Source organism: Camellia sinensis, chromosome 2, assembly GCF_055761805.1.
Source record: "Camellia sinensis isolate YWXY chromosome 2, ASM5576180v1, whole genome shotgun sequence".
Classification (NCBI taxonomy): domain Eukaryota; kingdom Viridiplantae; phylum Streptophyta; class Magnoliopsida; order Ericales; family Theaceae; genus Camellia; species Camellia sinensis.
This window is the reverse complement of record NC_138962.1, coordinates 84,895,695-84,967,783: the sequence shown is the minus strand read 5'-3', so window position 1 is coordinate 84,967,783 and position 72,089 is coordinate 84,895,695. Positions and strand designations below refer to the sequence as shown.

Genomic DNA, 72,089 nt, shown 5'->3' with positions numbered 1-72,089 from the left:
AGCACCACACCACCACTCCATTCCAGCAGCTTGGAGGGTCTTCTCAGAGCTTAGGAGGCATCTTTTCTCAAGCCAAGAAGTGTTGAAGTTTGGTCTACAAGGGTGAGCAACATTTCCCCTCTTTTTAAGCTTGTTTTTGCATCCTATCTAAGCCATTCTTGCTTGCATATTTGGGCTCCGACCCTAACTGAAAGTAGCATTATTTTGAGCTCTTCTTCATGTTTGTTTAAGGGTATTTACCTGTTTGAGGCCTCCTTGTTTCACTTGCTTCATTACCTCTCTTGTATGCTATTCTCTTGCACATTATTTTTGGCCTATGTGTAAACTGTTTTGAGCTCTTTCATGAACTGAAAAGTAGCTTATTTTGATCCATTCTTCAACATTTTTGAAGGTCTCATCACTTTTTGAGGCTTCCATGTGCCACTTGCCTTTATATCTCTCTTTTGGCCATATTTTTGCATGATTAGTTAGCCCCTTGTGCTTATATTTTTGGGCTTTGCTCAGAACTGTAAATAGCCTTATTTTGACCTCTTCTTCATGTTTGATCAAGGGTCTTTTTCTGTTTTAGGTTTACTTTTTACACTTTGTGTTTAAATCTCTTTTTTAGGCCTTATTTTGCATAGTATTTTAGGCTTGCATGTACACTGTTTTGGGTCTGGCCACCAATTGAAAAATATCATGTTTTGGGCCCCTCTTAAACTTTGTTGAAGGGCCCTCCTGTGTTTGAGGCCAGAAACCGTCACTTTCTTCTTTATCCCCTTTTTGGCCCATTTCTTGTACAATAGTTTATCCATACTTTTGTTTGTTTTTGTGGCCTGTTATAAACTGTAAAGTAGCTTATTTTGAGCCTTTCTTTAACATTGTTGAAGGGATCATCACTGTTTGAGACTTCCATTTTCCACTTGCCTTTGTATCTCTCTTTTGGCTCCATTTTTGCATGATTTGTTGCTTCTGTTTTTGGGCTCTGGTCTGAACTATAAATGACCTTATTTTGACCCCATATTCATGTTTCATTAAGGGTCTTTTACTGTTTGAGGCATCATTTTTGTACTTTGTGTTATAGCTCTCTTTTTGGCCTTGTTTTGCATAGTGTTTTGAGCATGCTTATGCACTGTTTTGGGTTTGATCTTAAACTGTAAAAGGTCATATTTTGGGCCCCTCTTCAACATTTTTGAAGGGCCCTCTCTTGTTTGGGGTCAGCAGCTGTGACTTGCTTCTTTATCTCACATTTAGGGCAATTTTCGCATGCTAGCTTAGCCCCATTTGTGTTCATTGTTTGGCCTTGATTAAAACTGTAAATATGCTTTTTTTGGGACTGCCTTGAATCTTTCTTCACACTTCATGTTCAAATAATGCATGTTTTGTATAGCTATAGGCCAATGCATATGCCTAGTTTCGTGTTTCGGGTTCATTCCGTGCATCGGGTACCATATTGCTATGTTTCGGGGCTGTTTTGCGTCGTATTTCGGTTCTAAAATTTGCATGCTTGTATGCCATATTCCATGCCTTGCCATGTCTTGTTAGAGTGGCATTTTGTGCCTTAGGGTCGATCCTCGGTTTGCGTGCATGCGTGCGCGCATCTCGAGTTGTATCATTTTCATCGTATGGCCTCTTATGTGAGTGTGGCTGAGGTCCACTCATGTTGGTGTAAGTCCATTGCGCATTGTGTATGCCATTTCATTTCATAGCATTGCGTATGCTAGGTTGTATGTTAGCGCATTGTGTATGCCATGTTATCTCGTGCATTGTGTATGCCATTTCATAGCATTGTGTATGCTAGGTTGCATGTTAGAATTGCATTCATGCATGTCATGCATATCGCATTGTGTTTGGGATAGGAGTTAGCCCGAGCACGGGAAACGAGGTACATTTCGCACTCCGAGTGACGGAACGTGTCTCAATTCCCCAGTCACCGACACCCCGGATTATCCATGATGGAGTTAGGTTTTAGTTGAGTTTTCATGTGCATTCATTCTATATTGAGTAATGCAAATCGACTCCTCGGCCATCATGCATCGATATGCGTGATTGGTGGCACGAGGATTGAGGCATGCATACATCTTTGAAAATACATTGCTATGCCCCTCTCCTGCTCTCTGTTGCAGCAAATCAAGAATCAGCAGTCTTTCGGAGCTTGGCGCGCTTTCCAAGAACCATTGCAAAACAGAGGCTAATTGGGACATCACAGTGGATTTTCGCGCAAAGGCGACCCGGACATGCATCATTCATCATCTGGAGAAGAGTCAAGACAGTCCCTGGCTTGCATGCCAGTCTATTATTTTTCTTAGTTAATTTGTAAATTAATTAGGATCTTTGTACATATTCGGACTGTATTATTTATTTGGACTGTAATTATTCGGGACTGTATATTATTTATTCGGACCCTCTGCGCGAGGGCACAACTGTAATAAGTGTGCGTGTGTGTGATGTATGTCTTCCAACCCCACGTCTTTCTCCCTTTTATTTACCAGCTTATAATGGTTAGATTAGGGCATGTTTCAATTAGCATACAGTATGACAGCATGTTTGCATCATTCATCTGTTTTGCATGCACCGGCTCGGCACATCATACTAACTGCATTTGTATTTCAATTTCAAAGTTGAATACTTGTTAGCTATTGCATCTCATATGCCATGTTTAGAATAGCCGAGCCTGCTATAGTCGCATTTTGCATGTGTTGCATTAGGCATTTCTGTATAATTAGGACCATGCATGGATTTCTAATTAGTTTCTGTTTTGGCTTGGAGTACTCGGTGAGTTTTATGCTTTAGCATCCTTGCATGCGTGTGAGTGCTACGATGATAGCATGCTTACCATGAGGCTATGTGCTTATCTGATATAAACTGCTTGAATGCCTGTGGGTGAAGGTTGGGTTATTTGGATTGGAACAATTCATTCACTGTGTGTTTTAAGCCCACTAGATAGTGGCAAAATCATGTTTTCTAAGCCCACCTGATGGTGGCAAATCCACGTTTTAGCCTACTTGCGGGTAGCACCATCAAACCATTTTCAAAATAAACAAATATGAAATGTTTTGTTCCAATTCAGACAATCCAGTCTATACTTGTATGCTGTGCGCATCACATAGTACATCTAGGCTAATAACCGGAATAAGAACGCATAAAGTTTTCAAAACTAGATATCATGGTTAGTAGAGGCCGATCTTTGATCGAGCGAGCGGGGGTGCTCACGAAGTGACCTTCCCCAATCGTACCCAAGTTCCTGAGCCGAGGCAACTTTGGTGATGACGGACACGTGACCTTAGGCAAACGAGTCAGGGTTTCCTAAATTTCCCCAAAATAAAAACATTTAGGTGGCGACTCTGTATCTGGCAAAGCAGTCCATGTTTGGCAGTTCTTTCAAAAAAATCTGTTTTCTCAAAACGATTTGCCGGATTTGGACTCTTTGGTTCAGACTTAGAACCATGACAAATTTTAGAGTCCTGAGCTGTAGTGAGCCCAATATCGAACGGAACGGGGGGGACTCGTTCCTCCCGGGGCGTTCGGGGGACGTCTACACATACACACACACATATTTGGGTTTATTCTGCTTTTCAGTCTTCTGTTTTTGTGATTTTTTTCCCACACTTTATTACACTCTATAATACATTTTTTTTTTTTTTTTAAAAGATAGCCATTGTTGTGCGGACTTTGGAGCCAATTTAGAGTCTATTTCGATGATCTAAATTATTCATTTTTTAGATATTGTAGACTATATCGAGTAAAACATATATGTAAAAAATTAAGTTGATCAAATATCGATAGTTTTTCATCAAATTATATTTGTATTTAAAAAAATGTCTTATAAATGTGATTTAACATACAAAATTGAATATAAATACAATGCAATAAAACGTCTATCAATTTGATTTTTTTATAAGTATGATTTATTGGACATACTCTAAAAATATAAATAATTTAAATCATAAAAATGGCTTTGACTCCAAAACTGCACAACAGTGGCTCCACACAGAAGCCACTCTAATTCTTTTAAAAATTGTATCATATGCTCTAATTAAGAATTTTTTTTAATAATATTTAATTATAATTCATTAAGATATTGGTTACAACTCAATTATAACTCGATATTGATTTGATTCTACAACCAAATATTGAATTGATTCTTGTGGTCGTAGTGGTTATTTTAGTGATTGACTTGATAGGTTTTGTTATACAGTACACCCATGATGGCAAAATTACCAAATCAGTTGTATTTGTCCCGTAACGATTGTAATAGAAAAGCTTTGGAAGAGCATTTATATGATAAGTAGGTCAAAAACTGTTAGATTTTTTCAGTGGGTCACTCATCTTAGAATTATTTCAGCCTAAGCAAGTTTAATTAGGAAGTTCTATTAAGAATTTCACCACCTAGTTAAAGGCCTTGATGCTATATAAAGGTCCAGATTTTATTTTTATAGCCCAAGAACTCTCCTTCCATTCCCGATGTGAGACACCGAGACCTTATAATCCATCATTATTAGAGCTACATGTCCCTGTGCAGTAGTCTGTCAGTTCGCAAGCTCGCCCACATGCATCAAGAGACGTCAGGGATCCACACTCGGTACTCTAGAAAGTCGGCTCTGATACTGTAATAAAAATATATGTCATGAGTTTTGCAACACAGTACAAAAATATAACCAACATGCCCTTCTTTTTTTAAAAACAATAATCAGATTAATAATCATGACAATTAAGATAATAATAAAATTAATAGCATGATAATATAATAACCATTATAATAATTTCAACAACTTTAATAGTTTAGGTGACAATCAAAATCTCCCCAATGAGATTTTCTTACCAACCACTAAGCTATGGTCACGGTAATTTGAAACCCCCTGGTCAAATATTCAAAAACTACCAAAGATGCCCACACCCAGAGTTATATACCCAAGTCGTGGCATTCGTGGTCTGCCCCAAGAGAACGATTTGCTAGGGGTATGTAATCTCCCTGAGTGCCACCCGCACATCAACCCTTATCTTAAAACCAAATACCAATAAGATATCAAATAAGTCACGTGCCATCTTAGGGTTTTGCGACACAATTATATAAAAATTATTAGAAACCAAGGCTCACCCTAAACTACTGGTATTAACCCTCAATCGTTAACTTTGTATATGCCGTTAATCATTTCAATTAGTTTTTATATTAATCACATATAATTCAAATTTTAATCACCAATAATGTTATGCCATTTCATTAAAATTCTCAACAGAAAATATTACATATATATTATACAATAATCAATCAATGTATAAAATTATAGTAAACAATTAAATTAAACCATGGCATGAAATGATAATTTAGATACTTAAAAATAAACCACAATCACACACATGCATTGATTTTTAATTTACAAGATTTAATTAATTAGAATAGGACAATATTAAATTTTAGTCCAAATAAATAATTGAGGTAATAATTTTGGTTCCTTCTCAATCTGTTCAGAAATTTTCAGAATATATGTTTCGTAATTAAAATTATAAAAAAATTACTTATACAATTCTAAAATTCGTAAAATTTATAAAATATTCAATAAACATGTTATAATCATTTTTCAGAAAGCATTTTTCAAAAATAATTTATAAATAATTCTGAAAAATTCCAAGAAAGTTATGACACAAATTTATCACATTTTATTAAATTAATTCCATACTTAAATTTATAAATCAATTCCATAATCTAAACATTTATTATGAAACTAGACTTCTCAAATTTCATTTTGTATTTATAAATTTCCAAATTTTCTTTAATATAGGATTTTTAATGATTTTTCAAACATATAGTAAAATCTGTCTATAGCTCCAGAATTAATTAAAATTTTGTATAAATTCGTACAGAATTATAAAAATTGTTACAAAAATTCCTAAATAAACTAGACATTATTCTTAACTACTTTGTAGAAGAAATCATCTCAAAATTTTGAGAATAAAATTTTTTAAAAATTCGTACAACTTTCTGGCAGATTTAAGAGCAAACTACACATGCAAGTCTAATTCCACTATAATAACATGATTTTAAGGCTACCAATATCTTCAAATATTTGATATACAAATCACAAAATTTTATATAACTATATATAAAATTCTATCGATAATACACAATTTGAAATTTTAACAATTAAAAAGAATGAGTGTGTTGATAGGATTTTCTTACTTAGTAAGGTTGAAATGGAGTGATGAAATGATAGGAAAATATATAATTTTCTTGATCCTCTACTCTTTTTCTTTTCCCTACTTATCTTTCCCCCAGAACTTTTATTTTCTTTTCTCTTCACTGATCCGGAGAATGCAAGCATATACACTTATATATATATATATATGTGTGTGTGTGTGAATTCACCTGAGACTCTCTCTCTCTCTCTCGTCATTCACCCATGTCTCATCAAAATCTTTTAATTTCAAGTGATATAATTGAGTCTACTATATGTTTGAAAAATCTGTCTATAATATCGTGCATGCAATCCAAGTGCTGGGTGATTGCTCATCCACACTGCCACCGAGTTTATTTTATTTTATTTTATTTTTTTGTGTATATGTGTGGATTTCTTAGAATTAATTAACTAAGGTTTTTAACTAAAATATTTAGCAAGGATAATTATTATTTTGAATCCTAGTTAAAATAAATTATAAATAATAAATATTGAATACCCATAAAATTATTATTCTTAATAATGCCTTCATTAGTAATTGATTTAGATTAATTAAAACTAACTTATACACTAATAAATATTTCAGATAGACTCTGAATAAAATTAATTAATTAATTTATTTTTTAGAATAATTAATTGCGGGTTCTCACATCCTGTCCCCCTAAAAAAAAAAAATTGTTCCTGAAATTAATTCACACCTTTAGATTTGAAAAGTTGCAGATAATTAGCATGTATCATATCTTCTCGTTCCCACATTGACTCCTCCATCCCACGATGTCTTCAGAGAACTCGAACTAATGGCATGGTTTTACTTCGTAGATTATTCTCGCGACGATCTAAAATTTTGATAGGCTTTTTCTCAAATCTCACATCTTCATTAAGATTAATTTCCTCCTAGTTGATGATGTGGGAAGGGTGAGGCTCGTATTTCCGTAGCACAGGGATGTGAAAAACATTGTGTACTCCAGCTAGTTGCGGTGATAGAGCCAAATGGTATGCCACCTCTCCTACTTTACCTAAAATTTCGAAAGGCTCAATGATGCGGGGTGATAGCTTTTCCTTCTTTCTAAAATGAACAACTTTTCGACGAGGTTTTATTTTTAGAAACACATGATCTCCAACTTGAAATACTAAAGGTCTTGTCCTTTGATCTACATAACTTTTTTACCTACTCTGAGTGGTCTTGAGTCTTTGTCTAATTAATTTCACCTTCTCGGTAGTTTCTTAAACTAAACTCTGGCCCTAAAAAGGGTGCTTCTCTAACTTCTGTCCAACATATTGGTGATCGACAAGACCGTTCGTATAGAGCCTCATACGGTTCCATACCAATACTTGCTTGAAAACTGTTATTGTAAGAAAATTCGACTAGTGGTAAGTGTCTTTCCTAACTACCTTTGAAGTCCATCACACAAGCTCGAACCATATCTTCTAAAGTCTGAACTGTTCTTTTTGATTGACCGTTCGTTTGAGGGTGAAAAGCTGTACTAAAACATAACTCTATACCCATAGCTTTTTGCAGACTTTGCCAAAATTGTGACATAAAATGAGGATCGCGATTTGACACTATTGAGACTAGTACTCCGTGCATCCTAATGATTCCTTGAATAAGTAATCGACTTAATGATTCGAGTGTGTCTGCTGGTCTAATTGGTAGGAAATGTGCTGTCTTAGTTAACCAATCCACCATAACCCAAATGGCATCATGGCCTTGCGGCAACCGTGGTAATCCTGTTACAAAATTTATTGTTATGTGTTCCCATTTCCATTCAGGTATTGGTAAAGGTTAGAGTTTCCTCGCCAACTTCTGATGTTCTGCCTTACTTGCTGACACGCTAAGCACTCCACCAATACTGTCGGTTGAGATCCTGGTACATCTTGTTTCCTCCTAGATGAACCACACAAACTGAATGGTGAAATTCTTTAAGTACTTCTTCCCTCAACCGTTCGATATTTGGCTCAAAAACTCTACTTAAATACCTTAAACTACCATCTTGATAAAGCGTCCAATCAGGTGAAGATTCTCCTAACATTAATCGGGCCTTAATGAAGTCGGTATCTTGATCAAATCTTTGTACTGCCAGCACTTTAGTAAGGAGTTGTGGTGTTATAACTATTGTAAACAACCTAACCTTTCCATTTTGATTCTCTGGTTGTAATCTAAACACATTCACAGTACTCCTCACTCCTCATTCTTTAATTGATATGTTGGCTACGATCTCTCTTGTTTTTCGACTTAGTGTGTCTGCTACAACATTAGCCTTCTAAGAATGATAAGCAAAGTGAATTGGTAATCTTCAAGGTATTGCATCTAGCGTATCTGCCTCATGTTCAAATCTCTTTGTGTGAACAAGTATTTCAAGCTTTTGTGGTCAGTAAATATCTCAAACTTTTTTTCATAAATGTAATGTCGCCAAGTCTTAAGTGCATAGACCATAGCCGCCAATTCCAAATCGTGAGTAGGGTAATTTTTCTCATGATTCTTCAATTGTTTTGATCCATAAGCTATTACCTTCCCGTTTTGCATTAACATGCCACTTAACCCTTCCTTAGAGGCATCCCAATAAACTGTGTATCCAATGTCACGTTCGGGTATGATTAGTATAGGAGCGCTTGTTAGTCTCTTCTTGAGTTCTTGAAACGATTGCTCATTAGTTTCGTTCGATTCAAACTTTACTCTTTTTTGTGTTAAGCGTGTCATCGGCTTGACTAATTTGGAGAAATCTTGAATGAATCTCCTATAATAACCTGTTAATCCCAAGAAACTACGAGTCTCAATGTGTTTTTAGGTTGTTTTCATTCCATTATTGCTTCTAGTTTAACAAATCTATTCAATTTGTTATTTGTTTTTTGGTAGTTAACGAAAACGTGTATTTAATAATTCTAAATATTTTTGTTAACTTAGTCATTATATGGTTTAAAACAAGCGTCAAAGCAATGGCATGAGAAATTTGACAAGGCAATGATGTCAAATGGATTCAAAATTAATAAATGTGACAAATGTGTTTATATTAAAAACACAAACAAATGTTATATTATAGTATGTCTTTATGTAGATGATATGCTCATTTTATAAATGTCACAACTTCATGGGGTCAGACATTTGTCTACAAATTAAAAACAAATATTTTCAAGATTTAAAACACTTATTTCTTCACAAATATTGATTTTTGTACATATCTATTTGTTGCGTTTAAATTCATTGGACACAAGTTTAAGACATTCAAAACACATATTCCTAATTTTTTTTGTTTGTAAATATCCATTTGTTATAGAAGACTAAAAACCTAACTGATAATTTTACGATAATGATTACAAGGACTCGTAATTAATACTATAAAAATTAATATCATAAAAATTTGTAACTTCCTTATAGTAGAAAAGTATGTACCATAGTCTTTTTCAAAACAATTAATGGTAGAGAGGTGTGTACCATAGTCTTTTTCCAAACAGTTATTGGTAAATGGTAAGACAAGTACCAAATAAACTAAAATATAATTATAAGTTTTATTCGAACCAAGAGAAGAGATAACTACAATAGTTTGTAACTGTTAGGTTTTTGTTATTGACAATTCCGTTTGACAAAACTCATTTCAGTTGTAATTTTATTCGATCTTTTATTTCAGGGAGGCTTTGAGTTTTAGATGCGAATCCAACCCGAATTGTGTCTATGTAGAGGAGTTTGTGATCTTAATCCTATCATGTTTGCCACTTCGCTGGCTATGTCGGGGATTGAGCTGCTTGACCGCTCGAGCGGCCATTTGTGCGCTCGAGCAAAGAATCTTTGGTTCCAAAAGTTTGAACTGTCTGCAAAAGTACTGAAAGTTGTGTTTTTGCGCTCGAGCAGTACTTCCTGCACTTGAGCGTAGATCTATGTTCTAAAACATGCATTTTAGTCAGACCGCTCGAGCAGAGATCGTGATTCTGTTTTCTATAAATCTGAGATTAATTTAGTTTCTAGTGTACGGCTTCCAGATCTTCTTTGAGGGTATTAGGGTTTTCATCTAAAGCTTTTTTGCTAGTTTCTTTGATGTTTGTTTGAGTTTACTTCATGGTTTGAGAAATATATATCAAAGGATTGTTTGTTTCATTCAATACAAAAGAGAGAGTATTTTTTGGTGAGTTCCGTGGAATTAGAGGTTGAAGCTTTGGTTGGGTTCTGGAGTGGCTCATCATCGTGGATTCGATATCATCGTTGTGGATTCAATGTTGAGCAAGACAATTCCGAGGTGAAGACGGTGGTAGAAGAGGCACATAGGGGTTGGTTCGATTGGGGTGTGAATTCGCTAGATAATTGATAATACACTTGTGTAATTCCTTTATATCTTCTTAATAGATTGTTTTGTGGCTTTTGCCCGCGATTTTTTTTATCACAATTGAAGGCGCTCCAATTGTGATTTTTTCATGTTAAATCGTTGTATGGATTTGTTTTTTATTGTTTGATTGAGATTGCTATTTACTGGTTAAAATTGATACATAATCACAAATCAATATCTTGGGATTTTTAGATTTTTCAGTAACCAAGACTTTTCTTATGATGGACATCGTCGTAACATAATCACAATGATTCGTAATTAACACCATTAACATGTATTTTTTTATGATAAGGAGGTGTGTACAATAACTTTCCCTAAAACAAATATGAAAAATGATAAGATAAGAAATCAAACTAAAATATATTAAAAAGTAATTATTACAAAGATAAATTAAAAATAAGTTTAAAAAAATGAGTCAATTTCATAATTTCGACAAAGTCGAAAGTTTCGTCAGAGGCCTCACCTCTTTATATATAGAATCTAATTTTATTCATACACTTTTTGATTAGTATGAAATAGTGAAATTTATAATTTTATGTGGGGTCAATATATTTTTTGAGTATAAAGTTCACATTTTCGAACCAATCATATGTTATGTTTTGTTCACACATTTAAAAATATATGTGAACAAATTTATTTTCTTATATATAGGGATAGATAGATATAGATAGAGATATAATAGAGTAATAGATAATTGTTGTACAACCGACACTTTTTTTTTAGTAAAAATGGTGTTAGAAGTTTAAAAATCTCAAACAAAATTTATAATTTTCTATATTTTTAAAATATCAAGCATACAAAAACATACAAGTGGAACAATTCTATTGGGTCAGACATTTACCCATATAGTTAAAAATACCTATCTTATAAGTAGGGGTGAGAATTTTCGACACAACACCATAACACAACACGAATCATATATGAAGTTAACAAGTTAGGGTTGACCATTTTCGATATAAAAACGTATATGACACGACCCGATAATATAAATATTAAATATGTCAGGTTAGTGTTACACGAATAACTTGTTTAATAAAAAATTAGTTACACATGTTAATGTTATTTTTACTTAGGGTGGGTGCCATAAAAGTTTTGAATCCCTTATGTAACTCCATCTAACTAATTAAAAAGGTATGTAAAATTAAATTTTAAGGCTAATATAGTCTTGTTTTATTTTTAATTAAACATAATATATTTTTCGTCCACTATTTTAGAATCAATCTAGTAATAAATATAATAATATGATACAATTTTTGTAAATTAGGGAAATGAAATTAATTTGAAATCAAATATTTTTATAAATAATTTTATCTAGTAGAGATTAGTTTCATTAGAATTTATTTTGTAAAAAAAAAATAATTTTTCTATATGTTTGGTATTTTTATAACCAATGGTGAATTTTTTTGATATAACACGTTATCACGATGCGAACTAAACACGGACTGGAATGACATGATACAATAACATAAGATAATAAATGAGTTGTTTAATATTTAGATAATTTTGACACGAACTCAAAATAACACGACACGAATATGACCCAATACGACATGACGCCAACCCCTACTTTCAAGTGTCACAAGTCTCTTTGGGTTAAACATTTGACTACAAACTAAAAAAAATATTTTAAAATTTTAGAGCACCTATTTCTTTGTAAATATTGTTCGTTGTGCATATCAATTTGTTGCGTCAAAACTCATTAGCTACAAATTTAAAACATTTAAAACATCTATTCTAATATTTTTCTTTTTAAATATCTATTTGTTATAGAAGACAAAAAACCAAATTGACTAATTTTACCACAATGATTAATAATAAAACCACAACGATTCATAATTTTTTTTAATCACAACGGTTCATAAATTTTAAATGTTTATACTATAGTCACAATGGTTCCTAACATAACTACAATTACTACAATGATTTGTAACCAAGATGATATCACATTGTGTAAGTGCACATATGTGTAAACCTATACATACAACAGGTATGTAAATATCTAGAAGAAATGAATGAGAATACATGAATCTTCACAAAATTCTTACTCATGTCTTCTTCTCAAAAGGAACAACGGTACACAAAGGAATAAGCAAATTGCACTACAAGAAAAAGCATTTTTGCCGACCACTTTTAGCTACCAAAACTAATTTAGTCGCCAAAAGTCACGGAATTGGCTACAAAAAATAATATTAGTCGGCAAAAGTCAACTTTTTAGCTACTAATTTTTTTTAGTAGGGGAATGTTGATTATTGGCTACTAAAAAAAATTTAGTAGCTAAAGATATTACAATTGGCGACTAAAACAATTTTTAGTAGCTAAACATATGACAATTGGCGACTAAATAAAAATTTAGTAGCCGTAGAGGTACCTTTAGCTACTAAATTGTTTGGTAGCCAAATGAAAATAAAAAAATTAATTTTTAATCTTTCCCGACCAAACTTTTGGTCGCCAAATGTCAAGTTTCGGCGACAAAATTTCTTTTAGTCGCCAAAGACCTACCTTTAGCTACTAAATTATTTGGTAGCCGAATGAAAATAAAAAAATTAATTTTTAATCTTTGCCGACCAAATTTTTGGTCGGCAAATGTTAACTTTCGGCGACAAAATTCCTTTTAGTCGCCAAAGACCTACCTTTAGCTACTAAATTATTTGGTAGCCGAATGAAAATAAAAAAATTAATTTTTAATCTTTGCCGACCAAATTTTTGGTCGGCAAATGTTAACTTTCGGCGACAAAATTCCTTTTAGTCGCCAAAGACCTACCTTTAGCTACTAAATTATTTGGTAGCCGAATGAAAATAAAAAAATTAACAAAATAGTTATTTTATTTTATTAATAACAATACCATTAGTCTCCACTTGAAAATTTGACTAAACAAAATAGTTATTTTTATTTTTATTTTTAGGTTGTACACCCACCATCCAAAATTATTAATATCTTATTTTATTTTTTATTATCTCAAAATATTAATTTTAAAAAAAAATTAATTATTAAAATAATATGAATTTCTTATTTTGTCCTTTTTTTAAATCCATTAATAATACAAAAAGTACAATTATGACAATTGATATTTCTACAAAAATATACTATCAAAAGGTAATTTTGAAAAATTAATATTTTGAAAATGTAATAATTGTATTATAAAAAGAAATTAAATTCTGAAAATAGACTATTATTTTTAGATGGAAGAAGTTGTCGGCTTTCATTTGATGGGTTGAACACATCTTTTAATAATTGGGCCCTCACGCGAAAGGTATGCTAAAATGGGCAACTTGTTATTGGCTGTTTGTCGATAGTTTTACATTGCAAAAATTTAAAGGCATAGTTACAGGTCAGTCTGATAAATTTAATTTTTAATAATAAATTTATTATATTTAAAAAGTACAATTAAACTATTTATACTTTTTACATCATCATATTTCAATAACACTAATAAATTAAGAATAAATCAAAATTCACAAATAAAAGACAAAATATCCCAATTATTTATCATTTTAATAAATTTTTCAATATTATTACCAGTACTAATGAAATAATCATTTTACAGACACAAAACATATATTTAAAAAGTTTTAAAAAAATTTCATTATCAAAACGAGGGCTAAGTGTGTAAAAAAAATTCACTCATGACTTATGAATAAATAAATCTGATTTGTAAGACTTATTTTTAAATTTATACTTTCTAAATATTTCCAGATTTTGTAATTTTTTTTTTCACAAACTGAGTCATAAAACTCTAATAAATTAAAAAGTATAAACAATAAATAAAATTAAAAAATATTAATTTAACAAGCCTGATCTATTTTTCATTGACTCGAAAAAATTAGCAGCAAATATTCGCTCTATGTCTCTCTCTTTTTGTCTATCTCTCGCTCATCTTTTGTTTCTCTCTCTTTTTCTATCTCTTCATCTCTCTCTCTCTCTTTCTCTCTCTATCTCTTTTTCTGTCTATCTCTCTCTCCCTGTCTCTCTCTCACTCATCACTCTTCTCTATCTCTCTCTGTATACTTGTCTATTTGTCTATTTCTCTCTTACTATGTTCGTCTTGCTCACTCTCTTACTCCCATTTTCTCTATTTATCGAGCTCCTTCTTGATTTATCGATCCACTATAAGAAAATACACTTTTAGCAACCACTTTGTCTATCTCTCTCTCTCGCTCATCACTCTATCTCTGTCTCTGTCTCTCTCTCTCTCTCTATCTCTCTTCTTTATCTGTCTCTCACAAAATTAAAATATTTTTAAAATATTTAAATATTTAAAATATTTAAAAAATTGATTTGAATTAAGTTTTGAAAAGAGTTTTGAATTATCTGTCTTCTTTATTTATTGAGCTCCCTTTCGATTTATCGATCCACTACAAAAAATGCACTTTTAGCGACCACTTTGTCTCTTTCTCGCTCATCACTCTGTCTCTTTCTCTCTATCTATTTTCTCTATTCGTCTCTCACTCATCTCTCTCTCTCACCACCCATCTTCTCTACCATATTTACCACTACTGCAAATGCCATTCAACTACCACCACTCATATTTTTCTCTCTTTCACTCATCACTCTTCTTTCTCTGTCTGTTTGTCTATCTGTCTGTGTGTCTTTCGTTCATCTGTCTTCTCTTTATCTCTCTCATTTGTCTTCTCTCTATGTCTTTATTTTTCTGTTCTCTCTCTCGTTCATCTCTTTTCATTCTTTTTCTATATATCTCTCTCATCGCTTGTTTCTCTCTATTTTTCTATATGTTTCTCTCTATCTCATTCTCTCTCTGTCTCTCTGTCTGTCTCTCTCTCTATATCTCTTTCTCTCTTTATCTCTCTCTCACTTATCACTATTCTCTCTTTCTTTCTCTCTCTGTGTCTGTTTGTCTGAATAATAAATTATTTAAATCCACTTGACACATGATTTCTTTATCTGTCTTTATCTATGAGAAAATATACATATTGCATGTTCTAAAATTCTAAAAAATTGATTAGTGCCCAGTTAGTCATGCAGTAGTCCCAAAAAAAAAAAAAAAACACGGGTTGAGTTGGCTCATAATTTTTTTTAAAAAAAATTTTCCTTCTTTTTTTTTTAATTTTCTTTCTTTCTTATTATTATATATATATATATATAAAATATAAGAATATAAGAAAATATAAGAATATAAAATTTTAAAATATATTATTATATTTTTCAGTACATAAAATATTAGAATAAATATTTAAGATAATTTAATTTTTGTCTTTTTTTAATTTATAATTTTATTACTTATATTTTTATTTAAAAATAATTTTAATATATTTGTTACTTTTATTTTAATTTTTTAAATTGTTGTTATTTTACATTTACCGACTAAATATTAGTCGGCCATTGTAATTACAAAATTTAAAAATTTTGCTTCATATCGGAGGGAAATTTCGGAGGGAACTTTATTACTTCTTTATTTTCGCTCTCTTTCTCACTCTCTCACGCCTCTGCCCTCCTCCAGCTCTCTCTCTCTCGCCTTTGTCTCCGTCGGCGTCAGGTACGGGAGCATCACCGCCATCACGCCTCTGCCCTCCTCCAACTCTCTCTCTCTCTCTCTCTTTCTGATAGCAGCTCTGTTCTTGACAGTGGCGAGCTCGGATGCCCCTTTCATCGTCGCCCACAAGAAGGCCACTCTCACCAGGCTCAAGTCCGGTGTCGAATGTGTCTTCGCTATAACTATAGCTCAATTTGTGAGTGTTTTTCCCCAATTTTTAAGGTTTTAAATTTAGGGATTTTGCTCAATTTGTGCTGTTCAATTTTTTAAATTTCGAAAATGAGTAGCAGTGTTGTAAAATGCTTACGTCAATACTATGAAGAATATTCTGTTTTGGTTTCTCTCTTAGCTTGCTCCACACTTTGGTGTGAATGTTTATAAATGATGAGATTTTTATTTTTTTGGGCGGATGCAGATCATTTCGTGTTTGTAGATATGTTTTTAACTGCTGGACATGTACTCGGTGTTGCCCACACATTCAGAAATTTGGCATGGTTAGTTGGTATTGCTTGATTTTTCCTTTTTAACCATAGTTTTAGGTTCGCTACCATGAGTTTTGTGCAAGTGTGCTGTCACTCTGTTCACATTGGGAAGCAAAATACGTGCTTCATTGATTTATATATGCTGTCTAGGGTTGTTCATGGGTTGAGTTCACCATTGTTCTGCTACCCAAACTGACTATTTGGGTTACATACCTGGTCACTTGATTTCAGCGTTCTTGGTTTGTTGTGCCTATCTGTGATGATGGTGGTGGTTGTGGTGGATGTAGAGAAGCGAGTCTTAAGTAGAGATATGGCTTTGCCTTTGTGTTAAGGTTTTGATTTGGTGTGAGTGTACCATATATAATTGCAAAACACCTAAATTTGATGGCAGTTTTATGTTTTTAGAAGGCAAATGAAACAAAGAAAGCCCCTTATGATAATGAGAGACTCATATTTATTATCTGATTATTTATCTTGGACAATGGTATCCTTGTTTGGTTAGACAATAATAATAATCTATGCTCACCATGCTAGCCCTTAAAGTTTTTTGCCCACCAAGTGTTTGATTCTATGCTCAAGTGACAAATTTATCAAACCACTGCATAATTAGCCAAGCCCCATCGAACATGGTCATAAAAAATTGGGATATAATCTCACAGAGAATATTAAAATTGATTTTTTTTTTTACATTATGTATTTAAACTAGTAATGTATTAATTTTACCACCTTTTTCATCACTTAAAAGAAGTCAGCTTTACAGGTTGGGAGAAACAGCAAAACTTTGCTGCCAAATCTGAGGTATGTATGTGTATATATGTATATATGTTTGTTTGATGAGATATATTGTGGTTAGCTTCCCTTTCTGGACAGTAATAATGTGTTATGTGTTTTTATTTTATTTTCTTAACAATCCTAGGAGGGGAATAGGGGAAGGGGGCACTGCATCATTCAGTTGTCAGACTTGAACCCGAGCATCACATCTGATAGAGGAGTGTCTCATCCACCGGGCCCAACCCTTGGTGTCTTGTATTTTGTTCTTATTGTAGGGACAAAGAGGTGGTGGTGGTGGTGGTGGTGGTGGTGGGGTTGGGATTTGATCTTTTTAGCAAGTTTTTAATTGTCTAGTTGGTACCTATGTCAAATTATGGCACAATCACAGTACTGCTTTATGTTCTGGTAGATGAAAATGGACTTATAAATAACTAAAATTGGAACTGAAAATCTTCCTCTTCCAGATGCATCTGACTGAAAATTCACAGCCAGTTTGGGTTGATTTCATGCCAACAGTCGATCACAGCACAAAACAAGAAGCAGAACAAAATTCTACGTTCCAATTGAAATCTGGAGTTATTTCAGATGATTGGGAGTGAGTAAATTTTCTTCTTCTTCTTCTTTGTATTTTTTTAAAATTAATTAATTTTTTTTCTAGAGTGGGATCATATATTTGTGGAAGACATTAGTTGAATTACCTTATGACAGAAACTTTGTTCAGTTGAATCTCCACTAACAAGACATTGATTTTTCCGCGTCACCACCAGGAAACTTTATTTCTGCACAAAAAATGGATCACTGTTAGAACTAGTCGGGATAAGACTTGCATTAGTACAATAAAACGCCATTGCGGCTAATTTTAGCCCTTAAATTCTGGTTCTGCAGATACAATACATTTAGTTTTTTTTCTTTTTTTTTTTTTTTTTTTGAAAGAAGAAACTTGGATATTCACTTGGATGTTTTGTTTTGCAAATCATGGTCGACCTCCCGGTGCAAATGTTGCAGCAATAGCTGATGCTGCTACTGTTAGACCAGAAGTAATTTTCACCCTAAGGTGTGACCTCTCTCCCTTTTCTAATTTCCAGTACCTCCTAGTTTTATTTATTTATTAGTGTTTAGTCACCCACTCATGGTAAAGCAACATCTCTACACATGGGATAAGACTGTACATTTGATTCTTCCCAAATCCTGCAATGATGGGAAGCTTATGCACTAAAACTGTGATTTTTTAGTGTATAATCACTCACTGAAGGACATAAATAAATGAGTAAATTACACTTTTAGCCCTTGCAGTTCGACTCAAATTTTACTTAAGTATTATTTCAAATTTGAACAATTTGATCTCTACACTTTGAGTCTAGTTTTAATTTGGTCTTTCCGTTCAAGTCGGAAGTTATTGAGACACGTGTCTATCTCCTGATGGGTACATGCAGAAACAATTAATGAAATTTGGACCATATGACCTAAATTGAAATTGAACTTAAAGTGCAGGGACAAAGTGAAACAATAGGGACCAAGTGAAATTTGGATCGAATTATATAGGTGAAAAGCGTAATTTACACTAAATAAATTTGGAGATGTTATGTTTTGGAATATTACTATAGACAACATGTCCAGTGTCATTTATGAATCAAAGTGCACTTTTGCTCTCTTCAATTTGCATATAATCCAAGCATGAAACTATTTTGTTGCAGTTCAATTGGGGATCTTAAAGTTCTTCATATTATATTTGGTCTTTAAAGGTCATGACTTGGAGCGATGGCAAGTGGTATCTATTTCTAGCTTTGTGCACGGTTTGAGTCATGACAATCAGTCACTCCAAAAAAAATAAATAATAATGGGAAAGATTGTCAACCTATTATCTCTTCTAGACCATGTTGTGTCTGCCTTATAGCTATTACAAGTGCTACATGTTTCTAGCGTTGTGCATGGTTTGAGTCATGGGGATCAGTCTCTCCACGAAATAAAAATAAAAAATAAAAAAAAATAAAGGGAAAGACAGTCTATATACTATCTCTTCTAGACCATGTTGTATTTGCCTTGTGCACTGGTAGAAACTTTTTCTTTTTTTTCTTTTCTTTTTTATTTTTTTCATATCTTTGATGTTTATGTGTTCTCTTGATGAAAATTGGATACTTATTGTGATCATCATATAATATATGCAGGGTGGTAATTTGGTAGAGAGAAGGCTACACCAAAGAAAGTGGAAATGCATAGTCCATGGAAGTCTAGAATATCATCACTTGTCTTCTATCACATCAGTTTCCCAAGATGAATTCAATGAAAAAACCTCCTCTTTGTTTCTTACAACAGCTTCTGGATCTGTTTTGGAATATAGAGTTCGTTGTCAGTGTCAACAAGTACCTTGAAGCGCGGAGCCAGAAGCTCTCTACAGATTGCTACTTGTTGATACTTCATGGATTTTCTTTTATGCTTGCTGACATTTGATGTAGAATTTTGTGTACAAAGGATATCTATTTTGTATGATTATATGTTTGTATGGAATTATTATTTTGGGTTGGATTATATTTGATTTGTATAGAATTTGATGTTAAAACACCAAATTTTTGTATGGTTGAAACGAAATAGAAATATGTATTATTTTGTTTATATACAGGGTGCAGGTTGCACGAAATAAATACAGGTTGTGGATAAATAAATTATAATAAAAAAAACACTAAATAAAGTTTTTGGCAAGTAAATGTTTAGCAGCCAAAAAAGAAAAAGTGAATTTGGTAGTCAAAAAGGAAATCAATGTTTTTAGCCACTAAATATTTGGTAGCTAGAAAGAATCCAAAGATTTTTGGTGACTAAAAATTTAGTAGTCAAAACTATATAAGACTTTAGGTGACTAAATAGTTTAGTAGCAAAAAATAAATGAAAACTTTCGGCGACCAAATGGTTAGTAGCAAAAAATAAAATTTAATGAAAAATAATTTTTTTGGCTACTAAATTCTTTAGTCCCTAAATGTAGTAATGTTAGGACTAAAACTTATCTACGACTAAAATTTTTTGTCGCTAAAAATCAAATTAATTTTATTTGAACACTTTTGGCGACTAAATATTTAGTCGCCAAATATCACCTTTCCCGACTAACCAGACTTTAGTAGCCAAATGTTCAGTTTTGGCGACTAATATTTTAGTCGCCAAAAGATAACCTTTGCCGACTAACCAGACTTTAGTAGCCAAATGTTCAGTTTTGGCGACTAATATTTTAGTCGCCAAAAGATAACTTTTGCTGACTAACCAGACTTTAGTAGCCAAAACGTTCACTTTCAGCGACCAAAAATAGTTTAGTCGCCAATACTATCGCCGACAGAGCATAGGCGACGACTTTGGCGACCAAAAAAATTAGTCGCTAATTTGTTTTGGCGACCAAAAATAGGGCTTTTGGCGACCAATAGTTTGGTCGCCAAAAGTGTCATTTCCTGTAGTGTTGATTCTTATCACTGTATGCCCAACTTGCAATCCTCAAAACCAGTAACATTTGAAGGGGAAATTATTCAATACTCCTGGAGTACCACGTGTCCATACTCCAAACCAATCACCATTCAGTTAGCCCCATGTTGTCTCCCCATCTCCAACATAAATCGTGGGCCCTTGTGTCTCTTCACCAATCAAAACATTATGGAGCACCACGTGTCCATACTCCAGGAGTAGTGAATAATCACCCCATTTGAAGAGTAATAACCAAGGAAGCTTGCAAAAGAAAAGGAAAGTAAAATTTTGCAAAAGCAGGGAACAAAATGAAAACCCCTTCTCAACCAAGCATTTGAAGAGAATAACATTACACTGGAAGTGTTTTTTTGTTTTTTTTTTTAGATCCTATAAAATTGTGCAAGTGTGTAAACCTATACCTACAGGTATCTGTAAATATGTAGAAGAAATGAATGAGAATACATGAACCTTCACAAAACTCTTCTTTACTCATGTCTTCTTCTCAAACAGAACAAAAAAAATGGTACACAAAGGAAAAAGTAAATTGATTCTTACCTACACACAATGAAAAACACTGTATGCCCAACTTTACTCATGTCTTCTTCTCAAACAGAACAACAAAAATGGTACACAAAGGAAAACGAAAATTAATTCTTACCTACACACAATGAAAAACACTGTATGCCCAACGTTACTCATGTCGTCTTCTCAAACAAAACAACAAAAATGGTACACAAAGGAAAAAAGCAAATTGATTCTTACCTACACACAATGAAAAACACTGTATGCCCAACCTCAAGAAATGAATGAAAATGCATGAACCTTCACAAAACTCTTCTTTACTCATGTCTTCTTCTCAAACAGAACAACAAAAATGGTACACGAAGGAAAAACCAAATTGAATCTTACCTACACAATGAAAAACACACTTGCAATCCCAAAACCAATAACATTTCAAGAACAATAACCAAGCGAGCTTGCGAAAGAAAAGCAAAGTAAAAATTGGCAAAAGCAGGAACAAAATGAAGACCCTTTTTCATAGAGAAAACCCACGTGGAAGGAGCTCATCCACAAGAGGAGGATAGGATGCAATTATATTTTTTTTTTGTCATTTTCACTATTATCCCCAGGTGTGAGTATATTGTATGGAAAATAAATAAATAAATAAACAAGGGGAATTTCCGTCGCCCAGCATCGGCTCTTTATATATAGATAACCTAGGGACAGATATTTATATCATCAGACTATCAAGTAGTGAACGAATTGGTTCTCTTCGTTCGTTTGAGCAACAACAGTGAGTCTTCTCTCTCCAGAAGTGATCGAGACTCGAGAGTCCTCTCTCTCCAGCAGTGAGTCTTCTCTCTCAAGTTCTCAGCTCATTTTAATGGAAATCTTTGCTCTGATTTCTATAATTTCTTTTCCCTAATTGGTTTTAGGTTTTGGTTCAAATTGTGTGCCTAGTTTGGGTTTAGGTATTGATTGAATGTTGTAATTTCTATGCCCTAATTTATCTACCCTAATAATCTCTAATTTCGTGCCTAATTTATGTAAACTTTTTGTTTGAAAGATTGTGAAGCTAATATAACTGTTTCAATGCGTACGTAAACATATTCTTTGCAGATTTATGTGGTTGAATTTCTGTTGGTTGAATTTCAGTGAATTTTGAATTTTAGTGAATTGTTGATTATATAAGCATGTTTTCTAAAAAGTATAGTTCTGGACATGATAAAAGAAAAATAAGTAAAAAGTTGAAAATTTAATTCAATCTCCATCTGGAACTCTTGATAAGTTTTTTGGTTGCAACAAACAAACAGTGAGTTCTGGTTCAATTGATGAAAATTTAGTGATTGAAGAACTTAATGAATGTATGAATGGAAAAGTTAATGAAGGTTTTAATGATTATACATGCAAGCAAATATTGTGTATTAGATACCTAGCAAGTTGTTTTTTTTTGGGGGGGGGGATATATATCATTTTGCTCAAAATTTTTTTGACCAAGCATGTAAAAGGGCCGCTTTGAGAAATTCACCTTGGGCCCTATAAAATTCAGGGCCAGCCTCGGGCATGACATGGCCACACCAGAGCACGCCTACACAAGATCCTCACTCAAGCTCATCAAAATAAACCGGGCGGGAGAACACCCGCTAAGATCCTTCCACGTGTTGTCATCAAGAGAATAACACGTTATATTATGCATTTGATGCACAACAAAGAACTCCATCAGAACAGAACCAGCGTAGCTCCCAGCTACGTACACTATTAGGTCATGTTTGTTTGGGTGGACATGAGCTTGGGATTGGACTAATAGTCCAATAAAATTATTAATCCGATGTTTGGTTAAACAATTGAAGTACGGACTAATTATTTTAAACTTGACTATTAGTTAAGATAGGATACATAATCCAACGGATTCGTAGTCCTAAGACTATTAATCATGGGAATGCTAATCTAGTCCACCCAAACAAACATGGCCTTAATGCCTTCATCTCCGTCTCCTCTTTTCAGAGAAGGTTAAAGGAAAAATAGGAAAATGCTTGGGTTATGTATTTGATGTCCCGAAATGTTCCCGTCAAAGTTTTTTTGGGGAAGAATTTCGCGCAGAGTGTAAATGAATAGATTCTTTCCGGAAAGGAAAGAAACTATGAGGGAATGTTTTTGTGGACACTAAATATAGGAAAAAGTTAGGGATTATGAAAATTTTGTCATGAAAATGATAATGAAAAATTTATGATTTTTGGAATACCTTGATTAGTATGTAGTGCTTTATTTGAAGTGTAATTCAAGGGTCACAAAGCTTTCATGATTATTTTCATGAAAGGTTTTTCATGATACCTAACACTGCTGCTAAATATAAAGAGAAAAGTTAGGGATCATGAAAATTCTTTCATGAAAATGATCATGAAAGAGTTATGATCCCTAGATTACCTTGATTAGTGTGTGGTGCTTTATTCTAAGTGTAATCCAAAAGACATAAAGCTTTCATTATTATTCTTAAAATATTTTTCATAATACCTAACATTGCTGAAATAAAAAACCCAGGCATTTCCCGGAAAAATATTAGAGGGCTCAGTCAAACCCATAACTCACTAGAAGAGCTAAACACATCACATGTGTGTCCAGTTCAATTGATGTATGTTTTGGTTTGGTTAGTTTCACAAATATCAAGAAATTATTGATATGTCATCTTCCGCTTAGATTTCTCCCCTTTATGTTGGGTTATACTATTTTTACACTGTTAAACTTAAAGACTATACCACTGGAATTGCTGGCATTACAGGTTCAAAAGAAGAAGAAGAAACACGAAAGTAATATGCAAATGAATCGGAGGTCCGTTAAATTAATATTGAGTGAAATGCTAATTAAACTTTATACTTGAGTTTCAGTGGAAAGTAAAACACTATGGCCATCATTCAATTCGATTTTTGTTAGAATTACGTCTCACGATTCGATTCATACAATTCGATACGAGTTTCAACCAAAACGATTCGATTCATGCGGTTGAATCTTAAATTGAGTGGATCTTATGATTCAATGTGATTCGTTACGATTCTTATGATTCAGTTGTCTTTGTATAATTGATGAAACGACGTCATTTTATTCACAAAAAAAAAAAAAAAAAAAAGATCAATTAATTATTTTGATATACATGGTTTTATATGTATATTCACTTATAAAATTTAGTTATATTGATATTTATTTCATTTAAACACTATGTCTCTATTTTTATATGTATATACATATATGAAATTATATATTATGTTAAATAAAGTGAATCTTACGATTCACGATTCATTATCTTAGCAAAACGATTTATGATTCGATTCAAGATTTGATGATAATGCCTGAAATGAGAAAAATAAAAATTATTTATTAATATTATTTAACTATTATTATTTTAGCTATTGATTTACTAGTATTGTCAATGACATAATTCAATTAAGTTAATTGAGGAATTCAACGCTGAAAATGATAATTACAAGCACTTCATTGAGTTATTATTTTTTATGATTTTTTATTGATTGATTATTATTGTCAATGACATAATTGAATTCAGTTAATGGAGGAATTCACAGTAGAGTTCAATGTTGAAAGCAGTAGTGGAGCTTACAGGGATTTCATTGAAGGCTTACGTGTTGAATTGAGAGAGAGATTTTCACACAATCTTCCTGTACTTCCCCCTCAGCAGAATCCACCCACTCGATGGTTTGACGTCATACTGCGAACCAACAATGACAATCATTCGATCAGGCTGAGGATTCGACGGGACAACCTCTACGTTGACGGCTACCAAATGTACAATTCTACCCAGTGGTGGGAGTTCGGGCGAACCTCTTCTACTTCACGTCTAATTGCCGGATCTGAATTCCTGGGTTTCGAAGGTGGCTACAATGCCCTGCAAGATGCTGCCGGACAAAGGATGAATAGAATAGACCTTGGCCAAACCCCACTCACGGCTGCCGTAAATCGGCTCGCTCTTCCCACAACCTCCACAACTCGCGCGAGGTCACTGATTGTCGTGATTCAGATGATTAGTGAATCGCTTAGATTCACTCGTATCTCCGACCATCTCACTGCCACATTCAGCAGCAGTTCGCCACCTCCTAATTGGATGCTAGCACTAGAGCACGGTTGGGGAGACCTCTCTGCCGCATTGCTGCGAGCCGATGCCGATCCCAATAATTTCTTCCGTCTTCCGCAACCTAATGCTATGAATATTGTGTCTGCTCTGGACGCGGTTGCCGTACTTGGCATCTTGCTCAGGAGCACCCGCACATCACCATCATCGTCATCGACAAGGGCTCTTCTGGCGGTGCTGGTAGTGGGACGACCGTTGGTGGAGGTGTTCACGGTGCGCATCAACAACATCGACGAAGAGGACCCAGGCTAGCTCTACGGCACAATCACAGTCACCAACGGACTCAGTTCTCAATACATCTACAACCGATCAAGGGATAATTACGAATCTATTAGACCCCGTGATACCGCTTTGCTGACTGGCCCAGCAGCTCGATCCATCTCAGCCTACGGCAGCTTCACCATCGATGTGGCTCTCAAGGATAAGGACAAATTGTCTCCGGACGATGATGTCAGCAGCGGGCAGATATCCTGGAACGTTTTCAACGTCACCAATGAGTATGACAAGCCCTTATACAATGACGTTCGTGGCAAGTATGGTTCGGTGACGGTGAACTACATAGTGTTGAGTGATGCGGTGGAGGCCACTGTGGAGGTTACGCTCATCAACGGAGATGGGGAAAACTCCGCCGATGTTTATGGACTAATTACTGCTCGCAATGGCAACTTTATGAATGAAAGCGTGCTCTTCCGAAAGATATCAAATGAGCACATAGATGTAAAGCCTGGAAATCCTATCCCGTTGACGAGATCTGTGGTGGCCGTGTCACGGAACTCCTCCCTCATAGTTCGGGCAGATCTGATGGATCACGACAGTCTTTCTCCCGATGATGAGATTGCCAATGGCACTGCACAGTTCCCTGCTCAACTATCCGGTACATCGCAGAAGAATATTTCCGGCAAGTATGGTGAGATCCAAGTGAAGGTTACTTGGACTTGAGACCACCGATATCTCCATATGCATATGCTACTACTTGTCCTTTCTTGCAGTCTTGTGTTGTTTTAATTTATGACTTTTTTTTTTAAAAAGTTTATAATAGTAAATAAGTTGGTTGGACTTGGAAGTTGTGTTGTATCTTCCTTCCTTGTTACTTACTAGGTTACTTGGTTGGTGCTCGTCTGTTTTGCTTCCTAAGTATTTTGTATATATCATAAATAAAAGCTGGCTCGGTTTCAATTTAATCTGTGTAAGTTTATACATGTACAGCTACTTGTTTGGTGTGATGCATTATACCAAATTCAACCAACTCCATCAACAATTCTCATTTCTAAGACCATGCGTGCAGCCTGCAGGCAAGGGACTCGAGTCAAGTTACTTACTCGCATTTTGTTAATTATTATGAATCATATTATCGAATAGTCAGGCACAACTGAACAGGGAGAGAAGAGCATCTCTATTAATAATTCACAAATGTTGATTTGTACTAAGGCTTACCTAGATATTTATATACTAAACTAATAAATTGCTAGTCAAGAATATCTTTAAAAAAAATAAGGTAAAGTACGGTAAATTTTCCTGAACTATGATCCATTTTTACTTTATTCTCCTAAACTTTAAAACTCACCAGTTAACTCCTTCAAAGTATTACCTTATTACACTTGATCCTTTCCATTAAGATTTTGTTAGGGTTTTAAACAGAATCAGGTCATGTGTCAAACACATGGCATACTTACTTATTGAAAATTTTTAGGACAATAATGCCTTTTGCTTGTGGCTTATTTGCTTGGTATGACCCACTCATATATGAAAGAGGGAAGGATTTTGGAATATTTTTGTTGAAGAAGAATGTTAAGATGAGAAGAATTAATGAAGAGTTGCATACAAATTCTGTAGAGAAGAGTCATTGAAATGCAGAGGATGATTGATGAGCTAAAATCCTAACAGAATCCTAAGGGAAGGGGTTAAATGCAACAAGGTAATATTTTGAGGGGCTAACTGTTAAGTTTTGAAGCTTAGGGGGGTAAAGTAAAAATGGATCATAGTTCAGGGAGGTTTACTGTAATTTATCCCCCCCCCCCCCCAAAAAAAGACCAATTCCTTCTAATCAAAGAAAACAAATAAGACAAATGATAAATTTTGTACAAAAAGAAACACATAAAATAAAAAAATTAAATCAACACAATTTAAAAAACTTAATAATTCTAAAATATTAAAATAAAATATTCTTAATCAATTAAAATTTCAAATATAAAAAGATAATATTCATAAAATCTCGTTTACATACTATAGGTCCAAACTTAATAAATTGGCGGGCCCCACTAGCTCCCGTTAAAATTCGAGTCGGGCCCGCCCACGAGCCAGGAAATTAGGCCCATGCCCAAGCCAAAGCCCAAGCCTAAGGGTATTCGAGCCTTTGGCGAGCCGGTTCAATAGGCTCAAGCTTGGGCCGGGCTTAGGCGGGCCTGAACATTTTTTTTTTGTTTTTTTTATATTTTTTCTATCAAAATTTTATTATTTTTTACTAAAAAGGACACTGGGCCTCGGGTTGAGTCTTGAGTAGGTCGTAAGCAGTCTAGGTGGGTCAGGCCAGACTTCAAAAATGAAGGCCCAGACCCAAGGTCTCAAGTTGGGCTCAGGTCCGAGCCTAAACAGGTCGGGCCCATCCCAGGACGCAGACGAGTTTCGGACCGCCCATGAGCCGCAGGCTATTTCTACACTCCTAGTGATGACATAATAGTCATCTAAAAAAAAAAAAGTTGAAAATTAATATAACCAAAAAAAAAAAAAAACTCAAGCTGACTCAAAAAACTGGTTGAAAAAAACACACATAAAATAGAAAAATTATACGAACATCGAAAATCTCAATCACTGAAATCACTAATGAAACAGAATGATTGCATCTATAGATGCGAACAAAATGTTTACACGTCTGGATGACAATATTTTCTCTCATATCGGTGATTTTGGAGATTGAGATTTTTGAGGTGAAATATTGTTCTAAATTATTATTGAAATGGATATCTCAAACTTATAATGCCAATTATCTTTTTATTTATTTATTTATTTATTTATTTTTGGGTACTATTAGATGTTATGAGAAAGAGAAAAATAATCACTCCCAATTACCCACAACCTCCACTATGAAAGTTGAGACATAATGTCACTAGACCATATAAACTTCCGCAAGGCCGAGGATTTTGGTCCGTACTGAATGTAACACTTCTCATCTCGTGTTAGTTATGCAAGAAAATTCCAATCACATCTACTGGTCGGAAAGTCGTAGGTGAGAATTCCCTATAGCAACATTAAAAAAAATGTTCATAAATTACATGCACGTGAAATTGCCGCCACAAATTTTTTCTCTGTATACTCCACTTTAAAAAATTTCGTATTTAATGAATATATTTTTTAAAAAATTACTTTTAAATTTCTATAAATCTATCATTCAAATTCAAAACTAATAAAAAATATAGTCCCAATTTTAATTTCTATAAATCTATATTATTTTTATTTTTTCCATGTATCTAAAGTTATTTTTTTTTAATTTATAATTATTTTTGTTGTATATTTATGCAATGAACACCCGTATTCTCTTAGGCCATGTTTGTTTGGGTGGACATGAGCTTGGGATTGAACTAATAGTCCAATAAAATTATTAATCCGATGTTTGGTTAAACAATTGAAATACGGATTAATTATTTTAAATTTAACTATTAGTTAAGATAGGATACATAATCCAACGGATTCGTAGTCCTAGTACTATTAGTCATGGGAATGCTAATCCAGTCCGCCCAAACAAACATGGCCTTAGTATTCAAAGATTGTATAGATCTAAATAATAATAATAATAATAGACATATTTGCACAAGTGTCCAACACATATTGAGAAGGGTAGGACCAATGTCTATGTCCGACACATACTTCTTCTCTAAGTGTTTGCAATTCCTTTAATCTATATTTTATTTAAAATGTATTCTTCTCATTTTTTTTAGATGTAAAATTACTTATTATATTTTTATATAATTGATCTCACATATGATTTTATTTGTTTTATTTTTGAAAAACTGTTTCCTGCAGAAGCAAATGTTATAAGTATTGTCAACAATATTCTATATGTAATGTAAGCATTTGAAAAAAATATCTTTTTTTTTTTTTTTTTTAACCGTCTCTGATGTACTCAAAAAAAAGAAAAAAGAAAAAAAAAAAAACAACGTAACATATCATTTATCCACAAAATTACTGTGTTAGACAACATTGTTGATGAGATACAAAGTTATCTGCCTTTTTCTACCTGTTTCAAATGCCTCAAAGCTAGAGAGAAATGAAAAAAAAATAATGCTCTATGTATCAATTAGCATATTAACTAGTGTACCAATTGATGATATGACATAATTTAAGAAGTTTTTGATATTTATAATGTGATTAACAAGTGAAGTCAATAATAATGTTATAACTGTTGTTAGTATACTAGTTAATACACTAATTGGTGCATGTATTTTCACCGAATGAAAAAACAGTCAACACTGGTATATAATTTAGTACATTAATTGAACTGCTTTATTCATTTTGCAAAACTTCTTTTAAAATATTTAATTCTAAAAATAAATATAAATCATCTATATCAGAAAAAGTATCGTGTTTAAAATAAATTTCAAATTGAGATAATATTTTTATCAAATTATTATCTAGTGATTTTAACTTTTTATAAGTTATATAGAAAACCAAAATATATTTCCTATATTTATAATTATTCAAACCTATTCTGAATTGAAAAATCAATGAAAATATATATTTATGATATGGATTCTGCCTGATTTAATTAAGATTTATCTTTTTTTTATTTATAGAGATATTTTTAATTATTCCAAATTTTCCTTAATTCATGATTTATCTTATTTATAAATACACAATATAATAAAGATACGAGGCCTCCACTAGTTGAGGCACTAGGCAAGCACCCTAGAGCATGTTTAATGGGATATTAAATTTGTGTGTGTTAAGATATGTTATATTAAAAAAAAAAAAAAAAAAAAAAAAAAAAAAAAAGTGAGATTCATTTAGGTTTGTTAAATTAGTGAGTGTGTGTGGTAATACAATAGAGATGTTAAAAGTGTATTAAGATGTATGTTATATGACAATGCGGTCGACTTATTTATATAGATATATATTCAAAAAACTAAATAAAAAAATATGAAAAGCTATCGTGGGTCCCACCCACGGTACAACTCTTTATTGTGATGTTAGGTAGCATCAAGGATCCTCTAGAGTATTTTTTTCCTAAAGTTTCCTAAAGTGGTGTATTGTGTGGTTGAGATTTAATGTTGAAAAATTGATGTGACTTGTTATTAAATCTCAACCACACAATGCACCACTTTAGGAAACTTTAAGAAAAAAAAACTCTAGAGGATTCTTGCTCGGTAGGTAGTCCTAATTTTTGTGGCTCAACTTGGCTCAAATGACATGGCTTAATGATGTGGTGATGACGTGGCGATGATGTGGAAAATTATTATTATTATTATTATTATTATTATTATTATTATTATTATATTTTTTATTTTTTATAATTTATAATTTTTTTTTAGGATATTAAATCTAGTTGTTCTTGATAATAGACGACTTCTTGAGATATTTTATCAACTCTTTTTCTAGTAATTTCTATATCTTTAGCAGTACCAGTATTAAGTTGATTTTGTAAAAATTTACGACGTTGGTGACAATTTGCAATTAATATTATTACTTGATTGCGAGCTAGTAACAGATCTTGGATATAAAAATGGTGATAAAAACTCACAAAAAGGAAAAAGTTTTAAATATTTTGATTATAGGCCCACTATGCTTCCAAAATAAGAACAATATCTAAAGATTTTGACCATTACCTGAATGTAGTCGGTGTAGGGCTTTGGCGTTGGCAAGCTTCCAATTTAAAGAGGTAGCTACACTCAACATTTCCTTCCTTAGATCAGGCTCAGCACAGATCTGTTTTTTCCCTACCTCCGACCATAACTTCAAAAACTACTTCTTTGGTTATGCAGGTAACCTAAGATCAACAACTTGCACATACAGTAATAACACTCTCTCTTCTAAAAATGAAAACCTTTTTTATTTATTGAACAAAGACTTACAAGGAAAAGGGTGTTTGTAGACTGTTGGATTGCTAGAGTATTGTTTACTCTAAGAAGGCCTAAGAACCATACTTCTTTCTTAGTGTCAAGTATACTCTAAGTCATCTCTTTTAGTATTATCATTTAATTTTGTAATTTATTACCATTTTAGCCTTTTCTCTTTTTATCTTAGCACAATATCTGTCCATAAATGTCGGACTACTATGTGGACTTTCACTATCTCTAATTAATCATTTTCATTTTAGATCTTCTATCTCTTTTCTAAATTTCTCTATATCATTATAAGTATATACCATTTGTTTTACTCTAATTATTTTATTAGGATCGATTAAGTCTATTTAACTATACTTTTATCTTTATGCCAAAATTTTAACGGATCTTCACTATATAAATTTTTGCATTTTTCATGTTGTTCTTTTTGAATACTAATTTCTTTAATACTTAGTGCAGTTTCGCACCCAGTTGGAGAGGTTACCTCCTCACCATGCTTGTTGCGTACGAAGTCAATATTGTAATGTGTAATAGCCGCTTTTAGTTTTAAGACTTCAACTGGCTTATTGTTATTTGTAAATATAATAGAGTGTAACGTTTATATACAAGGGCTATATAATCTTTGAAAATTATTGCATATAATTACATCATGTGATGGTTGATCGGTTGCCCAAAGTTTAGGAATGATAAAGGTAACTGATTTTGACAACTAAATTTTCTATAGCATTAGTATGTATCATCGTACTATTGTTAGCTATTCGAACTATTAATGGTGGATTTTGCTTTTTCCACATATATTCGAGAAATAGTTTTCTTTTCCCAAAACATACTGAACATCCACTATCTAAGTAAGCATATAGTTTGTAGGTGTTAAATCCTTCTATGTGTATTTTTATTGGTATATATATACTATTAACATTAGTATATGATGATGACATTTTATTTCTTCATTCTTTTTGTTTTACCGTTTTACAAATATATCGTATTCTTTTTGTGCCTCTTCTTCATCGTTTTTTGTTCATGCCATAAAATTCTCTTCATCTTCTTATACTGGCACACTGGTAGTTCTATATCCTATTATTCTTTTGCTAATTAAACTCCTTCCAGATTGTATACTAGAATTATCTATAGAGTGTCTTCCTAACAATATGCGTACATTATTCACTTCATCATTATTTTCTATTATGCTAGGAGTTTCTATTTTAATATTTCCGATATTATCGATTTTAATTATATTTTTTCTTTTTGTAATATTTTTAGGATTATTAAAACTTGCTATCCATTTTATCTAACTTGATCTCATTAGGATTTATTCTTTTAGGTGCAATTCTATCTATTGGTATTCTATTGATAGGTTAAAATTTATCTGCTTCTATAATTTTATGCTACATTTTAGGATCTCTGGTATTATCTAACTTGTATATTATTTTGGGGGATTTGGTGATAGCCCCCTCACTATCTAATTTGTCTTTCAAAAGGATAAGAATTATATAAGTACTTTCAAAACCCCCTAATATTTTAAAACTTGTTTCTTTTACTATATTACCCTCATATCTATCAGCTCTCCTATTAAGTCATCTTCACTATATATTTCAGAGTAAAATTTTACTCTGTATAAAAGTAAAATTTTACTCTGAATAAGAGTAAAATGTTACACTCTGAAACTAAAAGTAAAATTTTACTCTGTATAAAAGTAAATTTTACTCTGAAAGTACAATTTTACTATGATCTAAGAAGTGCATCCACTTTGAATCACACTAAGTGTCATGTATTAATAACCTTGTGTGTTTGGTTGCTGAGAAAATCACAGAAACATAACAAGAAAACCAAATATAGTTTGGTTGCTGAGAAAATCAACATGTTTTTTAACCAAAGTAAAAATTCAGAATAAAGTTTTACTTTAAATCATAGTAAACTTTACTCTGATTCAAAGTAAAATTTTACTCTGAATCAGAGTAAAATTTTACTCAATTATACTTTGAATCATAGTAAACTTTACTCTGATCAGTAAAATTTTTGTGTGAAATTCTTATTAGAGAGATTCTTATTAGAGAGAGAGAGAAAGAGAGAGAAATTGAATAGATCATCCATTTTAATAGATTGATCATCCATTGAACAAGATGAGTACGAACAGATCAATTCAAAAACTAGTAAAAACAAAAATCTATATTACAAGGATATATAACCACGAAACACACAGATCAAAAACTAAACAAAAACATCCAAATATCAACATAATCATAATCTGATTGAGGTGGCCATTTCAGAGAACACATCCAAATATCTCTCTATCTTTTGATTTCAAAGAATACATGTGTTCAACAACACTCATACACACAAATGTATATATCTTCTGATTCGATTTTGATTATAAATTTATAATTTTCTATCTATTTAGTTTAAATAATTTCTCTCGCTAGTGGTTTTTATGAAAAATATGTACATAAACAATCGTGTGTCATATTTTTAAAAGTAAAATTATAAATTTTTTTAAATCAGTGATTCAGCCTTAGCTAACTTAATAACCATTTTCCGTCAAAACCTTAAGCAGCAATATTAATTTGACTAAATTGACACAATATTTAAAATTAAACATTAAAATTGAGCTAGTTCAAAGTGTAGGAATTAAAATGAAATTAGTGACAAAATGTAGGAATTATTAATATAATTAGCTAAAAAAGAAAAAAGAAAAAATATACAATGACAAAATACATGACCACTTACACATAACATAATATATATATATATATATACATATATTTGGAGAAACACATAACAGTGTACACATATTTTGGAGGACAAATCCATAGAGCTATAAACACAGCACACTTGTCAAAGCCTACACTCTTACAAAGCAGCCAACACATGACCATCCTCACCACCACCTATGGTAAGGCAGTCCGCAAACTGTTTATTACAACGATCTATCTATATACATATATATATATCAAGTCCCTTCATACATAATCTCATTCTCATGTAATGAATGAGAGAGAGATAGATAGATACCACATGACATAACATCAGTAAGGTTGATTCAAGCAGCTATACCACGGCCACGGAGGTCGGCGAGATCTTCGCTAATTATATATATAAAATTACTGAGGTCAGCGACGGAGGGAGCGGCGGAAGAGGATTGGACGTCGGCAGCGTGGGCGAGGTCGACGCAGGAGTTCCAGAGGCGGTGTGAGCTTCCAGATTTGAAGCTTGAAGGAGTTAGAGAAGGGAGAGAGGGAGGAGAGAGACAGAAAAGGTGGGGAGAGAGTGGGTAGAGAAGGTGAGAAAATTTAATTGAGGATATAATAATCTAATAAAATATTTAAATAATAAATTTTGTCCTTTATGTAAGATTTTATAATTATGAAGGGGTTTAGAAATATAATTTTTTTCTTAGTCCTTTTAACAATGAAAGGAAGGTAAAGGGGGTTTATAACCAAATTTCCCTATTATTTTTCAAAAATATCCTTAGGTGGTTTCATGAATATCGATTCCCACAGTTTTTATTTTTAGAGTTAAAAAATTATTTATGAATCCATGTTTTAAGCTAATATAATATCTTGGTCTGCAATTAAAACATAATGGTCCTCCACATAGATTACTTTTTCTTCCACTGGTTATGGATCTTCCAAAACGGTACTTACATGTAAGTCCTAATAAGTAGACTTATTGTCTAATAGGTCCTATAAGAAAATTTTGTCATAAAAAAAGTCGATAATTATAAGTTTCGGCGACAATTTATAAAAATCATGACAAAAAAAAAAGTTACTAATTGTCAATTTTTAGCGACATATATAAAAAATTGTCACAAAAAATTATTTTTAGTGACAATTTTACCAAGGCTTATTTTCAATAGGACTTGATGGGAATTACGTCCAACTATTAAGACCTATTGGTAGTTAATTCTCATCAAGTCCTATTGAAAATAAGTCTTGGTAAAATCATCGCTAAAAATAATTGTTTTGTGACGATTTTTTACATATGTCGCTAAAACTTAACAATTAGTGACTTTTTTTCATGATTTTTATAAAGTGTCACTGAGACGTTTTTCTGTAACAAATTTTTTAAATTGTCGCTAAAAGTTGTGGATTAGTGACACTTTTGTGACGATTTTTTTAAGTAGTCACTAAAACTTATAATTAGTTACATTTTTTGTGACAATTTTCATATTATTATTGAAAATTAACAATTAGTGACATTTTTTTAATAGTGTTTAATGAGAAATGCCATTAATTATCATAGGACCTATTGGACAATAAGTCTACTTATTAGGACCTACAGGTAAGTCTCCCATTGTCTAATATCACACAAAAATGTATATATATCTATATCTTGTCATTTGTCAAATAACGGTGTTATTTGTGTTTGTACACTCCATATATGCATATATTTATATTCATTATCTTTATTATTCTTTAATATATTTTCATAATTTATTAAATTTATTTCTTCTACCTCATATTCGCAATCCTTAATTTCAATATCTCCTTCCATCCTGTCACATATATATTTACTTTTTAATTTGAATATTGATTTTTGATATATTTCGTCTTTTCGTATTATTGGTAATATCCAATATTTTTATATTTCTTTTTCTTGAGAATTTTTTATGACAAATTGTTCTCCTCTCAAATTTTCTATACTTATTTCTTTTGTCGTCATAAAATTTGACTCTTCCTTGATGTCGCTATAGCCTTTGTCTTTTATTTCTATTTCTTCTTTAATTAATTCTATTATTTTTGTATTATTTTCTAAAGCTAATTCTAAAAATTTTTCTTCTTCTAATTCCACATAATCCAGACTTCCTGAGGCATTTTTTATTTTGTTATTCTTTTTATTTCTACATTGATTAGCAAAGTGGCCTATTTCTCCACATGCCCAACATTTACAGGTCTTTGTTCCTTCTGGACAATAATTATTTTTCTAAAAAATCATCTTCTTTTGTTGAAATTATAGGGTTTTTTTTATAATATTTTCTTTTATAAAATGTTTTTTTTTTCTTATTATATGTTTTTCTTCTTGAAGGCTCACATCCCCATGAATTAGATGTTTGCCAGCAATGTAAATATTATTTTTTCATTTTTCTTTTTTGCTTCATTTTCATGCATTCATGCTCTACCTATTCTCTTAGATATTTAATTCTATGACCCAAGGTGTCACTTGTGGTATCTCCTAATTCTTTTAACCATTTTTCATATTTTTCTTCTATATTAACATTTATAGGACATGGTAATTTATTTATTTCTACCTATTTGATAATAATAATAATAGGAGTATTCACATATATAATTTTCTATATATTCCATATTACATATTTCTATGTTACTTAATTTCCTAACCCATTCTCTTTTTCTTTTATCTTCATCCCACTATTTTCCTACGAATTCTTCTTCAATATATTTTACAAATAAGTTTAACATACCTTCCGGTGTAGTTTCTGTTGTTAATTTTTCTTTATCACTTTCTCTTAGATTGTCATACCAGCTTGTTACTATACCCGTAAGGCTATGTTTAATATAATTTAGAAAACTTTGCATGCTCCAACTGCTGCTATGGATATTTAAGACATGGTGCATGCCTCTCTTCCATTGTTTTATTACCTCACTTATGTTTGTAGCGCAATCAATTTCTAATAAATACCCTGTATTACTTATTGGCTTTAATGGTACCTCCCGTCAGAATACTTCCTTCCTAGGGGTAAAATCAGCATAATTTGATGTTCCTCTAGCAAAAAGCCCTCTATTTAGATAACTATAATGTCCTGTTCTTCTTCTATATTCTTAATTTCTAGTATCATTTTCTAGCTGTTGTATGGTAAAATTTCTAAAATATGGACGATTTGGATTAGGTGGGGCGGATGAGCTACTTCTTTCTTGTTTTACTACTGTCATATCCATATCATTAACGTTATTAGTTTCCTCTTCTAAGGCATAATCTTTTTCTATGTCTTCAAAATTTTCTAGTACAGTATTTTTTTTTTCTTTTTTTGTGTCATTATTTCCTATTACTTGTTCTAATTCTTCAAGGAGAATGTGTTCCATTTCTCCCAAGATGATTAATCCTAATTGTTTATAGATATCTTCTTCTAATTCTATTCTTTCATTATTTATTTCTTCATCTACCATATCTAATAGTTCATCTATTTTTTATTTTTATTTTTTGATCAGCAAAATGAAATTTAATTGATGAAGAAAGCAATACATGCAAAAACTTACAACAAAGAGGGAAGTGCAAAGACCATCAACGCTGACCTTAACAATCCCAACTAGGTTGGCATCACTAAGGAAGCACAATCATTTGCAAGTACTTAACCCAAGATTTGTGAGAAACCAATCAAGATGAACCTGTAGACACCCCATTTTTTACCGACCTTAAGACTCAGACATCACCAGTTGAGTACTCGGTGATATTGCATTTTGTGCTTGTTCAGAAGTCTCAGAGTCGTGGCTGCGAGCCCTGCCTCCGGGCTTCCAAACCCTCTTCTGTGCCTTGCCTCGGTTTGCGAACCAGACTCGGTTTTCTCTGTTTCTTTTCCTGAGGGGAGGGAGAGGTCCCGTAGACCATCTCTCAGTGGCCGTGAGCTACATTTGGTGGCCGTAGGCCATTTTGCCCATTTCGGAGCCCGGTTCTCGGTTTTCGGAGCCGTCAGGCCGTGTGCCTCGGTTCGGGACCGCCTAACCACCTCCGTTTGCTCTGATTTTCGGCATACTTCTTATTTGCTCCCTTTTGAGGGACACTAGGGTCTGAGAAACCCACTTCGTGGCCGATTGCCATTTTCGGTGCTTAACAGCCCATTTTCGGGACTCCAAACTGCGTGTTTTGGCCCCCGAGCATTCGTTTTGCATCGGTTTTTGCTCATTTTTGGCAGGTACCTCTGTTTTATCACCAGGAAGGTCACTGAAGGGTGGGAGGCTAGTAATTGTTGCAGCAACCAGTTATCTCTCCTCCGGAGCCTCCCGGCGCCCGTTTTTCCAACTTCCAGGCCAATGTTGAACACCTTGGAGTTAGTGTTGCCAACTTTCAACCACATATTTGTGATCTACACACCTGGGAGGACCCTAAAAACCCATGGCCGCCCAGTAATTGTAAAATTACTTTTTTACCCCTCTCTTCTGGGCCAATGTTGAACACCCTAGGGTTAGTGTTGCCAACTTTCAACCACATATTTGTGATCTACACACTTGGGAGGATCCTAAAAGTTTATGGCCGGCCATTAATTTTTCTTTCCATTTTGCCCCTCCTCTTCAAATGCAATGTTGAACACCCTGGAGTCACTGTTGCCAACCCCAAACCACATATATGTGATCTACACACATGGGAGGACACCAAAAGTTGGTGGGAGGCCAGTAATTTTGCCGAAAAGCCAACTTCTTTTTGGTCAAAAGTGGTTCAGCATGAATCCGGGAAGGAGAAAAAGCTGCGCGGCTTCACCGAAACGGGCGTAACTCTTTGCACAAGAGGAATTAAGTTATGAGGCCATCACCATTGGAAAGCTTACTTCCGGGGCTTCATTTTGCACTCAAGAATCTCCCAAGTCCAAGTCCGGGGGGGAGAGATGTGGTTGGTTGAAGTCCGCTTGGACTGAATCTGCGCGGCTTCACGGAAAAGGGCATAACTTTTTCTACAGGAGGAATTTTAATGCAAGGTTTGCGCCATTGGAAAGCTAACTTCTGGGGCTTCATCCTAGGGGGTGGCCGGCCGTTTTTTTTTCTTTGACCTAGCCGGCCGGCTATATTAAGTGGCCGGCCGGCCACCTGGAGCAAAAGTGATAGGCCGGCCTGCTTCTTCAGGTTGAGTGCATTCCAGCTGTGCCTTGGTTTTCTCCCAAAAATATCTGCATCCGGGGGGGCCCTTTTGGGGGAATTTTGCTCTCCTTTATGCCCCACCTTTACAACCATCTTCTTGTCCATATAACCAGCTGCCATTGTTGGTTATAGGGGTTGGAAAAATTCATCTTCAAGGCACCATACCTAACTCCATTGATATACCTCTCATTTCTTCAAAAAACCCTAAGTCCCTAAGCTCCATTCCTTCTACACCACCAAGCTCTACCACCACCACCTCATCTCCAGCAGCAAAGAAGGATTCTTGAAGGCTAAAGAAGCTACAAATCCATCCAAGAAGCAACAAAAGTTTGAATCTTCAAGGGTAAGTAACACTTTTACCCTTTTGACCCTTTTTCTTGATCTATTTCTAAGCCTCACTTCCTTTTTGTTTCAAGCTCCGGCCCTAACTGAAAAGGGCCATTTTTTGAGCTCATCTTCACTTCTCATTGAGGGCTCAACCCTGTTTGAGCCCTCCATAATACACTTGCTTCATTGACCATCTTGTATGTCATAGTTTTGCATGCTATTTTTGACCCATGAGCAATTTATTTTCGAGCATGTTGTAAACTGATATAAGGCTTATTTTGAGCCCCTCTTCAACATTGGAGAAGGGCTCAACATTATTTGGTGTCTCCATGTGTCACTTGTAGTTCAATCCCTTATTTGGCCCCATTTTTGCATAAATTGATAGCCCTCTTTGCTTCTGTTTTTGGACCTTGGTCCGAACTGAAAGTGGCCTTGTTTTGGCCTATAATTCATGTTTCATTCACACTTTTTTTCTGTTTGGTGATTATTTTGTATACTTCACGTTTTAGCACCTTTTGAGCCTCATTTTGCATCACATTTTTAGCATATTTGTATACTGATTTTGAGACTGCCATATACTGTAAATGTTCATATTTTTGGTCCATATTCAGTGTTGTAGAAGGAAATTTTTCAGTTTGGGTTTAGCTTGTACCACTTGCTTCATTACCCCTCTTTTGGCCCCTATTCTTGCATGCTGTTTTTCCCTTACCTATGCTTTCTGTTTGGCCATGTTTATAACTGTGAAAGTGCATCTTTTGGGACTGTCTAGCTTCTGTCTTTGCATTTCATGTCCATATTGTGCATGTTTGGCATGGCTATAGGCCATTTCGGGTGCTTAATGTCGCATTTCGGGACATTTCCTTGCATTTCATGTCATTTCGCTTCATTTCGGGACTGTTTTCCCCCATATTTTGTTGCTGAAATTCTGTTAGAATGCTTGCATATCATTTCTATGTCATTTCATCACATTTCATCATTGCCTCGGTTTGCGTGCCCGTGTGCATGCATTTCGAGGCACCTCATTTTTATCCGCCGGCATCCTATGTGAGTGTGGCTGAGGCTCACTCATGTTGGTATAAGTCCATTTGTCATTTCCATGTCATTTCATTGCATTCCGCCATCGCCTCGGTTTGCGTGCCCGTGTGCACGCATTTCGAGGCACCTCATTTTTTATCCGCCGGCATCCTATGTGAGTGTGGCTGAGGCTCACTCATGTTGGTATAAGTCCATTTGTCATTTCCATGTCATTTCATTGCATTCCGCCATCGCCTCGATTTGCGTGCCCGTGTGCACGCATTTCGAGGCACCTCATTTTTTATCCGCCGGCATTCTATGTGAGTGTGGCTGAGGCTCACTCATGTTGGTATAAGTCCATTTGTCATTTCCATGTCATTTCATTACCTTCCGCCATCGCCTCGGTTTGCGTGCCCGTGTGCACGCATTTCGAGGCACCTCATTTTTATCTGCCGGCATCCTATGTGAGTGTGGCTGAGGCTCACTCATGTTGGTATAAGTCCATTTGTCATTTTCATGTCATTTCATCACATTTCATCATTGCCTCGGTTTGCGCGCCCGTGTGCACGCATTTCGAGGCACCTCATTTTTATCCGCCGGCATCCTATGTGAGTGTGGCTGAGGCTCACTCATGTTGGTATAAGCCCATTTGCCATTTCATATCATTTTACCATTGCCTCGGTTTACGTGCCCGTGTGCACGTACTTCGAGGCACTTCATCTTCATTGCATTTATCATTGTCTCAGTTTGCGTGCCCGTGTGCACGTACTTCGAGGCACTTCATCTTTATTACATTTATCATCGCCTCGATTTACGTGCCCGTGTGCACGTACTTCGAGGCACTTCATCTTCATTGCATTTATCATTGCCTCAGTTTGCGTGCCCGTGTGCACGTACTTCGAGGCACTTCATCTTCATTGCATTTATCATCGCCTCGGTTTGCGTGCCTGTGTGCACGTACTTCGAGGCACTTCATCTTCATTGCATTTATTATCGCCTCGGTTTGCGTGCCCGTGTGCACGTACTTCGAGGCACTTCATTTTCATTGCATTTTACCATCGCCTCACTTTGCGTGCCCGTGTGCACGCATTTCGAGGCATCTCATTTGCATTGCACATACCGTCGCCTCGGTGTGTGTGCCCGAGTGCACGCATTTCGAGGCAAATCATTTTCATAGCATTCTGTGCATGTTAGAATTGCATCTTAGTTGCATTTCATGCATATCATGCATATTGCATCATGTTCGGGATAGGAGTTAGCTCGGGCACGGGAAACGAGGTACATTTCGTACCCCGAGTGACGGAATGTGCCTCAATTCCCCAGTCACCAACACTCCGGATTATCCATGATGGAGTTAGGTTTTAGCTGTAGCTTCATGTGCATTCATCCTATATTGAGTTGTGCATTTCGACTCCTCGGCCATCATGCCTCGGTATGCGTGATTGGTGGCACGAGGATCGAGACATGCATATATCTGTGCAAATACATTGCTATGCCCCTTTCCTGCTCTCTGTTGCAGCAAAACGAAGAATCAGCAACTTTTGGGGCTTGGCACGCATTTCAAGAAAAGGTGTCAACAGAGGCTAATTGGGGTATTCCGGTGGATTTCCGCGCAAGACAATCCGGACATGCATCATCCATCAGAAGCAAGGCAGTCCCTGGCTTGCACGCCAATTTTATTTGCTTTCTTAGTTAATTCATTAATTAATTAAGATTTTGTAATATTTTGGACTGTAATATTCTTTTATTCGGGACTGTAATATTTGGACTGTATATTTATTTGGACCCTCTGCATGAGGGCACAACTGTAATAAGTGTGGGTGAGTGTGATGTATGTCTTCCAATCCCACGTCTTTCTCCCTTTTATTTATCCGCTTACGATGGTTAGATTAAGGCATATTTAAATTAGCATACAGTATGACAGCATGTTTGCATCATTCATCTGTATTGCATGCACCGGGCTCGGCGCACCATACTAACTGCATCGTACTTTCAATTCCAAATTGAATACATGGTAGTTGTAGCATTTCATATACCATCTTAGAATAGCCGAGCCTGCCATAGTTGCATTTTTGCATGTGTTGCATTAGGCATTTCTGTATACTTAGGATTCATGCATGATTTCTAATGTAATTCTTTGTTTTGGCTTGGAGTACCCGGTAAGTTTTATGCTTTAGCATCCTTGCATGCGTGTGAGTGTTGCCATGAATAGCATGCTTACCATGAGGCTATGTGCTTACATGATTTAACTGCCTGAATGCCTGTGGGTGGAGGCTGTGTTATCTGAATTGGAGTAAAACATCAAATGTTTCAAGCCTACCTGCGGGTAGCAAACCATTTTCAAAAACAAGCACGAAATGTTTTGTTCCAATTCAGGCGACCCGGTCTATACTTGTATGCTGTGCGCATCACATAGTAACCTAGGCTAATAACCGGAATAAGAGCACACAATGTTTTCAAAAATTGATATCATGGTTAGTAGAGGCCGGTCTATGACCGGGCGAGCGGGGGTGCTCACGAAGTGACCTTCCCCAATCGTACCCAAGTTCCCGAGCCGAGGCAACTTTGGTGATGACGGACACGTGGCCTTTTGGCACCGAGTCAGGGTTTCCTAAATTTCCCAAATAAAATATTTAGGTGGCGACTCTGTATCTGGCAAAGCAGTCCATGTTTGGCACTTCTTTCAAAAATCAGTTTTTTTTCACAAAACGATTTGCCGGATTTGGACTCTTTGGTTCAGACTTAGAACCGTGACTACACAAATCGAGTCCGAGCTGTAGCGAGGTCCCCCGCGGGCTTGTTACAGAACCAAAAGAAAGAGAGACAACAAAAAACAAAACAACAAAATAAACAGCAACATAGCAACAAACCAGCAGCATCAGCATTTCAACTCCCCTCATAGTAGCTGCACAGACCAGACCAGCTTCATACAGCAGCAGGCCAACCAGCAGCATACATCAACAGGCCTCTGAATAGCAGCATACAGTAGGCCAAAAACAGCATCATACAACAACAACATACAGTATCAGACCTTACACCAGCAGCAGACCTTACTCCACAACAGCTCAGACCTTTATCCCAGCAGCAAACCTTTCACCAAATCTTTTAGCAGACCTTAGACACATTCCTTTACCTGATCAAGGTTGTTGATAAAGTCATTAACATAGTACATATTCCCTTTCATGGAAGCTTTATTCCATAAGGAAAATCTAACTTTAATAAGCTCACGGAGGTCTGCTCCACAAGGCTGCACTCCATTAAATACACAATCATTTCTTAACTTCCAAATGGGCCAAAGAACAATTAGAGGTAGGGCCCTCCATAATCTCCTAACCTTTTTCTTAAACTTGCCACCTAACCACCAATAATACAAACAATCAATAGACCCAGGCACCACCCACAGACACCCCCACCATTGTAGCAGATCTGTCCAAACTTTCCAGGAAAAATGACAATGCAGCAACACATGTACAGCAGATTCATTCTCAATTTTACAAAAAGCACATAATATTGAAGCACTACTACTAAGAATACAAATACGTTGTAAAAAATCTCCAATTTTACACTATTCATCCAAGCTAGCCAATGAAAAAATTGAACTTTAGGGGGTAATACAGTGTTCCACACAAACTTGCTTCATGACAGATGAGGGCCAAGAAGAGAGTCACTGAACTTATACAAAACAGATGCCTTGAGGCTGCCACATACTGACCCAATCCATATAGAACGGTCCTCCACATTGAGTCGTAAAGAAGGGGCATCCTTTAAAGAAACAACCAATCTATTTACTTCAACCCTTTCCTAATCATAAAGATTTCTCCTTAAAGCTAAATTCCACTCCTCCAAACTAGATCTCCTGTCATAGAAACTGAAGAGTGATCCTCCCTTATCAATAGACAAACTAAAGAGTCTAGGAAACTTAGCTTTTAAACATCTGCTTCCAAGCCAACAATCATGCCAAAACTTGATCCTTCTCTCACTCTCAACCCTTAACTAGAGCTTCTCTAAATAGAACTCCACTAACGGTTGATTATGCTCTGCCACTGTGATAATATCAGTCCAAATTCTAGAGTGTCTATAAGATAAACTCACATGTGGGATCCAACTACCCTCCTCAATCATGTATTTGCTACACAATAACCTTCTCCATAAAGCATTTACTTCATTCTCAAATTTCCACCACCATTAGAGAAGAAGGCTAGCATTGACATCCTTGATTCTTCTAATACCGAGACCACCTTGATTCTTACTTTTTGACACATTAGCCCATTTTACCAGGTGGACCTTCATCTTCAGATCATTTCCTCTCTAAAGGAGAGCAGCTTGAAGCCTTTCAATCTCTCTAACAACTCCATTGGGTATTCTGAACATAGATAGATAGTATATAGGTAAGCTAAACATGAAAGACTTGATCAGCGTTAACTTGCCTGCAAAAGAGAGAGTTCTTCTCTTCCAACCAGCCAACCTAGCTCTTACCTTATCCAACACTGGCTTCCAAGTTGATTTCCTACCTGGATTAGCACCTAATGGAAGGCGCGAAAATTTCATTAGTAAGCCTTGAACCTTGAAATTTAGAATATCAGCATAGGTCTCATCATCCACACATACTCTACACATTACACTCTTATGAAAGTTTATCCTCATTCCAGACAATATTTCAAATCATCTTAGAACTCTCTTTATATGAACTATTTGATCCAAATCAACCTCACAAAACAACATGGAATCATCAGCAAATTGGAGATGAGAAATCATCACTTCATTCACCCCAACTTTTACCCCATTTATGAATCCTTTTTCATAAGCTCTGTTCATCAAGATATTCAGCCCTTCAGTCACTATAATAAATAAAAAAGTAGATAAAGAGTCACCTTGTCTAAGACCCTTTTGTGGTGGAAACTCCTCTATTGGTGAACCATTCACCAGAATAGTTAACCTTGTTGTGGAAACGCAAACCCTTATCTAAGATATCCATTTTGACCCAAACCCAAAATTAGCCAGCATAGAAAATAGGAATTTCCAGTTAATTGAGTCATAAGCTTTTTCAAAATCAAGTTTAATAACAATCCCTTTCTTTCTAGATTTTTTCCATCCATTCACAATTTCATTTGTAATAAATACTCCATCAAGTATACTTCTCCCACCTATAACAGTAGACTGTGGATCCCCAATAACTTCAGGGAGAACTCTCTTAAGTCCATGAGCAAGGACTTTTAAGAGAACCTTGTACATACACCCCGCCAAACTAATGGGTCTAAAGTCAGCTAGTCCAGTAAGATTATCATTCATAGGAATAAGAGTGATAAATGAACTATTAATTCCATAGGAGAGCTTGCAAGAAGAATGAACAACCCTCATGAAATGAAAAACCTCATGTCTCAATAGCTTCCAAAATTTCTGAAATAATAGGAGATTAAATCCATCTGGGCCTAGTGCCTTATTTCCGTCATAGTATTTTATTGCTGCCTTTACCTCACATTTAGAGAAATAAACTTCCAGATCATTAAAAGCATCACTGGCTTCAACTGACTTAAAGGTGCCTTCCAGAGTTGGTCTACATTCCCAACTTTCAGTGAACTGCCTCTTGAAATGATATAAGACCTCAAGTTTTACAATATCTGGCTCCTTAAAAACTTCTCTTTCAACTGTGATAGAATTAATTGAGTTTCTATTCCTTCTGCTACTATCCAGAACATAGAAAAACCTAGTGTTCCTGTCCCTATTAATGATCCAGTTTACTCGAGACTTCTGATGCCATAGCCTTTCCATCATCCTACTAAGCTTCCATACCTCCCATGTCACCTCCCTTCTTCAATTTTTTTTAGCTTCAGACAAAGCTCTGTCTTTTGTAATAATGTCAATACCATGCAACTCTTCATTTGCCTCCTTTAGTTTTGTAGATACATTCCCAAAAACTTCATAGTTCCATTTTTTCAACTCCAACTTGAGCAGTTTTAGCTTCTGAATCAGTATATACCCAGCTTTCCCAGTAATCCTAGTTTCAGTCCAGAATTTTTCCAAAATAGAGGGGAAACTTGGGTGCATAGTCCATGCATTAATGAACCTGAAAGGCCTTGGCCCCCAATCCCTCTCATCTTCCATTAACAAGAGAGGTCAATGATCAGAACAAGTCTTAGGAAGACCACAGAGCTTGAAATTAAATCTTTGCAACCACTCAGGATTTAGCAAAACCCTATTAATCCTACACCATTTCACAACCACTCAGCTATTTGTAATATTATTTTGTATTTTACTTAATTATCATTTTCTTTTTCAATCATTTCTTCTAACTGTTTAAAGCTACAGTTACTTAACTTCATTATCTTTTTGTTTTGCAGGTGAGATTAATTCAAAGGGCTCTTCCGGATTATTTCCTTTATATGGATGGGGACATAAGTCTAATTCTTTTTGTTTTTCTTCAAAAAAGGCTACTTGTTTTTCCAGATCTTGTACAAAATGTCTAATTTCGTTTATTATTTCTGTGGGTAAGTGGTTTGGAAATACTCTTCTGGATCCTGGGGAACACTCGTGATCCTCTTTTGGTCACCTGAAAAAGAATAAACACTCCGGTCGGGGGTGCCAGAATTAGCACTCCGACGGGCAAGTTAGTATCTACACTCGAGGAGGCTTGTATTCTAAGCTAAGCATAGTAATTCTCACATACCTTTTTCAGACTGAAGATCTTGTATTTATAGTATTCTCTTGGGGCCCTCGGGCCTGGTCCACTCCTAGTCCTTGCCATGTACTTCTACACGGCCCTTGTTTTACTGGCAGGAATGCCGACTCTTTTATTCGGCCCCAAAATTGGATAGGGTCAATGCCGAATAGAAGTTATGTTCTGGACCAAATTGGTCTACTCCTGTTGATCCAAAATTGTTCGGCTCCCACAATTGCCCCCCAAACACCCCACTAGCACCAGTTAGTCGGTATGTTTGGCTTCTAGTCTGGAGGTTAGAAATCCAGCGGTTATTCCTCTTCTCGATGCATGTCAGAACGCGTACATGCTTCTTGGTCATTATAACGTGTAACGCCCTAAAAATTAACCCATTATATATATCATTGACATGCATTATTTAAAGAAAACACTTTAATAATTCATTATAATATTCATCAGAGTCTTACTAAACAAAAGCATTACATGTAACATCAAATTAAATGCCCTAACGGCTTACATCTTTCCAAGCCAACACTTGGACACAAAAGTATAAGTTCTAACTCAAATATAAATAAAGCCCTAGGCTTGAGTGTTTACATGTACTAACAATGAAAAACAAATAACTAAAAATAATCTTCAAAATCCAAGTCCTTCCAAGCTAAGTCCTTGGAGGTATCTTATCACCTGAACCTGAAAATGATGTCCCCATAAAGGGTGAGCCACAGCCCAGTAGAAATATACTAAACCACATATAAGCAATGAATAAAGCAATAGCATTCAACTGATGGTTAACCAAGATAATCAATTACTTCATTTTACAGTCTCATGACACTATTGTCTAGGACACATTTTACTTTCTAACTTTATCAATATGGCTCAGAACCTGGCCAAACTTACAACAGTGAAATATATATGTCATATTCACATTCTTCCAATGTCAACAAACAAGTGAGATTCAAGCTTAAATCAAAACACTTCATACTTCCAGATTGATACACATTTTAGTGCTGTATCAATAAAAACACTTCTATATAAATAAGCACACATAAAAGTGATGCTAATGGAGTCCATCCCCTATCTCCTCCCAAACAAAATCCGGTTTAGAGGTCCATCCCCTACCTTCCCCTAAACCGTGGAGTACATCCCCTATCTCCTCCCACACAAAACAATGTATGCAAATGCAATGCTCAATCAATACACGTATTTTCTGTATTAATGCAATAGTCAAAATTAATGACTTAACCAATGTGATTAGTTTCAGTTATTCCTAATCCACATGCAATGTCTACAACAATCACGACTATCCTCCACCGATAGCCCAAAACAGTTATTTCTAAACTGAAAATAAATATATCAACAAATCAATGGGTGAGTGATTTAAATTATCCAACTACACCTCTTAATCAATGAATTCCTCAATTCCATGAATTTAACCATATTCCCCCAATTTCCTTTAATTAATTATATAAATTAACTTATTAATACCACTAGGGTTTTTCCCAAAATTACCAAAGTATCCCCAACATATCAAAATACCAAAACTTAGAACAAAACTTATAGAATGGAGTAGGAAATCCCTACCTCGAAGAAGTAGCCCCAAAAGAGAAGATGGAGATGAAGACCCAAACTTCAAAGTGCTCCAAACTACCAACAATTTAGATTAAAACGAAGCCCTCGACTCACACACTCTTTTTAATGAAGGATCTAGGGTAGAAACACACCCTAAGTGGATCAAATCTAAGAGAGAAGGTGAGCAGGGTGAGAGAGAAGTCGGACCTTAGGGTTTGGAATCTAAAAAGAGGATGAAAACTGATTAAAAACCCGCTGCTGTCTAATTAAACTGGACAGGCTCGCTCGAGCGAAGAATTGGTCGGTCGAGCGAAGAATTGGTCGCTCGAGCGACCAGACACAAGAAATCCTCGCTCGAGCGAAGAAAAGCTCGCTCGAGCCAAGAATGCAATGCTACAGGTCCAAACCAGACGCAAACGCTCGCTCGAGCTAAGAAAACCTGGCTCGAGCCACCAAACACAAAAACTAACCTCGCTCGAGCGACCAACTCAAAAACTGGACAGCAACACTTGGTTTCCGAACCCAACCAACCTGAAACAAACCTGCCCAACACATCCTATAACTCCAAATAAAAAAATAAAGAATGACAACAACAATTATACAATGACAGAAATCTACGGAACCTAAGTCCGGATACAATAATCAAATGGAAAAAAAAACCGGGGTCGCTATAACCTCCCCCCCTTAAAAGAATTTCGTCCCCGAAATTAAGCATAAGTTTGTAAACAAAGACAAGTTTTTCTCAATTCTCAAAGATGTTTTATAATTACAATAAACACCTTGACCCAACACTGGTCACTTCATTTCTTTATCAAGGGGTATCTCACAATATATATATATATATATATATATATATAAAACAACATATATCTCAACCTGTATCATTATTATGCATTATTCCTTTCAATGTTAACAATTCCTATATCATATTCAATCGCATGATATATACCACACATTCAACAATGTACTCAACAGATGCAATGTTACACTAAACTTCTATAGTGAAGCAAGTTTCAAGATACGCCCATTTACCAATACAAACTCAATGTTTTACAACTTAAGACATATATAAAGCTCTTAAGTTCAACAATATAACAGAATCTAATTATAATATTACAAACCAACAAACATGTCCGAATATTTCTGGCGGACTTCCAATTCACGTTCCCAAGTGGCTTCCTCCACTCCGTGATGTTTCCACAAAACTTTCACCAAAGGGATGGTTTTGCCTCGCAAAACTTGATCCCGCCTATCCAAAACCCGAACCGGTCTCTCCTCATACGAGACATCCTCGTCAACCACTAAATCAGTCCAATCCAACACATGTGATGGGTCCGGCTCATACTTCCGAAGCATACTCACATGAAACACGTCATGTACTCCGGACAACTGCGGCGGCAAAGCTAAACGATAAGTAGCCTCGCCAATCCTCTCAAGGATCTCAAACGGACCAATGAACCGAGGGGACAACTTCCCGCTCTTCCCAAACCTCATCAAACCCCGCCTAGGTGATATCTTCAGAAAGACATGATCACCCACCTCAAACACCAAAGGTCTCCTCCTACGGTCTGCATAAGATTTCTGACGACTCTGTGCTGTAACAAGCCTCTTACGGATAAGCTCAACTTTCTCCGTCGTTTCCCTCACCAAATCCGGACCCAACAGAGGTGCATCACCCACCTCGGCCCAACACACAGGAGATCTACACGGTCGGCCATACAAGGCCTCAAATGGTGCCATACCGATACTAGACTGGAAACTGTTGTTGTAGGCAAACTCCACCAACGGCAAGTGCCTCTCCCATGACCTACTAAAGTCTAGAACACAACCCCGAAGCATATCCTCAAGGATCTGAATAGTACGCTCGGACTGCCCGTCAGTCTGAGGATGATAAGCCGTGCTAAAAGTCAACTTAGTGCCTAAGGCATTCTGCAAACTCTGCCACAACCTGGCAGTAAAACGAGGATCTCTATCTGAGACGATCGTCACTGGGACCCCGTGCAACCTTACTATGTCCCGAATGTACAAGTCGGCAAGATGATCTACCGAATCTCTCACGCGCATAGGAATAAAGTGCGCCGACTTAGTCAACCGGTCCACAACTACCCAAATAGCATCACTACCCCGCTGAGTCCTCGGAAGGCCCACAACGAAGTCCATAGTAACATGTTCCCACTTCCACTCGGCAATAGGCAACGGTTGCAACAAACCCGCTGGCCTCTGATGTTCGGCCTTCACTTTCTGACAAGTAAGGCACTTAGATACGAAAGCTGCCACATCTCTCTTCATACCCCGCCACCAGAACTGGTGACCCAAATCCCGATACATCTTAGTGCCTCCCGGATGCACCGCAAGGCGTGAATGATGGAACTCTTGTAGTACCTCCTCTCGGCAAGACTCCGGCACAAACAGACGGTCTCGGTATCTCACACTCAGGTCGGAATACACCGTCAAACCTTTATCAAACTTCCCACCAGAAATCTTCTCACGAAGAGATTCTACCTCAAGGTTACCCCTCTGAGCCTCCAACACTCGAGTCACAAGTGTAGGCTATGCAACAACAGAAAACAAGGCCGCAGCCTCAACGGATTCGCCCAGAAGTAAATCAAACTCCCCAAGTGCACCCAACATCTCCCATTCTCGGATAGCTATACTAGCTATGTCACCAACAGGTTTCCTGCTAAGGGCATCGGCCACCACATTGGCCTTTCCCGGATGATAATGCAACTCAAAGTCATAATCCTCTATAAACTCCATCCACCTCCTCTGCCTCAAGTTCAAGTCTTTCTGTGTAAACAAATATTTCAGACTCTTATGATCCGAGAATACCTCGAATCTTTCACCATAAAGATAATGCCTCTAAATCTTCAAGGCAAAAATCACAGCTGCTAACTCTAGATCATGCGTAGGGTAATTCTGCTCGTGAATTTTCAACTGACGTGAGCCATAGGCAACTACTTTCCCTTCTTGCATTAACACACAACCCAGACCCTCTCGTGAGGCATCACAATAGACTGCATAACCCAACCCTCTCTCTGGAATAATCAATACTGGAGCGGTGGTTAGTCTAACTTTCAACTCCTGGAACGACTTTTCACAAGTCTCACTCCATACAAATTTGACTCCCTTCCGAGTCAATCTAGTCAAAGGCGAAGCTAATCTGGAGAAATCTTTCACAAACCGACGATAATACCCAGCTAATTCCAGAAAACTGCAGATCTCAAACACACTCTTAGGCTGTGCCCAATCTTGCACTGCCTCAGTCTTGGATGTATCAACAGCCACCCCTTCTCTAGAAACTACATGGCCTAAGAACTTGACCTCTTCTAGCCAGAACTCACATTTCTCAAACTTGGCATAAAGCTTATGGGCTCTAAGCAACTCTAGCACCACTCTCAAGTGTTCCTTGTGCTTCTCCTCAGAAGATGAATAGATAAGGATGTCGTCCACGAAGACGACTACAAAACGATCTAAAAATTCCCGGAAAATTCGGTTAATCAAATCCATAAACACTGCTGGTGCATTGGTGAGTCCAAATGGCATCACCAGAAACTCATAGTGGCCATACCGCGTACGGAATGCCGTCTTCGGAATATCCTCCTCCCTGACTCTCAACTGATGATAACCTGCTCTCAAGTCTATCTTCGAGAAACAACGGGAACCTTTCAACTGATCGAACAAATCATCTATACGAGGCATAGGGTACTTATTCTTAACCGTAGACCGATTCAATTTCCGGTAATCTATACAAAGTCTCAAAGCACCACCTTTCTTTTTAACAAAGAGGGCCGGTGCTCCCCACGGCGAAACACTAGGACGTATATAGCCTTTGTCTAGTAACTCCTGGAGCTGAATCTTCAACTCAACTAACTCGGCTGGGGCAAAACGATAAGGTGCCATAGAAATCGGCGCCGTGCCGGGCACTAGGTCAATAGAGAATTCAATCTCACGATGCGGTGGCAAACCAACAAGATCCTCGGGAAAGACGTCCGAGTACTCACAAACCACCCTTGGCAACACAATCTGAGACTCATCATCCTCACTAATCGAAAGGTTAGCAAGTAGACCACTAAGCTCACTCCGTCCTCGTGGAACATATCCCGGTGGCAACACATTACCAACCCGGTCCCCCAGAAAATGAAAATACTCTCCGCTCACAGTACAACAAGTGACCCTCTGGCGGTAGCAATCAATAACTGCCCGGTATGACGATAACCAGTCCATACCCAAAATAACATCGAAGCCCCTCATAGGCATAACGACAAAGGAAAATGGGATTCTATGGTAATCAACCTCTATATCACAACCCCTAACACCTTGTTTCAAAATCAATTCACCCCCAAGAGGTGACACTACACATATAGGAGATGCTAACTGTGCTAACTCCAACTCCAAAATAGATGCAAATGCAGCAGACACAAAGGAATGAGATGCACCCGTATCAATCAAAACCCTAGCAACTGAGTTGCAAAACAAGAAGGAACCTCTCACAACTGATGGTGCTGGCACAAGATCCTGCGTGGTAACAGCGTACACGCGCCCAGACGACCTCTGATCAACCTGCTCACCCCTAGGAGCATAAGATTGTTGTACCGACTGGGACGATGAAGCCCCCTGATTGGCCCTCGAGGCCTGACCCGACTGAGCTGGCTGCTAACCCTGAATCTGCCTCAAACCAGATGCACTAGGTGTGCCACCCAACTGCGGGCAATACCTCTTCATATGCCCTGGCTGACCACACTGATAACACGAGAGTGGCTGGCCTCTACCCTGACTCTGGCTCTGAGATCGAGCCGAAGATGATGCTGCTCTCTGCACTCCTCCCCTCTGAGGACAAACTGGAGACTTGTGGCCCAGCTGGCCACACTTGAAACAGGTAATGTCTCCCTGACTGCCTTTCCCCGAACTAGCACTCGGCTCAGGGAACGTCGATCTAGAAAAGCTACCCTAAGACTACTGAGGATTAAAACCCTTCTGTCTCCTACCATCACTCTGACCATCCTGACTCCTCTTGGAGCCCTTCTGTCCTTCCTCCTCCTCCTGCATCATGATTTCCATGTGGGCTGCAGCATCAACCATATGCCCATAATCCCGAATCATAGTTCCCCCAACTCTCAGCTTGAGGCCACGCCTCAACTTCTTCTCAAACTCGATACAACGGCGTTCCTCAGACGCCACCAACTCAGGTGCAAACCTGGACAAACTAGTAAATGCAGCCTCAAACTCGGCCACTGAAGAACTCGACTGCTTAAGCTAACAAAACTGGTCTCGCAGCTTCTCCCTAACTGCTGGAGATAAGAACTTCTCCTAGAAAGCATTCACAAAAGCCTCCCATGTACCTCCTATACGACCCTTAGTGAACTTCCACCACTGACCCGCATCCCCCTTCAACTGAAAAGATGCCAAGGTCACTTTCAACCCCTCGTCCTCGATGCCAAGCATCTCAAACGTCTTCGTTGTCTGTTCGAGCCATTCATCTACCTTAAGCGGCTCTTTAGGATCACCCACAAATTCCTCCGGATTAGACCGAAAGAACTCCCTCTTCAGAAAGGAAGGTCTTGCATCTGCAACAACATCCCGAGCTTGATTCTCAGCTCTGAGAATGCCTACTGACTCCCTGAATGCCCCTGCTATCTCTCGGGCTAAAGCGCCCATAGCCTGCTGGCCTACTGGCTCGGCCACATTGGCCTGGCCAACTCCCTCCTGAACTGCTGGAATCTCCTCTGGCACAGGCACCTCCTACCTACCCGGCCTACCACGCCTACCGCGTCCTCGTCCTCGTCCTGACATCCTAATAAAGGAAACAAAGACATTAGCACATTAATAAATGTGCCGAAGCTAAACACTCGCGTCCTAATGCATTGGACAACAATAATTCATTCCACATAAGCACATAATCACATAAGCGCTTACGAATTTCATTCCCGGATAATGATAGTCCCAATGCGTTACTATAGTTCCGGTTGGAAACAGCAGTGATCAAGTGCCTTTCCAACAAGACTACTAGAAACTCAAGGGTCCAATCAACATCCTAGAAACTACATTCCATACCCATATAATCACATAAACATGTTATCACATAAGCATATAACATTACACTAAGTCTCTATCAAACGAGACGAACCCAATGTGATACTAATCACTTCCCACGTACCCAAAGTATTCAAACCCGGTACGCTCTGATACCAAGTTGTAACGCCCTAAAAATTAACCCATTATATATATCATTGACATGCATTATTTAAAGAAAACACTTTAATAATTCATTATAATATTCATCAGAGTCTTACTAAACAAAAGCATTACATGTAACATCAAATTAAATGCCCTAACGGCTTACATCTTTCCAAGCCAACACTTGGACACAAAAGTATAAGTTCTAACTCAAATATAAATAAAGCCCTAGGCTTGAGTGTTTACATGTACTAACAATGAAAAACAAATAACTAAAAATAATCTTCAAAATCCAAGTCCTTCCAAGCTAAGTCCTTGGAGGTATCTTATCACCTGAACCTGAAAATGATGTTCCCATAAAGGGTGAGCCACAGCCCAGTAGAAATATACTAAACCACATATAAGCAATGAATAAAGCAATAGCATTCAACTGATGGTTAACCAAGATAATCAATTACTTCATTTTACAGTCTCATGACACTATTGTCTAGGACACATTTTGCTTTCCAACTTTATCAATATGGCTCAGAACCTGGCCAAACTTACAACAGTGAAATATATATGTCATATTCACATTCTTCCAATGTCAACAAACAAGTGAGATTCAAGCTTAAATCAAAACACTTCATACTTCCAGATTGATACACATTTTAGTGCTGTATCAATAAAAACACTTCTATATAAATAAGCACACATAAAAGTGATGCTAATGGAGTCCATCCCCTATCTCCTCCCAAACAAAATCCGGTTTAGAGGTCCATCCCCTACCTTCCCCTAAACCATGGAGTACATCCCCTATTTCCTCCCACACAAAACAATGTATGCAAATGCAATGCTCAATCAATACATGTATTTTCTGTATTAATGCAATAGTCAAAATTAATGACTTAACCAATGTGATTAGTTTCAGTTATTCCTAATCCACATGCAATGTCTACAACAATCACGACTATCCTCCACCGATAGCCCAAAACAGTTATTTCTAAACTGAAAATAAATATATCAACAAATCAATGGGTAAGTGATTTAAATTATCCAACTACACCTCTTAATCAATGAATTCCTCAATTCCATGAATTTAACCATATTCCCCCAATTTCCTTTAATTAATTATATAAATTAACTTATTAATACCACTAGGGTTTTTCCCAAAATTACCAAAGTATCCCCAACATATCAAAATACCAAAACTTAGAACAAAACTTATAGAATGGAGTAGGAAATCCCTACCTCGAAGAAATAGCCCCAAAAGAGAAGATGGAGATGAAGACCCAAACTTCAAAGTGCTCCAAACTACCAACAATTCAGATTAAAACGAAGCCCTCGACTCACACACTCTTTTTAATGAAGGATCTAGGGTAGAAACACACCCTAAGTGGATCAAATCTAAGAGAGAAGGTGAGCAGGGTGAGAGAGAAGTCAGACCTTAGGGTTTGGAATCTAAAAAGAGGATGAAAACTGATTAAAAACCCGCTGCTGTCTAATTAAACTGGACAGGCTCGCTCGAGCAAAGAATTGGTCGCTCGAGCGACCAGACACAAGAAATCCTCGCTCGAGCGAAGAAAAGCTCGCTCGAGCCAAGAATGCAATGCTACAGGTCCAAACCAGACGCAAACGCTCGCTCGAGCTAAGAAAACCTGGCTCGAGCCACCAAACACAAAAACAAACCTCGCTCGAGCGACCAAGTACTCGCTCGAGCGACCAACTCAAAAACTGGACAGCAACACTTGGTTTCCGAACCCAACCAACCTGAAACAAACCTGCCCAACACATCCTATAACTCTAAATAAGAAAATAAAGAATGACAACAACAATTATACAATGACAGAAATCTACGGAACCTAAGTCCGGATACAATAATCAAATGGAAAAAAAAATCGGGGTCGCTATATAACGCTTTCACGCCCCTTCGTACGCTGCCTCCATTTAATGGGATTTAAATTTGTCTCTTCGAATGTATGCTCTGAATACTCGAAGATATCTGGCTCGTCTTTCAGTGGGACTCCTACATTCCGCAGCTTTTGCAACCCCTTGTTTCTCGATCTTTCCTTCGCCTCCTGTAAGTTTTCTTCTCCTACATTTTGTTGATCCCACCTCTTTATCTGCTTTTAGTTTTTCGTAATCCTTAAGTCGGCAAGAATGGCGAAACATTTGAAGGAGCTCCTTTCTGCGGATCGAATCTCCGGCTTTCGACACTACTTCTCCATCCCTGATGATGTCCATCTGTCACTTGTGGCAGACAGCACTACTGATATGGTGAGGGAAGACGAGAACACAATCGTCTTTCCTCTCCTATCAATTGCTGAGGGCGGCGTCCGTTTTCCTCTTCACCCACTTTTGAGGGCCGTTCTTCGGTACTGGGGTCTTATTCCTCCCCAGCCCAATGTGAACTTCTTCCGCATCATAATGGGCATTGTAGAGATAAATCGGCATCTTAGAGTCAATTTAGGTATTCTCGCCATTCGGCACTGTTATGTCCTAGCCAAGTCTATTGGCCGTCTGGGACGCTACTTCCTTAGAGCCAAGGACACTGACAACCACTTAGTGACCATGTTTGCTAGCTCTGGCAAGCATGTCGATGACGTGATGGTCGTTGTCCACGGTAATTGGGAATTCGGCGAAGGGAAAGATCGCCTAGATCCTGTGCCGAGGCAAAAAGGCGAACCAGGTGGCCGACCAAAGCACTGTTTCTATTACTTACATATGCATGTATTCGGCACTTTAGCTCACCTAATCGTTTTGTCTACGCAGGCAGCGACTTGAAGAGAGTGTTGACTTCAGATGACGAAGTTGTGCTCGCAGAAATTAAAATCGCGCTACAGTTCGTCGGCTATCCAGACCTTCAAAAAAAAGGAGGGAAGCCCACATTCTCCTGGGATAGGAGCCAACTTACACGACGTTCTCGGCAGCAGATAATATTCCCATCGCGCGAGGCGATAACCAACTGACGGCCCTCATCTTTCCCAGCTTCAAAAACTTGAGGCAGATTGGCCTCGAATCGTCTGATTCTGAGCACGTGGAAGGACAAGTTGTCGAACCTATCGCCGAGGACCCGAAGGAGTTAGCCCCAGAAGTTGACGAAGCCATCAATTCGGCCTTTGAGGACGCCGGGTTGAACTCTTCTGATCCTCCGTCTACATCAGGCTGAGGGGACGCCGAAGATATCTTTACGAACTTGGGAGATCTTCCCATCGATTTCTCTGAGGATATGGCCGGGGATAATCTTACGCAGATGACACGAAAAAGGAATGTCGAACGGATGGCCACCCGACAAAAGGCCGTAGTCATCCGTTCGGGACTTGTCCCGACTGAATCTATTGCTCCCATTGTCGTACAAGAAACGGCTCACGTTGTCGTGGTCGAGACGGAAAAGGAGGTCGAGCGCCCGAGTACGGAAGTTCGGCTGATTTCTGAGGGTGAGAACGGCTCTGAAGGGGGCCCCTTGGAAAAACGACCACGCTTGGAGGAGTCGGCTGTGGTTGCTCCTTTTGTTATTGAGCCAAAGATAAAAAATATGTCGATCTCCTCCGAAGCGTCGGCTCTAAAGGATGCAGCTGTGGCACTAAGCCTGGCTGCCTCGGTCTCCTTGCCGGCTGACAAGGCGACGTTTCATGCCGAGCCGGATTTGGCGACAATAGCATTAGCTGCCTAGTCGGTTTTTCTGGTATGTGACTGAATCTTTGGTTTGGTTTGCATTTGATGTTTGTTGGCATATGACGATCCTTTGTTTTGCAGACAGTTGGAAGGATTGCAGAATTGGGCCACCACCAGCATGACGCTGTTGAAAGGATAGGCTATTTGCAATTTGAAGTCGATGGTCAAAGGAGTAGGGCGGAGTTCGAGGCAATGAGAGCCGCGATGGAAAGTGCGCGAGCCGAGGCTGAGAAGGAAAGGGCCAAAACTGCTGATCAACTCAGAGCTGGCGCTGAGGAGAAGGCAAATGCGAGTGAGGAGTCGTTCAAGTTAGCCAAGGAGGCACTTGCCAAGCTGGAGGTCGAGTTTGGAGAGTTGAAGCTGGCTAAAGAGAAAGCCGACTCTAAGTCCTCGGCGGCGTTCGAGGCTAGGAGGAGCTCTGCCTTTAAGGACTATGTAGAAGAAGTCCCTAAATTCGAGAATCGGGGGTTCAAACACAGCTGGCTCACAGCCCTTGCTGCCGCTAGAGTTACATTGGCCACGCCAATTCCCTACGAGCAAGTGGACGTTGAGCCGCTTGAGTCTGACCCTGAGACTTGATTTGGGAGACATTCTAGTTTTGTTAGTTTTTTTTTTCATTTTTTTATTTCAGTGTCTGTTTTTGTTTAGTGGATTTTCATCTGTGTGGGATTTTCATATGTAAAATGTCCGCTGTTAGGGCCCAATTTATGAATGAAAATTTCATATGCTTCCAAGATATTTCTCGTATTGTTTGTTGTATGAGTAGACAATTAAGAGAATCAGTGGTTAGGACAAAATTCCAAGACTACGTGAGATGACAGACTTACAAACCGACTGAGCTTAGCGATCTGATTAAAACAATGAATCTGCTCTTGCCCCAGCAAGTTCACGATCGTAGAACGCCGAATAACACGTCCATAAGAACCTTGTGTTGAGGCATCGATTCGGGGAACGGTTGGGGCACTTAAGCCGACTAGATTGATGAATCTGCCCTTGCCCCAGCGGGTTCGCGATCGTAGAACGCCGAATAACGCGTCCATAAGAACCTTGTGTTGAGGCATCGATTCGGGAAACGGCCGGGGCACTTAAGCCGACTAGATTGATGAATATGCCCTTCCCCCAGCGGGTTCGCGATCGTAGAACGCCGAATAACACGTCCATAAGAACTTTGTGTTGAGGCATCGATTCGGGAAACCGCTGGGACACTTAAGCCGACTAGATTGATGAATCTGCCATTGCCCCAGCGGGTTTGCGATCAGAGAACGCCGAATAAGACGTCCATAAGGACCTTGTGTTAAGGCATCAATTCGGGGAACGGCTGGGGCACTTAAGCCGACTAGATTGATGAATCTGCCCTTGCCCCAGTGGGTTCATGATCGCAGAACGCCGAATAACACGTCCATAAGAACCTTGTGTTGAGGCATCGATTCGGGGAACGGTTGGGGCACTTAAGCCGACTAGATTGATGAATCTACCCTTGCCCCAGCGAGTTCAAGATCGTAGAACGCCGAATAGATGCGATTGGGGCATATGATTCATTCGGCATCGAGTAGTTGGTGCTTCAACATTGAGGGGATTGCCTCGGAGGTGCTGTCCCCGTAGGGAATAAATGGGCGTGTACTTCGTGAACGAAGGTCCTATTTAGGTGTTCATTCAGCATTTCAGTTCAGCTGTTTGAAGAAGATTGAACAAGCGCAAATGTCAAATAAACTTTTCTTCAATAACAGGGGCGAAGCGAAGACTCTAGCTGAGCTAGGAGAAGCTATGAGTCAAAGCGGTGAACCTTCATGCACGAGCAGTAGGACTTCGAGGGATCGGGAGAGGCGCCAATCTCCTCGTTGTCGGAGCAGGTCGCCCAGGAGGGACAAATAGCCACAGCGTAAGTCTCCTCAGCTTGGTTCTGGCAGGCAACCTGACGCGACTCCTCGCCCATTGAGTTTTGCAGTCTTCGTGGGTAATAGACCAATGACAGAGGCAGACTCGATCATTCGAGATCCGAATGTGGCAGTCGAGTTTGCTTGACAAATTTTCTCGCCCGAAGTTCAGCAGTCGATGGTAGGTCGATAGGATTTCAAAGTGTTTCGTGAGGGCATTCACGGGGCAGTGAGGGGACTGTACACGGCTTATGAGATCGGCATGCGTCTCCGCGCCGCTCGCCGCGACATAAAACAGAGAGATAAACGCATTTGGAAGTTAGAAGCTCGCGCAAGTGTCATCGACAAGGCAGTGATGGCCCATTTTGAGGGCACTATCTGGGTGTAGTCCCATTTTGAAGGCAGTGATGGCCATGGAGTCATTACAAGTGTCATCGACAAGGTTAAAGCATTCCCAATATCGCGCCGAATAAGCTCTTAGTGTTTCTCCTAGCAGGATTTGCATTGCCCAGAGGGAGTCGGCTTGCTTTGGCTGGACTTCGTTGGTAATGAATCTGGCCCTGAAGGATTTTCTATAGTTGGTGAAAGGTTTTGATCGAAGCCGGCTCCAGTTTATAATACCACCGGACCACCAACGGTCCTAAACTGTTGGGAAATATTCGGCACATGAGGGCCTCGTCGTCTGCATGCAATGTCATGGCCTGCTTGTAGTGGCGGATGTGGTCGGTGGGGTCTGATTTGCCGTCGTACAGGGTGAACGACGGTGCTTTAAATTTATTTGGTAGCGCAGCCTTTGCGATCCGTCGTACGAAGGGGTCATGTTGGTCTTCGTCCAAACTTTTCCTTCTTCGCTTCTGCATTGTACGGGGACTTTCTTCGGAAAAACTAGTGGTTTCATGTCGTCCCTTCTTCCTGGGCTCCGGGGATAATGAGTCGAAGTCACTATCAGTGTCTTGTCGTGCTCGAGGTTGTCGACCACCTGCCTTCGGAGATCGTTTCGGATTTAGGCGCGCAGCTTGTTTGGACTTTGCCATTTCCAAGGCCAAATCTTCACGAAGACGTTTGTTCTCAGCGATCATGTTCTCCAACCTCTGTTCATTTTGCTTTGCTTGTTCCATGATCGCCTGCATTGTCTCGTGCTCCGAAGTCGAGGGTGAGGCGAAATTCAAGGCACGTTGTGCAGTGATAGTTTCTGGTCCAAGCAAGTTTGTTGGAGTAGTTTCATCGTGAGGTATAGGGTCAACAGTGACTGTCGGAGGATCTTCCGTCACGCTCGCCATGGATGTGATTGAGTATTCCCACAGACGGCGCCAATTGTGGGTAAGTGGTTTGGAAATACTCTTCGGGATCCTGGGAAACGCTAGTGATCCTCTTCTGGTCACCTGAAAAAGAATAAACACTCCGGTCGGGGGTGCCGGAATTAGCACTCTGATAGGCAAGTTAGTATCTACACTCGAGGAGGCTTGTATTCTAAGCTAAGCATAGTAATTCTCACATACCTTTTTTCAAACTGAAGATCTTGTATTTATAGTATTCTCTTGGGGTCCTCGGGCCGGGTCCACTCCTAGTCCTTGCTATGTACTTCTACACGGCCCTTGTTTTACTGGCAGGAATGCCGGCTCTTTTATTCGGCCCCAAAATTGGATAGGGTCAATGCTGAATAGAAGTTATGTTCTAGACTAAATTGGTCCGCTCCTGTTGATCCAAAATTATTCGGGTCCCACAATTTCTAATTGATTAGTTTTAAGTTTTTTGTTAACTTCTTTTAATAGTCTAATTAAGGTATTGTTTTGTTCTATTATTATTTTGTAAAGAAGTATTGTTATTTAAATTATCAAATTCTACTTCTTCACTATATGTAATACTCATGCAAAAGTTATTGGCAAGGCAGAGAAACCGGGCTCTGATACCAATTTATGATGCGATGGATCTAATTTAATATTAATTCCAGTAATAATTTTTGTTGATAATCTACACTTGCCTTTTCTAATGATATTTTATTTTCAAGACTAGCAATTCTTTGGCTATAATCTTGAAGCAATAGCCAAAAGAGAATTTAATCTATTTAACTCACTTTCTAATTCAGAAATATAATTTAAATTATCTTTTATTTCAGTTCTAAGGGTTGTAATTAATCGCATATACTTACTGATGAATTTAAATAACTATTTATATTTTTATAATTTTGTAAGATTTTTGGGGTCAATTTATAATTTAATGAAACATTATTGGTGATGTGGCTCTAAGTTGGTTTTGATGTGTTGATTTGACCTTCCACCTATGATTCGGGGCAATTTTGAGCCAAGGAATTTCGAGCTCTTAGGAATTTCTGTTATTGTAAAACCCATTTTCCTTTGCTCTTTGCCATGCGGCGACTCTCTCTCTCTCTCTCTCTCTCTCTCTCTCTCTCTCTCTCTCCTCGTTGTTATCTCATTCCTCACAGTTAACAACCACAATAAAATCTGACACAAATTTTTTTTTTAAATCTTACGCAAAAGAATAAAGATTGAGGCTTCTAATCTTTAAGGCCTCGAATGCCTTGAATCTTGTTTGTTTTGTTTTGTTTTTTTTTTTTTTTTCTCTATTGTGTTGGTTTGATTTTTTTTTTTTTTAGCAAAGATTTTAGGGTTTAGGATTTAGGGTTTAGGGTTTAGAGTTTTAGGATTTAGGTTTTAGGATTTAGTGTTTAGTGTTTAGGGTTTAGGGTCCAGGATTTAGGATTTAGTGTTTAGGGTTTAGGATTTGGGATTTAAGGTTTAGGGTTTTAGGGTTCAGGATTTAGTGGTTAGGATTTAGGGTTTAGGGTTTAGGGTTTTAGGTTTTAGAATTTAAGATTTAGGGTTTAGGGTTTAGGATTTTATGGTTTAAAATTTAGGATTTAGGATACATATAACCACCCTTCCCATACACACACACACACACACACACACACACACACAACAAATTCGAGGCAAATTCGCGCCTCAATTTTCGAGGCTTTTTGCACGGCCGTACACAAAAATACTCACTAAACATCTCCATTATTCTACCAAAAAAGACTTTACTTTTCTTACTAACGTCTTACACAAAAGCAACCACTAACATCTCCATTGAGATGCTCTGCCGCACTCTTAGTGGGGGTGGCTGTTGTAGTGGCAAATAGGTGAGTTAGATCCTCTACCATATTTATGTGTGCAATGATCTTGTAATGTTTTGTTTCACAAGATGACACATTAACAAAAACATGATCTAAAGGATCAAATTAATTTTTAAATTGAACTTATCAAAACAACATCGTTTTGGGAGTGAAAAAAAAAAAAGACAAAAGACAAATTTCACTTTTCACTCTCTAATTTTTAATCAGATTTTACTTTGGTCTCTCAACTTTTTTTATTTTATTTTTTTGATCGGCAAAAAAAGAAACTCCATTGATGTAAGAGCAAAGTACAAGGTACAAACAAAATACATTAATAAAGAGAGGCAAGTGCAAAAGCATCACGATGAGCTAAATCAAAAAACCCATCTTATCATTTGCTAGCATCGTCAGAGTTGGTGAGCAACCAACCAAAGAAACATAAAAAAAAACACCTTAACAAACAATGGCACAGCTGAGCATAACAGTCCAACAGCTGAGCATAACAATCCACATCTGAGCATAGCAGTCGGACACAACAGATCAACTACCTTCAGCCAGCAAATTAGTTCAGCAGCAACCCTATAGACCAACAGTAGCGGATCATTAACAGAGAACACCAGTAGTAGCAGAGCATACCCGTAACCGACCCTACCACAAAACAGGACCAGCAGCAGCAGAGCAGACTCAGCCACCATTCCAAACCAAAATCCAGCGACATCAACAACAAACAAGACAGCAACAACAACAGAACACCCACAAAATTAGCACACCACACACTACTAAATGTACACTGACAAAGGAGCAGGCCAAATCCAACAGTACTAACCAGTAACTGGACACATCAACACAAACCCACAATACTAACCAGCACCACCACCTCAAAAGCAACTACGGATCAGACCCAAATTGGAGATGAAATCATGAAATGAATATATGCTGCCAATGTGATGGTTCTTGACACAGTAAGTCACTCTGACTTTAATTAATTCAGATAAAGCCTCCATATTTGGTTAAGCTCCCCTAAATAGGCAATCATTTCTGCGCCTCCATAATAACCACACCATTGCAATAAGAATGGCATTCTATATCATGAGTTCCTTCTTCTTGAACTTGAAACCAAACCACCAATGAAACAACTCATTTACAGAGCCAGGGGACACCCATTAAGATCCCCACCAAGCAATTACATCAGACCATATCTTCCAAGCAAAGAGACAGAGCAACAAAAGATGATTAAGATTTTCAGGCTCAGAATTACAAAACAAACACAAAGAAACAGAATTACCCCTTAACACACCAATCCTTTGAAGGAAATCAGCAGTCTTAAGCCTACCTCTCCACACCAGCCAAAATAGGAATTTGGTTTTCTGAGGAGCTACATTGTTCCAAATAAATTTTGATAACTCCACAACATGACCGTCATCCGCTTGAAGCCACCCATGCAATGATCTGACTTGAAAGATCCCAGAAAGAGAAACCAACCATCTGATATGATCTTCACTGTTTGCCCTCAGTTTAGGACCCTCACCCAGAAACTGTGTCAGTCTAAGCAATTCCTTCTCTTCCCATGCACGGAGGGGCCTTCTAAAATTCAATATCCACCTACCATTTGCAACCTTTTCATCAACAAACCACTTTAGAGATCTATGAGGCTCAGTAGATAAGCCAAAAAGTTTGGGAAATTAATTCTCCAAACTCGATTGACCAATCTAGTTATCACACCAAAAAGAATCTTATTACCATCCCCAATAACAAGATTAACATTACCCAAGAAATAAGAAACCACATTTGGCTATAGAGCAGCCACAGACAATACATCTCTCCAGATCCTAGACTCATTGTTTAGAGCTCCAAGAAGAGGTAAGAAGGATCCACTCATGTGACTATAATTACTACTAATTAGCTGCCTCCACAAAGCCCTCTTTACAACCCCAAATCTCCACCACCACTTAACTAACAAACAGAGATTCACCTTTCTAATATTTCTAATCCCTAACCCTCCTTGATATAAAGCCTTTGTCACCTCCCCCCATCATATCAAATGAACCTTCCTGTGATTATCCGATCCACCCCATAGGAAAGAGGCTTGCACTCTGTCCACAATCTTAGCAACACACTCAGGAATCTTAATCAGAGATAGGTAATAAACTGGGAGACTTGACAGGACTTACTTGATCATGGTAACTCTACCAACATAGGACAACAATCTCCTCTTCCAGCCTGCAAGTCTTGCATTGATCTTATCCAAGATAGGCTTCCAAGTTGATTTCCTTCGAGGATTTGCACCCAAAGGTAAGCCAGGATAAACCAGGGAAAGTTAATGATGTGAACAATTCAATCTATTAGCAAATCCTTTACTAACTGGGCCGAAGTTCCAACACCACATACAACACTTTTTTGAAAATTAATCTTCAACCCTGAAATAAGTTTAAAGCATGTAAGGATCCTCTTAATAATGATCAGTTCACTCCAATTAGCTTCACAAAACAAGATTGTATCATCTGCAAATTGCAGATGGGAAACAACCAAGCTATTGGGACCAATGGTAACACCTCTAGTTAGACCAAGCTCCTTAGATCTAGGAAGCAAAACATTCAAACCCTATGCTAAAACATTGAATAGAAAAGGTGAAAGTGGATCACTTTGCCTTAACCCTTTCTGAGGATTGAACTCAACTGTATGAGAGCCATTAACCAACACAGAGATACTATGGGAAGTCACACAGGCTTTAATCCACCTTATCCATCTAGCACCAAATCCAAATTTGTGAAACATACCAAACAAATACTCCCAATTAACTGTGTCATAGGTTTTCTCAAAGTCCAACTTGAGAATTACACCTTTAGTTTTTGTCTTCTTCCACCAATCCACAATCTCATTTGCCATGAGCACCCCATCCATTATATTTCTTCCCCCTAAAAATGCAGACTGATTATCACTAATCACCTCAGGTAACATCTTCTTCATTCTCAATGATAATACCTTGGACAAAATTTTGTAAACTACACCAATAAGACAAATTGGTCGGTAATCCAAAAGACTTGATGGATTAATCTTTTTTGGGACAAGAGTAAAGAAAGAGCACTTTAGGCATCTAAACAAAATACCATTCTCATGAAACTCCTTCATGCAATTTATAAAATCATGCTTCAATATACTCCAACATTTCTGTATGTAAGATACATTAAATCCATCCAGCCCTGGCACTGCTGGAAATTGGACTTTTAGTGGCGTTTAAAAAATGCCACTATATCTATTAAAAATGCCGCTATATCTATCAAAAATGCCGCCAATTCCTTTGTGGCGTTTAGTACCAAATGTCGAAGATGCAGCCGTCGCTGTAGCTTTGTGACGTTTTAAAAACGTCGTGATATTAGTATAGGAGGCGTTTTAAAAAATGCCGCCAAATGTCCTACTATACACGCACTAACGTCACCAACGATATTTACCGACGTTTTGGAAACACCGTTGTATCTGTTTTAAAAAAATATGACAGTTAGAATTTAGAGTTTAGGAGACGTTTGTAGAAACGTCGTCATATCCTTTTCTTTTTTTTTTTTGAAATTGTGCTAATTTTATTTGATTGCATTAAAAAAATACTTGTAATAAAACTAACATATAAAATGTTAACTCTCATTCAAATACCTGTAATAAACTAACATATAAAATATTAACTCCCATTCAAATACCTGTAATAAAACTAACATATAAAATAAGAACTTTCATTCAAATAACAAATGAAGCATTAATTCAGTTTCTCATTCAATTAATATCCAATCACCATTACCCACAAAATAACATATCCAAAATCCAAAAATCATGTTTTAACATTAACCACAAACTAACATATATCCAAAAATCATGTTTTAGCATGGAAACTGTAGTCATCATTGGTCTATATGCCTGCATTAGATCATAAACTACAATCAAATTCACCAAAATAAACACAAATTGAAGAATTTGTACCCAATACTTATAAACAGTACTTAAAACTTGAAGAAGCATTAACAAGAAGATTTTATCACATACCAAGAAGCACTACAATTCCAAGAATATAAATGCAAAGAAGAACTATGGCTATGCCTCAGGGATGAATGGGAAACAGTTTTATCCATTCATTTTGATTAAAAGGTAAATCATAATGACATACAAAAAATAAAAAAGATTGGGGATTGATGAAGCAGGGGTACTTTTTATACTCATCTCACATGACTAAAAAATTAAAATTAAAATAGATGAACTTGTGATCTTGGAGATTAGAGAACAAAATGATATTTCATACAAATCTCAACAAGCTTAAACATTAAGCAAACAAAGGGATTCATTGAAGATTGAAGAACAAAAGTGGATTTTATTATTTTTTTCCATGTCGATTGAAAAATAAAAAGGTATGTTTATATACATCTCACCATGTCCAAAAAGCACAAAAAGAAAAAAATGAAGAAATAAAATCAGAGATTGATGAACAGAAGATATTATTGATAGTCATCTCAATAAAATCAAATTGTTCATAAAGGTCCACACGTGAAGCACGACAAAATTGGCAATTAGAAAGTCAAAAATAGAATATGAAAAGGATATAGCTAGGCAGCCAAAGTCATTCAATGGCAAATAGATGATGGGCTAAGTATATACCTCTAATCTCAACCAAAGCTCTCAAAATTTTAAACTTAGCCACAAGCTAAATAGGCATCCCATTCGCATCTTCACTGGGACTAGCTTGTAGAGTTCTTGGTTGAAAGACACTTGATTATGTTGAAAATTGATAAAAACCATACGGATACATTACCAGTTTCTAAGTCTAAGAAGAGGGGTTATTATCCATTAAATTGACTCAAGTCTCCTTCCTATTAAACTCAATCTTCCTATGGTTTACCCTCCTATAAATTGGACATCAACGGTAGAGAACCCTTCAACATTAGATGATATTTGAGGGGGTTACTTAAGTTCCCACTCGGGAGAAATCTATAATAGGTTTCGTCTATTAATTTGTCGTGACTTTAGTAATTTCTATATCCCTCATGATTACCCACGTCAGAAATAGAATTTCTAATATCATCATCAAGCAAAAAGTCCAAAAAAAAAATAAAGTCCTTGATTTCGCTAAATCCTTCGATTCCATTACTATCAGAACAATGTACTCTCTTGCTGGCATGCTAGTAACTGAAGTAGAACTCAGTGATTTGATTTGAGAACAATATCCAGAGAACAAATCTCAGATAAATCTCAGAGAACAAAACTTTGGCAAAAAAAGAAAAAAGGATAGACTTGATAACGTTCTCAGATAAATCTCCTTTTTCTTTCTATATCTAGATCTGTCATTCTTTCTTCTCCACTCGAATCTAAAGAGAGTGAGAGAGGAAATAGTTTCATATGTTGTAATGGGTCCAATGTCGATCATGTCTCTCTTCATCATCTGGTCCTGAAGATAATGAGCAATGGCTCTATTGTCTTATTCTCAAAAGAAGTTTATGGCTTCTCAGAACTCTATGTTTGTTCTTGATGGTCTCTATTGTGAAAAAGAGCATTTTGAGGAAGATTGGGAAAAGGGAAGTGACAACTGTGATGAGAATGTGAAAGGACATTTGGGTTTGTTCGAACATGACTTGTATTGGGAAGATGATGAGCTTGTGTCTCTAATCTCCAAAGAGAAGGAGACTTTTTTGGTGGGTAAGAGTGATTTGAACTCAGATGGGTCTTTAATGGTGTCAATGAGAGAGGCTATTGAGTGGATGTTAAGGGTCATTGCCCACTATGGTTTCACTACTATGACATAGAAGGTAAAAAAATGGTAATAGTTGATTGGTCCATCCCAATTGTCTTCCAAACTCAAGCTATGGCATATTCATGGAACAAAACCATTTGGTATTAATAAGCATCTTCTCTATACACTTAGGACAAAGGATGTATACACTTAACTTGTATACATCATAAAAACTCTACCACATACTACCTCTGTACTAAATCAACTCAAAATCACAATCACATCAAATACACAATCTACAATTATCCACCAATTTCTAACACCAAATCACATCATGTCTTAATAGATTCAGAAAAGTGAGAAATTAAAAACTAATGATGTTAGTACTTTTACCTTGTTAGTTCTTCTTCTTCTTCTTATTCTTCTTCTTCTCTTTCTTTGAAAGGTGAACCTATATTTAATAAGAGCAAGTATTGTAATTAATAAGATATGGTATTTGTCGAAAAAAAGCTAATTAAATGATTGATCACCTCTTGGGATGAAAATGCATGAGATTGTTGTTGATGTGACATTGGCCGAACAATGGGATGACTACTAAGTGAATCCACAGCCTATCATTCAATAAGAGGCTTAAGTTGTATATTAGCTCTAGGCAATTTAAAGTAATAACTAGTAAAAATAATTAAAATACCTGCTGCCTATGTAATGGGTTTGATGGTGCAACAACTGGATCAATGGGCACGCCTGCAGCTTGCAATTGAGATTCTAAAAACTGAATTCGTGACTGAAAATCCATGCGTATAGCCTGAATTTGTTTCACCATTACGTCATTCATCTTTGACTCGAACTGTATTTGATACCGTTGAAGTTGCTCTTGAACTTGTTCCTAAACTTGAGTTTGGAAGATACGATTCTGCTCTTGTGACTGCCTATATCCACCTCCAAAAACATCAGTGGGGAACAGTCACAATCCAAACATCCAAACACGGCCAGGTCACTCTGGGCCCATAACTTGTGTGAAGATTTGTTCCTGTAACGCTGCAGGGTCAGTAGAAGATCCCTCCATGTGCTCCATTAACTCATTCATTTGAGTCTGCAAGTTTGAATTCAATAATTAGCCTCCAATATAAATATAAATCATATTAAAAGTCTAAAGATAAAGTAGTATCACATACTATAACCTCATTAACTGAATCACTATTTGACGTCCCATCTTTCATGTATGCGGCCATCCACACCTGTGACCGACTAGTAGGAACCCCCTTGTTCTTTTTTGTCTCATGTAAATGAAAGACAACCAAAATCTTAAGATAAATAAGAAAATTAAATAATTAAGCAATTAAATATGTGAACAAATTAAGTAAATAAAATAAACAACTAAGCAAATTAACTCATTGAACAATAAACACTTGGGTAGTCAATTACTATTTGACCATTGTCACAGTGAGGGGAGAAAAAAAGTAAGACAAAAAGTAATATAAAGCCAAAATATAAAAACTTCAGTATGTATCTTTAACATAAAAGAAAAACAAGTTGTGAAAGAAGTTAGCAAAGCTTTTAAATCATGGCATTGCAATGGAATAGTTTTGATTAATTTTTTGTTAATTTCCCATCCACTAAGGCACTTGATGTGCAATAACAGAACAATAAATGAGAGCGTTGAAAACTTCTTACACTCAGGATACAACTCTCTTTCAGCCTCTTTCAATAAATTGAAGAATTTTTCGATTTTCTCATTTGGACCTTGTTTAATACCAGAACTTGCTACCTCGTGAATAAAGCTTGGTGGAGGAAGTCCAAATCCTTCGTATAGCATTTCATAAGTTTCATCACCATCGTTTGAATCAGTTTGCCCGACATTCACATTGTGTGGCACAGGCGATGACAAATTCTCCCCATGAAAAATCCAACTGTTGTAACTTGGAAGAAACCCGTTGATCATTAAATGTTCCCCTAACAGGCCTTTCTCCACCAATTTGACATTACAACACTGTTTACATGGGCATGTGACTTCATTCAACAATGGCTTATTTTCGCATGCAAATTTAATAAATTCCTTAACCCCTTGTATGTATTTCGGGTGCAACCTATGCTGATTTATCCAACTTTTATCCATCTAACTCTGTCTTACACTACAAATGTCATTGCCAAATCAACAAAGTTCAAAATTACCGTTCCATTTTAATTAATATTAACCTCAATTAAGTACCCTATAATGCATGTGATATGACATCATTCACCTCTAACTGGTCTCTAATATGTTGGTTCATCCTACTTTCTCATTCAGGAATTGTAAAAAGCAGTTCATACCGCTCTGTTCATCTCTAACGAAATTTCGGCAGCATCTCCCCATGGTTCTCCAAATACACGACATAGACTAGGTGTACTGTTACACCTTGTCTAGTATGCACTCGGAGAACACAAGGAGTTGCTACACGAAATCTCTACGAGATGGACTATAAGCAGTAGAACTACTAATTACAATACAGCCATGTGCTCCTAAACTGTCCAAACTAGACAATCCAACAAAAGCTTCATCAAAGATGACTAGGTATCTCTAATGAAGATTCTTGGACGGGTCTAAGGCTATTTATGCATGCATGCACCATTAATGATTGCATCCCGGTGGTGCAATCTAAATTAGTACTATTAAGCATACTAGAAGCATATCTAGTATGAAGCATATTAATGAAGAAACCAAAAGTTTCTACAATGCTCTTGATAGATTATGATAGATTCAAGAAATACATTGCTCTCTCAAATCAATCAATAATTGAATAATTTTGGCAGGAACTCATGGATGTGGGAAGTTCAAACCCACTACCCAAACCAATATGTGTACCAACGCTCGAATACTTCTAATGGTG

General features: G+C 36.8%; 2 protein-coding genes and 1 long non-coding RNA gene across 5 annotated transcripts; all 3 read left to right on the top strand.

Moving 5' to 3' along the window:
• The first annotated feature begins 15,876 nt into the window (after window positions 1-15,876).
• LOC114278291 (uncharacterized) lies at window positions 15,877-19,817 on the top strand. Of its 3 annotated transcripts, XR_014360357.1 has the most exons (7): window positions 15,877-15,957; window positions 16,047-16,150; window positions 16,370-16,448; window positions 17,197-17,234; window positions 17,353-17,802; window positions 18,213-18,261; window positions 19,373-19,817. It is a non-coding gene; the product is annotated as an uncharacterized LOC114278291 (long non-coding RNA). The 3 variants fall into 3 exon arrangements; XR_014360358.1 differs by having other exon boundaries at window positions 17,672-18,261; XR_014360356.1 differs by having other exon boundaries at window positions 17,353-18,261.
• A 4,840-nt stretch (window positions 19,818-24,657) lies between these two features.
• On the top strand, window positions 24,658-26,462 carry LOC145820166 (ribosome-inactivating protein charybdin-like). The gene has a single exon (XM_082914993.1). It carries the CDS (start codon window positions 24,703-24,705, stop codon window positions 25,531-25,533), a length of 831 nt encoding a protein of 276 aa, XP_082771119.1. The 5' UTR covers window positions 24,658-24,702; the 3' UTR covers window positions 25,534-26,462.
• Window positions 26,463-68,956: 42,494 nt separating this feature from the next.
• Window positions 68,957-69,295, top strand: LOC145814953 (cyclin-D3-2-like). The gene has a single exon (XM_082911891.1). It carries the CDS (start codon window positions 68,957-68,959, stop codon window positions 69,293-69,295), a length of 339 nt encoding a protein of 112 aa, XP_082768017.1.
• The last annotated feature ends 2,794 nt before the right edge of the window (window positions 69,296-72,089 follow it).

Excerpts from the sequence above, each read along its gene's own strand:
- LOC145820166 (XM_082914993.1), top strand. The coding sequence starts at position 24,703 with ATGGAGGAATTCACAGTAGAGTTCAATGTTGAAAGCAGTAGTGGAGCT.
- LOC145814953 (XM_082911891.1), top strand. The coding sequence starts at position 68,957 with ATGGCTCTATTGTCTTATTCTCAAAAGAAGTTTATGGCTTCTCAGAAC.